Here is a 72,089-nt window from a genome sequence, read left to right on the forward strand (position 1 = left end):
AAAATGACCTGCATCCCTCGGGTCAGCAATTAGGTGACCCACACCCACTGCAGGTGGGTTGGCCCGGTTGGGACAACCCGCGGGTAACCCACAATTTTTTGCCAAAGAGTATTTGTATTTTTGGCTGAATAAGGAAATTATAGCAACACAAATAGAAGAAGAGACTTAGAAAAAATGCCCGAAGTACCCATTGCAAACGAACCCTTGTCCCTTTTATACTAGGTTGCATTTCCTTTTAATCTAGACCGTCCATTTCTCTTTTTCTTTGATCTCTTGGTTTGTAAGGATTGCTTCTCAGTGAAGTAGCACAAAATGCCTGGAGTACCCTCCAAAAGAGGGAAATCCCCTCTTTTATCTGAAAGCTGCCTGCGAGTTAAGAAATGCGGCCGGTATAACCAAAAAGAAAAAAAAAAGAACAAACAAAATGCAGGTATCCGTACCTGACCGAACCCATGTTTTGGCGGGTTGGGTGACCCACGGGTAAATTTTGATGGGTCACTCAATTGCCAACCCATACCCGCAAATTTTCGGGTGGGTTAGGTCGACCCGCATGCACGGGTCGATTTTGCCCGGTCTAGTGAGGGAGCTGGTGACAGATTTAGTAGATACAATATTTATTTGAAAATATAACCCTTAAACAAGTGCAGATATGATAATTATTTGAAATTTAACCCTTAAATAAGGGCATTTTGGTCATTTAAGCCATCATAGTTTTTATTTCACTAAAACGAAACATTTTAGAAAATTCTTATTACCCTTTTATCAAAGGAAGATTATAAATTCGCACCCACTGTAGGATGATTCGCACCCTTGTAACGTGAATTGTGGCGGACTTGCTTCGTAGCTTTTTTACACGTATACGGGGGTGGGAATTTATCATCGTCCTTATCAAATCAATTTAGTATTCCAAGGTGAAGTTCCGGCTCTCCATTATTTTATGTTGTTTCCAATACCCATAAAACAACTTTGGGGAATATCCATGATAAAGACTGCTTATCGTTTGCTTCGCTTGTGACCTTGCTTTCATTCCAAACAAACCCCCCAAAACCCACAATAACAAAACAAGGTTTTCTCTGTTAGATGGGATCTACAAAACCTCGCCTTCTCTCTTCAATCTCTCAAAGATCCTCAGGTAATTAATCTCTTTCCCTTTATTTCCTTTTATTTTAATGGCCAAAAGATTTGCTGCGAAATCATTCTTTTTCTCAACGTAAATTTCGCCCTTCTTTCCTCATTTTATTTCCGTTTTCTCCCCACGTTCTTTCCTTTTCTGGTCAAATCTTTCTCTTGAAATCTCCTCTTCGATTACACTCTCTGTAACCAGTCTTTTTCTCTATTCTCCCAATCTCTCCTCATTTATTGAGTCTTTTTGTCATATAAATGAGGAAACATCACAGTTACGTTGAAATCAGATCAACATAGAGAGATTTTTTGATTTTTTCCACCTCACCCATGGCTACGACTAATTATGATTATTCTAGTCTTCCTCCTCTTGCTCAATCTAGATCTCTAAAACAAGGTTTTCAGCCAAATTCAGAGCATAATACCAAAGTTTTCAGCCATCAAATGGAAAATCTAATCCTTCATAAGAAGCATTATTCCCAGAATCCCTCTCATTCGTCGTCCATTGTTGATTCTTCTCCGACTCCACCGCAAAACCCACAAACCCTAGATCTGACTCCCTTGAAGAAACCTTCAAAATCAAGCAAGGTACAAAGTATTCAAAATAAAATGGGGGATGCATTTGATCAGATCCTTACTTTAAAGGAAGTTGATCCAGTTTCTAATGGTATTGGATCCGAAAAATGTATCGAACAACCTAATGTTGTTTCCGAAAGTTGTAATTTGAACCAATCGCGGAAACTCACAGATTTTGTTTTGGAGGATTTAGCCAGTTCTAGTAATGGCAAAAAGGGATTTGGGCTAGGACACGAGCGAGTGACTTCTCAGTCATCGGTCATCCATTACCAAACAGTTGGTAATAGTAATAGTTTCTATACTGGAAACCAAAATTATGAAGCTAAGGAGAGCTTTGTAACTGCGAAAGTTAGTGATGGAACCAGTAGTGTTGGCATTTCTAGTGGAAGCATCAAAGGTAGTGATCTTAATGTAGATTCTGTTGAGAGCACGAAAAGTAGTATATGCAGAGGGAGTACTGGCAGTGATGTGAGCGATGAGAGTAGTTCGAGCGGATTTAGCAGCAGTGTAGGGAAACCCCACAAGGGAAATGATCCCAGATGGGAAGCCATTCAAGCGATCCGATTGCAAGATGGGGTTCTAGGGTTGGGCCATTTTAGGCTTGTGAATAAGTTGGGATGTGGGGATATTGGTAGTGTTTATCTATCAGAATTGGGCGGAACTAGGAGCTATTTTGCTATGAAGATTATGGACAAGGTGGCTCTGGAGAGTCGGAAGAAGCTGCTGAGAGCTCAGACTGAAAGAGAGATACTTCAATCTCTTGATCATCCTTTTCTGCCCACTTTGTATACCCACTTTGAGACCGAAAAATTTTCTTGCTTGGTAATGGAATTCTGTCCCGGAGGAGACCTGCATGCGCTTCGGCAAAGGCAGCCGGGAAAGCATTTTCCTGAACAAGCAGCAAGGTATAATTCTTGAAACTGTTGTCATTTGAATGTGTCTGTCAGTATTTTTTCATTAAGTGATCTGTTTGGACAATGCTTTTGTTGAATGTTCTTAAGTTGACTGTGATTTCACTATTTTGAATAAGTTGCAAGTTGCAACCCTACAAACTAGATGAAACAAAGATAAAATGTAAGGTAAGCTGAGAGGAAATGAAATTGGGATCCATAAAAGGAATCTCTCTTGTGTTTTGAGTCACAGATGCTATCTGATTCTTAAGATATTATAACTTTGAAATGCTGCAGTGCAGCTAATTTCAGAAGGATCACAATGAAAGCATGCTGACCAGTTTATTTTGTGTGACCCTTCATCCCCACAATGCTTGCTTCCTCATTTAATGTTAGAGATGCCATTATTTTTCATTAAGCTATGATTTATACGACATTCTGAATTTATTGCTGCTTGTCGTTTCCATACGCGTCGACACTCCTTTTGACATTTTTAAATGTATTGCTAGAAGTGTTAGACTTAATGTGTGTATGTCGACACATTTTTGTACCGTGTCAAGTGTGACATTCTGGTTTATTATTGAATATTGTGTTTACCTCTTATATTATTAACTCTTCTTTTATAATAAACTCTTCTTTTAGCTCTTCTTTATCTAATATTTGCTGTTATATCCCCTCCCCTAAACCTAAAACCCTAAACAAACTCTCATTCTAATATTATATTCATTGTATCCCATTGTTTTCCTCGTTGCATATTGGAGAATGAAGAGAACTAGATTACATTGATGAATGTGTCGTTACTTGATTATCTCATGTTTGTTTTAAATTATAGTTGATTAATCTTAAGATTTATTATTTGTTAAATGAATACCGCATTTTTATTGTTGCAAATTATGATAATAATCAGATAAGAATCAGTAATTTTATATGTATGTATGAGTATGGACGTGTCACAATTTTTAGATTTTTAGGGATTGCTGTGTCAGACACATCACATTCATGTCGAAACTTGAAACATGAATCCGTGTCCACAAATTATTTATACCTTTTGTTTTAGCAGTGCCCCATTTCTAAATTTTGAGGGTTTGCCATGTCCGACACTTTGTGTCCCTTTCGACATGCAGCACTCGTATCCGTGTCCACAAATTATTGTCATTAAGTGCATATTCTTTAAAAAAAAAATCTCATTCGGACCCATAAAAGAATTTCTCATATGTTATGAGCCACAGATACTCTCTGATTTTTAAGATGTTACATCTTTGAAATGCTGCTGTGTGCAGCTAATTTTAGAAGGATCACTATGAATACAAGCTGACCAGGTGCATTCTGCATCACCCTTCAGTAACACAATTCTTGCTTTCTCATTTAATGTTTGGGATTCTATTATTTATCTTTGTGGACATATATTAAATTTTATGTCATTGTATGTATATATGTAGGGGTGTAAACGAGCCGAGCCGAGCCGAGCTTGGCCAGGCTCGGCTCGGCTCGGCTCGTTAAGCTCAAAGGCTCGGCTCGGGCTCGAACCGGGCTCGGCTCGGCTTGGCTCGGTCAGGCTCGCGAGCCGCTCGCGAGCTTTATCGAGCTTGGGTTATAAAGTTTCGCACAGGCAAAGGTCCCTATCAAAAGCAAATAAGAAAAAAAAGTAATCATTACAGATAAAAAGTAAAACGGATGAATTTATAAAGTTTAAAATGAAAAATTACCAAGAAAATGTAGTAAGTTATGACAATTAAGAAAAAAATACCAAAAAGTTTAAAAGTTATGACATTTACGGGAAAAAAATTAATTTCCACCGTTGATAAGCACCTGCAGTTGATGTTGACATGACATACGCACTTTTTTGCAGTTGATGTTGACATATGACGAGCCTTAACGAGCCGAGCCGAGCCTGGCCTGACTCGGGCTCGGCTCGGCTCGTTAAGCTTAACGAGCCGGCTCGGCTCGGCTCGTTAAGGATTCGAGCCAAGCTTTTTTCGAGCCGAGCTCGAGCGAGCTTCCGAGCCCGAGCCAAAATTGACACCCTTATATATATGTTGTGTGTGTTCTTCTAGACGTATCATGTTGTGTTTCTATCCCATCTCTCTTATTGGCTCTAATTATTCCATCACCAACTTCGAAACTTAGACATGGTATCCAAGAATGGTTCACCTCTATATGATCTTATTTTTCTTTGCTAAAGATAATCATCATTATCTTCAAGTTTTCCCTTTTGAAAATCCTATTTCTGTCCTCTTTCCCTCCTTTTGAAAACCTTTACTTCTCCAATCTTCCTTTTTCCGAAAGCACATTTCCTCCTTTTCTTCCTTTCAAAAACCCTAACACCATCTCTTCGGAGCCCTAAACCTATCTTTCTTCCCCCTCATAGATCCAAAACCCAACCTTTACCCTTCAAAAACCTTGAATCCACATTCGTTCATCACAAAAATTCAAAAACCCTATTCCTTTCTCTTCATGAAGCTCCAAACCAAATCTTCCTTATTCACGATGTCTGAAAACTCCCAAAGAAACCGTCGTGGATCTTTATCCATCCATTCTCTTCTTTGGATTTTCCTATCCCAAAAGATTCCCTTGTGGATTTCCAAATCCACTTTCTTTCCTTCATATTTTTCAAACCTTAAAACCATCTCCTTTCCTTTGTGGCTTTGAACACCCACCTCCATCTTTTTGTCATCATAAAAAACCCAAATACCTAGATCTGATTCTTACATCTTATTTTCTCTCTTGACTTTTGTCATCTAATTTTCTGTTAATCTTATTCTTATATCATGTCAACCTTTCCCAACCCTTCACCGTTGTCCTTCTTATTCTCTCTCAATTAGTCAACAATAATTTTCCTAGTTCAAAATAAAAATAAAAATAGACAACAATAATCTTACCAGGGACAACCAAGGTTTAAAATTTCGGTTTCGGTACCGGTTTCGGACCAAGGAATCGACCGAAATTTCGGTCAAAATCTGGTACATAACCAGAAATGATTATTTTATTTAATATTAAATATCGGCCGAAATTACCGAAATTTCGGTAAAATATTAAATTAATATTAAAAAACAGTTTTTTTTGGTCAAATTTCAGAAAAACCAAAATTTCGATCGAAATTCCGAAATTTCGGCCGAAATAAATGACCGTTTTGGTTTTGGTCAATTTCGGTGTTGGTTTCCACTGAAATCCGAAATTTCGGTCAAAATTTAAAACCATGGTGACAACTACCTCCGGAAGGTCAGATTCTACCCATTGCTTATGCACATGGTATGCTTCCAAATCTTGAGGGACAATAATACCTATTGATATCTATGTGAAGAAAGATAAATCTGATAACAAGAATCCCTAGGAAGTGCTACCATTCAAAAAAGAATCCCTAGGAAGTAAAGTGGGAAATGAATCAAGAGTAGAATACATGGCATGAAAAAGGATCGATTAATCATTCCTTGGATCAACTTCACACTTGTTCGCACTGGTTTTTGATGTCACCACTGCACGATAACTCTGGAAGACTTGCAAACACTGATTCTCAACATTTTGAAGCTCAAATTCCACAACTTTTGATTGAGATTAAGAATTGCAAGAAAGGCGATCTTTCTATTCATGAGTTTCTATTTAGGATGAAAAACATATTTAGGTACTTTGCGGCGATAGGACAACCATTCAATGAACATGATGAAGTCCGCTTTTCTCTAACTAGATTGGGGGGTGAATATAAGTTTTTTTCTACTACAGCTCTCCTTACCCGCAAATAGTTTTCTACATTGACTGAGTTGATGATCCTACTTCTTGAATGTGAAGGACTTAGGGCATCCTCCTTTACCCCCACCAAGTTTCTAACACTACCATCCTCTTCGCAAGACAACTTTGAGGTTCTTTATTTGGCCAACTTGTAAATTTTTTGTTGATTTACATGAGGTCGAGTCTGTGGTCTTGGTCAAGGTCGAGATCCTATAGGATTCACCTACAATCAACAGGGGTTTCAGATTTCTCAACCTAGGACACCACTGACTCATCTATTTTTCTGGATTTATTTTTTATGGCAATTCTTTTGGATGCACACAAGGTCGTGTTCGTGGTCTTTGTCAAGGTTGAGGTCCTGAAGGATTCACTTACTATCAACAAGTTTTTCAGATTCCTCAACCTAGGACACCTTACCTACCACCTACTCATGAATCACCTCAATGTTTTTTGCTACTTACACCACCATCCATTGTCTATCCTTTGCAGATCCTTAGTATTCGCGTGCTCTGGGATCTGCTTCCTTTCGTTTTGGCACACATGCTGCCATGGGCCATAAAATATGGAGTCGGAATAATCCTAGTGCACCCACATGATATTATCACTATGATTTAGAGTATCATTGGTTCCTATCAACAACTCTCGCACATCAAATGATAGATCTTCCACATTCGTATCTGTCTAAAGCTTCTTGGGTTGTTGACTCGTGTGCTACACATCACTTCAATGACTAAGGTAACATATCTTCCCTAGTTCCTTCGGCTCATCTCGCATAGTGCTTGGAGATGGCTTGTTTGTACCATCACTCATGTTGTTTTTTCTTCGATTTTTCTCCATTTGACTCATTTTTGGTTCTTCATGTGGTTGTTGCCCCTAGTCTTCAATGGAATTTTTTTTAAAAAAAAAAATTCACATCTTAGTTTCTTGCTAATTTATCTTAACATCGTACTCGGTTCTTGTGAAGGATATGTGCTGAAGGAAGCTCTTCGCTAGAGGAGTTGTTGGTCATATTTACCTTTACGGTGAATGGTGGTCATATTTTTTGGCTAGTCCTAGTGTCAGATCTTCACATTAGTACTGCCAAGTTATTGTGCTTTCCGATTTGAAATTGTGCATTTTGATGCTTGGGGTCTTGCTCCTATCTCTTCATTGTTTGGCTCTCGTTTCTATGTTTTCTTGTGGATGATTTCATAAAAACAAATCAAATTCTTATTCCTTCTCTTCTTCTGTTGTACGCTTGTTACCGAATATCACGCTACCCATATGAAACACATTTGGATTGATGGTGGAGGAAAATGCACCTCCCAAGCCTTGGGGGAGCTGTGTGTCACTCTTGTTTCATTGTACATCAATTCTCTTGTCCACATATGTTGGTTCAAAATGAGGTGACTGAATGAAAGCATCACCATATTACTAAGGCATGAATCTGCATGATGTTCCATTCTGGTGCTCCAGAACACTTATGGACTGAGGCCTTTTATACAACTTCTGATATCATCAACACACACCCGTCTTCCCCTGCAGGCAAGTAGACACCATTTCATGCACTTACGCGTAGTCAACCTGATTACACATTTATTTGCTTGTGGGCAAGGTTTTAAGTTTCGGTTTCGGTTTCGGCCAGCAAGGAAACGTAATCATTTCAGTTTCGGTGGAAATTTCGGTAGAAATCTTGTAAAATCATGGAAACATATGCAAATGATGAAATTTTAAGATGAAATTTTAGGAAATGCTAGAATAAGCACAAATACATACTAAGAAACCATCACATAAGCAAGAAAGCCATCCATAATGGCTTAATCACATCGAACACCTAGTGACATGAGTTGTTGTCATAAATTCAATAAAGAAGTACAATGTAATGAAGTATAAGAAAACACAATGACCAATCCACCCTCCAGCGACCCCAACTCCATATCAGTACCACATAGAGTTGCGAGGTATTATTGGTCCCATTCCGATCTGACATCCCATGCATAAGATACGATTACTTTGCTATGCATTTCAATGTTGTTGCCTACCAAATATAATTCTCTCAATTAATGAGATGAGATGAAATGCAAATCATAACATCTTTCCAATTTTTGTCGTTATGACCATTTCGGTTGAATTTCATAATTTTCGGCCAGAAATAATGACGTGGAAGGAATTCATTGCGATTTCGTTTTGGTGGAGATGGAAACGGAAACATTTTGGTCATTCCGGGGAAATTTAAAACCATGCTCGTGGGAATGTATTTGCATTGTTTACATTCCATTAACACCAAGAAACAAGATCTTACCAAAGGGTTACATGTATTTTTGTTGGCTATAGTGACAAACATCTCGGTTACATGTGTTATTCTCTTTCATCTAGGAGGACATTTATCTCACATTACATCTCATGTTATGAGAGTCGTTTCTATGACCCTCGAACTGTAGGGTATGGGATTATGGGAAGACAATCAACAATGGACTTCAACACTACATGTAAACATGCAATCTCCTTAGAATATAAATCTTCTATGAAGGTGGTGTCATCAATCCTCGAACATGGAATAACATGGGCGACTAAAATAGTATCATGCTTATGAGTATGAGGCAACCCCTACACAAAGTCCGTGTTGACATGATCCCAAGGAGCAGATGAAACATGAAGCAGAATGTAAAGACCAGTATATTTGTGACTGACCTTTGGATAGCTGGCAAACTCGTTGGTGCAGTGTTCTAAAAAGCGCTGGGCGGAGCTGGGCGGCTGACTGACCTCCCAGTGCCGCCTAGGCGTTTTTAGGCGTTTTTCATTTTTTTTAGATATTAATATATTTTCATAATATCTTGCATTTTTTAATATAAAATATAAATACTTGAATGCATAACAATCCAAACCATTTTATGCATAAGCACTAAACATTAAATAATAAAAAAAAGTCAAAAACATAATAAGAAATTAAGCATAAAGTACTTAATAATTTAAGTATTTAACAATACAACACAAATCCATGATAAAAAAAAGATTAACACTTCTTCACTCTTCACCAATCATTGTCCTCTCCCTCCTAGACCAAGACTCTATCTTTATCTGAGTCTTCAAACCCGCCCAGGCCCACGCTCAGCGCCTAGGCGCCGCCTCATCGCCTGGGCGGCCGCCGAATAATGCCTAGGCGGTGAGATCGCTTTTTTAAACGCCCAGGGCCTGGGCGGGGCGTTTTTTCTACGCCCAGCGCCTAGGCGGCCGCCTTTTAGAACAGACTATGCATTCCACATCATCATGTAATCGAGGGCAATAAGTACTTCTCTTCAACAAGTGTAGCAATCTTATCTGTTCCACATTTCGCAATAAGGCCACCACCATGCCGGTCTCTTATAATCAGCTCTCTTGAAGAGCAATCTGGTATACACAATTGAACATTACAAAGTAGATAACAATCTTTGACAATGTAATAGGCTATCGCCTTGATTTGCCAATCATTGCATGTACACCTCCCCAAAGCTGGAATTACCTGTATACAGCTCCTTAAGAAAGTTAAAAGCATAGTACCCGGAAACCCCTTGGGCAGGTGGGAAAGTCATTTCCCCTAAAACGTGTTTCGGGAAGGTGGTAAACTCATTTCTGAAATGTATGAGAAACATAGATGTATGAGAAACATAGAAGAAACTTATATGAAACATGTGAGAAAGGTATGTGAAACGTGTGGGAAATATGTGTGAAACTTCCGGAAATTATTTAAAAAAAAACACACAAAAAAATTATGGAATAGATAATTAAAAAGGAAAACAACAGCGTATACCGTAACAAAAACTAAAAGTAAGAAATATCCAAATAGAAATTTGAATTTAACAAAATTTAAATATGCAAAACCATATATTTCATGTTTTCCTTGTGTTTCACATGTGTTTTTATTAATGTTTCTCTATCGTTTCTGAAACGTTTGTAATGTGTTTCCTAAGACGTTTCTCGTACGATTTTTATTGTTTTCCCGTTTCTCATTTCCCCTCTATTTTTTCTTGCATTTCCCGTTTCCGTTTCCTGTTTCGCTTCTCGAATCCGTTTCCCACCCTGGCAAGTATGCGTCAAAGTACACAATCTATACTGAAAGAGTACTCAAAAGAAGTGCTCTCCGGCGGGCATTTGCCACACAGTTTTGACTTCTGGCCTTGTGCTTAAGCACAAGCATGGACTACTACAAAAGAGAACTCCACTTTGCATGCCGACGGTTGAATTTCTTGAGATTGTAGTTGTCGCAATGCTTCATGTTCTGAATACATGATATACACTTTATGGGCCAGATATGGAAGCCAGCACCTCATTGCCTGCTCTTGAGATTATAGTTGTCGCAATGCTTCATGTTCTGAATACATGATATACTCTTTATGGGCCAGATATGGAAGCCAGCACCTCATTGCCTGCACCACTGCATAGTAGTCAGTATCGTATGTAGTGTACATCTGACGGACCGAGTTGAGCTTCTAGCTAAAGAAACCTATAGGACAATCCCTCTAGGCTGAGAACAATGCCTGTACTATCCCCCTTGGATGACAACAACTCCTATACCAATATGAGAAGCATCACACATTGAAATCTGGGAGTGCAAGAATAGGTACTTCAGTCATGAACTGAAAATTCTTCTTGGCTGCTATGGCCCAATTGAAACTTGAAAGTACCCCACTTCAAACACTTTGTAATTGGCACCATAATAGTCTTGAAGCTGCCAATGAAGCGTCAATAAAAAGTGGTCAGGCCATGAAAACTGCAAACATCATCAATGATACAGGAATCAACCAATCAACAATGGCTTTCATGGTCTCGATGTCTGCTTTCAGATCTTCAGATGAGACAACTAAACCCAAAAAACAACATTTGGTCTCGTAATAAGTGCTTTTCAGATTAATGTAGAGATTTTCTTGTCGTGAAACTCTCATCAACTGATGAAGATGATCTAAATGCTCTGCTGGACTGTCACTATAAACCAATCTATGTGAATGGTTGGTGATGAAGACCTTCTTCCACTCGTCTTCAGGCCTCATACAAATATAATGATACCTCATACAAATATAATGATACCTGCTATGAAGGTTGACTTTAGAAAAGACTGAACAACCAACCAAAGTGCCCAACAAATCATCAAGCATCGGAACGGGTACCAGTACTTGATGGTAATTTTATTAATCTCCCTGCTATCCATATACATGCACCAAGAGTAATATTTTTTTTTCCGGTGTTTGAAGTGCTTGTGAAACACATGGACTAATGCTCTTTCAATCAACCTCTTGGTTAATAATCTTTCAATCTGTCTTCTTATCTCTTCATGTTCCGCTCTACTCATACAATCATGCGCCAAGTTGGGTAATGTTGCACCAGCACAAAATCGATGCTATTTTGAACAGTCCCTCATACGCACCAAACCGCATGGAAGATCTTCTGGAACAAATTCTTCATACTTTTGCAACAATTCTTGAATTTTTGGTTGCTGATTTTCTAGGAAAACAACCTGCACATGTGCCACTTGAGCCTCATTAACATAGACCCTGTTGGTCTCTTGACTCTCTTCAACAAACTTCCGTGTGATCAAAATATTTGTTGGTTTTTCTCCCCCTTTGGGTTATGTACATTCTTATCTCTAAAGGGATATTTGGATTTAGGGAAAAAATTATGGAAGTCTTTATTCCTGGAAAATAATATTCCTTGGAAAAAAGTTCTAGGGTCTAGTAGGTTTGCAATTTTCCTTGAAAATAATTTATTTAATTTTTTTTTCCATGCATCAAAACAGCTTCTAAGAGGATTTAAAGTGATCTTCAACCCCGTCTTTCTTAAACATATAGGTATTGACACGGTATGGTGTATGCTGCCCTCCCACAACCACAACCTCCCCAACAACACATCGCACACATCCATAGGGGTGATGCCACACCACACTCAACTCAACTAAGCCTTTGTCCCAAACTAGTTGGGTTCGGCTAATGAATCCTTTAGAAAATTTTCATGAAGAAGGTGAAAGGATCTACCCGGCTCAAATTGACTAAGTCTAATCCTGACACTAGTTGGGTTCATCTACATGGATCCTTTTCTTTCAGTCTCTCCTATCCAAGGTCATGTTCTCTGTTATGTTCCTAGCCCTCAAGTCTTTCCTCACTGTTTCTACCCAAGTTGTTTTCTGTCTGCCTCTACCTCTTTTTACTCCATCAACTTGGCACGAGTCACTTCTTCTCACTGGAGCATCCAAAGGCCTACGTTGGATATGCCCAAACCATCTTAAGCGGTGCTCTCTCAGCTTCTCCTCAATTGGTGCCACCCCCACCTTTTGACGGATGTCTTCATTTCTAACTCGATCTAACCTTATGTGGCCGCACATCCATCTAAGCATTCACATCTCCGCTACACTCATCTTATGCACACGCTGCTTCTTGATGGCCGATGGCCCAACATTCTGAGCCGTACAGCCTGGCTGGCCTCGCAGCTGTCTTATAAAACTTTCCCTTCAACTTGGTGGGTATATAGAAAAGTGGCAAAGTTTACGGCGGCTGCCAACCTGACGCCAACCCTCCTCCTTTATCCTGGCTTGGGAGAGGCTGTGCAAAACACAAGCGGAGTTATGCCACACAACAGTGAATCAAATTATTGATCTCCTGTAGAGAAATTAACCAAATACCTATGTGATAGGAGTTTCAATCTCCTTTTGGAATCATGCCTTTAGAAGTAAATGTTTTTTCTGTAGGAAGCTCTGATTGAAAAACTAACCAAATACCTGTGTAATGGGAGTTTCAATCTCCTTTCGGATTCATGCCACTTTATAAGTAGATGTTTTTCTGTAGGAAGCTCCCATAGAGAAATTAACCAAATACCTGTGTGATAGGAGTTTCAATCTCCTTTCGGATTCTTGCCACTTTATAAGTAGATATTTTTCTTTAGGAAACTCCCGTAGAGAAATTAACCAAATACCTCTGTGTGATAGGATTATCAATCTCCTTTCGGGATCATGCCACTTTATAAGTTGATGTATTTCTGCAGTAAGCTTTAGCTTCTGAACCATCTCTGGCAAGACTATATTTTCTCTATTTCCTCTATCGAAAACAACATTACATACCTTCTCATTGCAAATAAATTGCATGTGGAAGATGCTCTTGCGCTGCCAATCGTCACCCAAGTCATGTGACATCATTATTCGCCCCACCATAAGATTTATCTCTACAATGTCTTCATCTTCACTACAGGACTTTAGGATTCTTCCTTTTCACCGTCATTGCTGCCCTCTCCTTCTATCTCGTTTAGATTGGTTCGATGCCCCAAGCATTCAAACAAAATGTGACAAGCTGCACTACATGAGTAGAAACATTGTCCAAACCCTCCAGATCTTTCCCCAAATGAAGATTCAACCTTCTCTCTTTAGAGTCTATCTGATAGGCTTCCAACTACACAATCACTTGATTGGCCTTGATTAGGAGACGTTCTAGCGCCTAAACGCCTACCACCAGTTGCCACTACGTTTTTGCACGGACTTCTTCTAGAGATGCTCTTCTACCCTCAAAGCCAATACACAAACACGGCTTGTTGAACGCATCTGTATATTCTTCCATCATTTGCTTCTATCGATGGTTTTGGTACCTCTCAAACAAAACGTTTCTGCGCGTACTTCTTCTAGAGATGCTCTTCTACCCTCAAAGCCGATACAAAAACACGGGTTGTTGAATGCATCTGTATATTCCTCCATCATCATTTGCTTCTATCAAAGGTTTTGGTACCTGTCAAACAAATTTTGCCTATGGTCGACGGGTAGGAAATTTTCTTTCAAGTTCATGTTCATATGCCCCCAAGTTCAGATCCTTGGCTTCCATACCAGAGCTCAGGACTCCACCAAATGACGCCACCATATATCCGTAGCCCCTTAGAGTTCGCCTTAGCAAATCCACCTTTTGAACAGCTAGCAGCTAGCATGTATTTCCACTCAAAGAAATTATCAACGCTCATGACCAAATAGTGGAAAGTCTCTGAATGCATTCTATCATCAAACTCCTTCAGATCAAGCTTCACCCCTTTCTCATAATCAATTGTACAGCCTCCAGTCTGACTAGGGGTGCAACTCGGGCGGGCTCAACCCAAACCCTACGGGTTCAACCCGAAAAAGTCGGGTTGGGTAGAGTTCAGGTCGGGTTCGGGTTCGGGTTGAGTTTTCTCAACCCGGGTGGAGTTCGGGTTGAGGGCTTGGGCAACCTGACCCGAGTGAACCCGACATTTTTAATAATTTTTTTATTTTTTAAGCTTAAAATCTCGGGTCAGGTCGGGTCCGAGTTGGCAAAAAGGGTTCCTCGGGTCGGGTCAGGTTGAACCTTGTCGGGTTGAACTCGGGTTGGTTCGGGTTCGGGTTGAGTAAATGGTTGCTCGGGTCAGGTTTGGGTTGGCCTCAACCCGACCCAACCCGCCCCAAGTTGAACCCCTAAGTCCGACCACCTTTCTTTTCAATTTTGAGGTGCTTTTGCTTGTCATGTTCTTCACCCAAGTCGCCTTCCGATCAATTCTCGGGGGTTGCAAAGCTGTTAATCACCAGGTTGCTCCCTACCAGGTTACTCCCTTGCGATAGGGCAGACACTTTCTGGCCAAGTTATAAAAATAGTTCATTCCTTTGGTGCTGGGTTAATCTTCCTTGATTTTCCATGGCCAATGCAAGACAGATATGAAACATTGCTGTAATGCTAAAATTTATTGTAGCCAAGGAGCAAGAGAAATACGCAATATTCAACAAGAAAATGTAGCTATTTTATAAGTTTAAATCAGCCATGAAAAGTAGCAAGTAATTAGGCAAATCCTAGCTTTTTTGTCCTCAAAATTTCAACCTACTGGATTTCATAAGAGCTGAATTGAGCCCTTATTCGATCCCTCATTTCCCCTCATTACAATAAATAGTGAATTCCTAAAACACCCCTGCTACTGAATAAAATACCAACATAACTAAGGGTAAAGAAAAGACAATCATGAAGAAAACCCGCTAATAATTAACCTTCAATACTAAGCTATTCCCCACTGTCAAATGGCCTCAAATTCCTTAATTGGTACTCCTTGAAGTCTGCTGGTAACTGCGTCACTTTCCTATTGTTTTTTTTTTCTCTTTTTTTTGAGTGGTTTTTGTTTTTTCTTAGTTATACATGATTAGTGTTTGCTTATGGAAGCCACCAATGGATGATCTTGTTGTGGATCGCTTATCGTCTAAGAATCTCGTAGGTTGGAGCATTGTGTATCCCCAATCAATGACATACAAATACACTGTTGAAATCTCTAAGCAACAGTCACTTCAAAGAATTTGATTGGGGACTAAGTATGTCTTTGTCATGATTCTGACAATGAGGCACCCATAGCATGCCCATTCGTTGGCGATTCCTGGTTGAGAAAACAGGGTCCATTTGTCTAGCTATGACCTGCACAATAGCTAGATTACCTATTGGTAACTAACATGTATCTCTTTCCTATATGTATTATCCACACAATACACACACACACACATACACACACACACACACACACACACACACACTAGTATGCTGGACCCATGCTATGCATGGGTGTAAAATAGGAGACCCCACCCTATAAAACGGAGGTGTCAAATGGTGGGTTCCACCCCTGTGCATAGGTTTGGGTGGGTACAGATGGTTGGCTCACCTATTCATAACATTAGAGGTAAAATTGTGGGCCCCTCCTGTGCTAGGGATGGTTATAAAATTAATGTGGTGAGACCCCACCGATCAAAAATGATGTGCAAAAGGTGGGCCCCGGGCTGACCTATTCATAACATTAGAGGTAAAATTGTGGGCCCCTCCCGTGCTAGGAATGGAGATACAATTCAAGTGGTGAGACCCAAACTATAAAAAATGATGTGCAAAAGGTTGGCTCTATCCAATCAAAGAAGCCCATGGCAAATGGTAGGCCCATGCTATGAATTACGGACAAACGGCTACAAAGTAGACAAACTACCAAGAAAAGTACGAAGAAAAGGTACCTTTCTATGACAACTATGGAAACAACTACAAAAAAAATGCATCAACATATGACAATTATGGGAATTCTTGGATTGCTTTTTCCCCAAAACAAACAAAGGCATAAATGCTAAAAGATAGAGCCATCATGAGTGGTGGCGGAATAACTTTTCCAAAATTGCTTTCCTGGAAAGAGCGAATGACATTTTGGAAAGTTAGCAGCATAGTATATATATAGTATTTAGAAGTGTTCAAGGCTTGCACTTCGAGGAACAGCTCAAGGCGAGGCATGACAACAGATCATTGAGACACAAGTTTTAAAGCGCTACCTCTGTTAGATGTACACCTCAAGTCCAAAGGTGTGCTAAGGTGCATTGGGGCTACCACAATACGTCTCAAGTTGACAAACTAAGCCCCACTTGCAGTGTGGAATGAATTTTATAATTGAGTTTTTTCCTTTTTAGCTTATACCTATTCTAAACTTGAAGTTGGGAGAGGGCATATAACCCATTTCATGAATCAAAATCTTCATGTACGTGATTTATATGAAATTTAAATGGTTTTAGGAGAGATAACATTTTCTCAAGTACTCACCAGCCCTTCAGTAGAACCGAACTCTGTCAAGCTTTTAGTGGTAGTGATAGGAACCAAAAGGCGCTAAAAATTATCAGAGGAGGTCCCAAGATGGCAGAAAATCGATTCCTAAGAATGTCGTATTCGTTGGGCATGAAGATGAAGGTGGACTGTAATTTCGAAATATGCTTGAGGTGAGTGCCCCTACCAAATTATAAGAGTTAAAATAAATCTTGGGGTGCTTTATCATTAAGAAGCCCTATTAATTTTGGTCGCAAGACAGATCTAGGCCAATGGGTTCCACCTTGCAACAAGAAGAATACTCCTAATTTTTGTGGGACTTGAAGTGTGTTTCCAAGTTGAAATGGGATGCAAGTTAGATTCGAAATCCTACTCTTAGTTTGATTTGAGAAGTCCTAGTTGTAGGAGCAGGTGTATAGGTGTTATGATATTATTTAGTCTTTTGTCATGTGACATGTTCCTATTGGAACTTCTTTTTCTTATTCTAATAGGATTAGGATTTAGGAGTCTATATTCAAGTAGGACTAGAGTCCAAATCATACTCACCTTGCATTTTCGGCAAAGAAACATGCCAATGAACTGGATAAAGATGGGGTGGAAAAGAAGGGGGTGGAGATCATTAGCTCAATTTAAGAGGAATAAAGAGGAGAGGGTTGATTAAGCTGGTGAATGGTATCATAGTCTGCTTCCCAACATCTGCAGGATATGCATGGGCTTGCAGATCTCTGTCTGCAGCTCTGGGTTACAGAGTGAAGCAGAGTGATAATGCCACAGTTTGGTGCGGGTGCGACATTTTGCAGATTGCAGTAGCTGGTTCAGTACTTGTAAGTGAGAATGGTTGGAGCCCTGCTGATAGGATTTTCTTACACCTACCCTGTGAGTATGTAGCGTTGAGAAAACCACATGGGACTTGTGGTGTTGTCTGATCCATGGCTAACTGGTTCGGTGTAGTGGAGACGGAATCTTCTCTTGTAAAAGGTTGAGCGTAGAGATTGCTGTAGTGGGGCTAGTATGCTAGCGACTGTAGTAGTGGTGGAAGGATGTTACTTCTGTTTGCATTAGCGGGACACCTTGTCCACAGTGATGTAATCCTTGTTGCAAACCAATTAAATATAATTGCTTGCAGATCTTGTGCATATGATTCGGCAGGTGAGCACATTCCCACCATTTCTTTCTTTTATTTTTCGATATTTTAAACTAAATTTAATATTGGGGTTTGCGTCCGGGTAATGGAAAATTGGGCCTCGTTTTATGGTTGGTTGCTGTCTTTTGCCGGCAGATTGAAAGAGATACGCCGTCAAGGGTCGGCCGTTAACCCAGAGGGAGGAGTGACAATCATTTGTTTAATCTTCACTATTAACAAGTCACCGAGATTCAGATTCTGTAACCATAGTTGTTAAATGATTATGAGTCATACGAGTTAACTCTCAAGTCGAATCGAGTCGAGTCGCTGGGCTTTCGAGTCGTGTCGTATGGATGACTCACCTCTGTTGAAGACTCTAACGAGTTGCTACGAGTCGAGTAAAAAAACTAAGACTCTTAAGAGTCAAGTCGAGTCACTGGGCTTGGGCTTTCTTGTTTTGATTGTTGAAAACTTGGAAGTTGGAACTTAGAACTTAATCGTTATTATTTTTAAATGCTAGGCAGTTGCATTAAATGCTGAAAAAAATGATTGAGGAGGTATATACAAATAAAGAGAGAGAGAAAAAGAAAGAGGGAAACAAACCCCACTGCAAGGGTCAAGGAGGAACGGAGTCAAATAGCTCAACTCTCTCCCTAGAAACACCATCTCTAGCTAAACTGTCCGACGCACCATTAGCTGACCGCCTATCATGATGGAAAGAAATCGATGCATTCCCCCACCCTGTCTTGGATCTCATCGAAGAAAGAGGCAAATCTCCAAGGAATGAGAGCTACTAAGTCACCTATCACATTGAGCGAGTCTCCTTCTACCACTACCTTATTCAAATCTTCATTCTATAGAAACCTTATTCCTTAGTAGATAGCACACACTTCAGATTCATTAGTGTCTGCGACTCCAATGGGACCCGCCAAAGCCCATTTCATAGCGCCAAATTTATCTCTCAAGACTCCCGCAATTCCGGTAGAACTAGGGTTCCCCATGCTAGATCTGTCAAAGTTTAGCTTCAAAAAACCAAGTGCGGGAGGTTCCCAGTCTTGGACAATCTTGGCCTGAACCAAATCTCCTTCCAACCATAACATAAATCATGCGTGGATACAAATCTAAAGCAAGAAAGAGTTTTCACCCATGATTAAGTTCCAACCAGAACTTATTTATTTCTGTGCATGCAAGTTACAAGCATATAGTTATTTATTTTTTGGCTTAGTGCTTTATCTGTGATATTGGATTATATTTTTTACATGCTTCATTTGTTGATATGTAGTTATATTATTAAATTTTTGTTCTTGTCAAAAACTCTTACGAGTCATGAGTTGTGTCACGAGTCATAAAATTAAGAAATCGAGTCACGGGTTGACAACTATGTCTGTAACGGGATATGGAAAAGAACGGAGAATGGGTTTCGAAGTTCGATCTTATTGTTTCGTGGGCTTTGACTGCTATAGAGCAATATCTCGTTTCGTTAAATGACAATTGAATTCCGATTCTCGGAGCGTGAGATTATCTCGAAATATCGGTTCCCAAAACATTTACATAGCTCTGTTTGGATACAGGTAGTTACCTTGTAGATGGGTGGTATAAGTAGTCAATAGGGAGGAGACAAACATTTGATTTACCTAGGATTTACCTTGTAGAATAGTGAGAAGTAGTGTTTGGTTGCCAACCTCGTAGAGCAGTGGGAGAGGGTGTCCTTACCAATATAGAAAGAAAAGAGAGAAGGAAGAGAGAGAAAGGTAGAAAGAGAAAAAGCAAAATTTTCCATGCCAAATTCATCCTTTTCTGAGAAATTTGGCTTGGAAAGTAGGACGGGACATTGATGTCCCGTCACCAGACATGCCAATTATTACCTCTGAAACTTGTCTGGTACTCTGTAGGGATTTCGATGCTAATTGGCAACCTAACACCCTAAAGTTACCATAAAGTTACCAAAAAGTGCATTTTTTGCTAAGGAAAACCCTTTATGTCTGAGTGCTCTCATCAAATCAACTCAACTCAACTCAACTAAGCCTTTGTCCCAAACTAGTTGGGGTCGGCTAATGAATCCTTTAGAAAATTTTCATGAAGAAGGAGAAAGAATCTACCCGGCCCAAATTGACTAAGTCTAATCCTGACACTAGTTGGGTTTGTCTACATGGATCATTTTCTTCCATTTTCTCCTATCCAAGGTCATGTTCTCTGTTATATTCCTAGCCATCAAGTCTTTCTTCACTATTTCTACCCAAGTTTTTTTCGGTCTGCCCCTTCCTCTTCTTACTCTATCAACTTGGCACGAGTCACTTCTTCGCAGTAGAGCATCCAAAGGCCTACGTTGGATATGCCCAAACCATCTTAAGCGGTGCTCTCTCATCCTCTCCTCAATTGGTGCCACCCCCACCTTTTTACTGATGTCTTCATTTTTAATTCTATCTATCCTTGTGTGGCCGCACATCCATCTAAGCATTCGCATCTCCGCTACACTCATCTTATGCACATCTGCTTCTTGGTGGCCCAACATTCTGAGCCGTACAACATGGCTGGCCTCACAGCTGTCTTATAAAGCTTTCCCTTCGACTTGTCAGGTAGTTTACTTTTCTTTATTTTTATTTTATTTGCTGAAACTGCAAATCTGCAAAGACTGCAACAACTGCAACTTTCAGTCCTGCAAACCCTGCTACACTCACACCTTTTCCCTTCTTTACCTCACATTTATCCATTCACATCTACCCAAAACTACACTCGTATACCTCCCAACCTGGACCGGCTCCCTTCACGTGTCTCTTTATCCCTGCTGCACCCTTTTCCCTAAACAACCAATTATAGATCTGTCCTGCAGATCCAAGCTATAGCTGTCTAGAAATTCCTGCCTATCATTATATCTTCCCACAAAAACTTCGGGTGGGAATAAAGTTTCTCTTTGGACTCCGGATTCGTTTGATACCATCCAACAGACAAGTAGCAACTAGGTTACTCCTAGGTACTCTATCTCTTTATGCTCGACTAATTCGATAGTCTTTTTGTTCAATTTCTATCACTTATCCCATCATTCGTCCCAGCTCTTGAGCCTCAACCCCCTAAGACTATGGGTGTGATCCAATCTCAAGCTGTGACCCACCTATCTATCCATCGAATGACTACCCCTACCATTATTATCTGATGCAACAGATAAATAAATCCGGATAATAGAGTTACAATACTACTTGCTAAGCCGGAGGCACTGCTGCCGTTGCTACATTCATTAATCCTTAGCTTCGTTCCTCGATATAGAAGTCTCTAATATTATTACTTAAGGCCCCAAATTGGGGGAGATAAGAATGGATAGGAATAACTTATCGATGAAGGAACATGAAACCATTCCATTTCAATAGAGTTACTGGAAACGGTTGGGGGCAATGAAGTAGGTGAAGTGGTTGAATTTTGCGAGCTGCTCCAACCACCGCTCCACTCCTGCTGGATGTGATTCCAAGAGTCGAACGAGAATGAATACCACAATGAAGAGTCAAGATTTGCGAGCTGCTCCAACCACCGCTCCACTCCTCCCTAATGGAATGTTTTAGCGATCCATTCCGGATCGATCGAATTGGTATGGAAGTTGTAACATGGGAAAACTATGGAAAACCCTTTAACTTATGGCCCTCTACTTCCCAACCCTTAATATCATTAGAAAACCTTCCCCCCTTTATTTCCTAAACCTTGCAGTCTTTTACCATTGACCGTAATTAATTACCCAACCTAGCCTCTTCACCAAGAATCCTACACAACCTTCACTACAGCCTGGCACCATGTGTAACCCATCACAGTCCTAAATACTTAACTGCAGAAAATTTTCAGAGCTGTTCTAGCCAAGTATAACCTATACCAGTCCCTTCCCTAACCCATACCAGTCCATACACATTGTTGCAGACTATCTCTATCCTGTTTCCTGCTCTTTGCCGTGTAAAACCAGCCCAAATCCCTCTAAAAACATTTATCAGACTACATCAGGTGGATTTTGTGCTAAATGAGCATCTATTGAAAATTTGAGTAAAAATCCTTACGTTTTTACTTGTGTAGAAATCCTTACTTTTTACCCTTCATCCTTCAATTTTGTTTTCCTTTGATTTTTGTTGTTTATGTGTTTTGGAGTTTTGTACTTGGGATGTGGCAGAAATGAGCACTTTTAAATGGAGATATGCACATGATGAAATTGTGGATCGACCTAGAGGATATATATATATATATATATTTTTTGGTAGAATTGGTGGTCAAATAAGCGCAAGAGGTATGCTTTATGCACCCTTTCATTTGTGTTTTTTTCTCTGTTACGTGGAATTGTGGGCTTGTTAAGCTGTATTTTGTCTGTTATTGGTGAACTCATGGCCACTAAGCCATTAAGATTGTTGTATTATGTTTTAGATGAAGTTCATACTTTACACTTAGTTGAATGTTTGTTATGCTTCCTGAAAATATATTGTTACACATCTGGCAACATTCCTCATTGATTTGGAGATTTGATTTCCTTCCTTATGCATATTTTGTGTTTTGAATTTGTTTCCTTTATGTTTTAGCCTAAGTTGCCTAGTTAATTTACTTTCTTATTTAGTTGGTAGTAATTATGGGAAACTTGCCATCTTTCTCAAGATGGAGGGAGGAAAGTAAATTTGTATTTATTCTCATAATTGATTGAATAAAGACATCTCTGCAATTTTCTGAAAATCTGGTTACCAAGAGAACACCCTTTCCCTCTCTCTCTGTGGGTAATTGCCATCTGATAGGTCAGGTGCCTATCATTTAGTATCAGAGCAGTCGATTCTTGGGCATGCCTAAGAAGAGACAAGGTGCCGCTGATCTAGAAAAGATGGAGGCTCGTGTCGATCGTATTGAAGCACAAGTGACTGAGGTGAAGGAGCAACTTGATGACAAGTTCAATATCCTTCTACAGGCAATGGAACGATTGTCATCACGTATGCCAACTGCTGTCGGTGATGGCGAGTTGAATGCTCCGAGTGAAGGAGGATCAATGGTTGGTGGTCATGTTCAAAATGTGCAAGGAGATGGGCGGATCCAAACGCGCTTCGCACGGATCGATTTTCCTAGATTTGATGGACGCGATCCCCTTGAATTTATATACAAGGCCGAGCAATTCTTTAATTATCATAAGACATCGGATCATGAAAGCAGTGTTTAAAAACTCCTTGACTCGACAAGGAACTCCCCCGAGTCGACTCCTTTTTGCTTTGGCCGCGTTCCACATTGCACCACATCCGCATTCCGCGTTTTGCCCTACATAGTCATTAAACTCCTTTGACTCTCCCAAGTTATGACCGCGTCAACCGCGTTGTTGGCAGCGCCGAGTCGACAAGGATTTTTCCTGGCCGCGTTCCGCGTCAAATCCGCGTTTTTAAACACTGCATGAAAGGGTTCTATTGGCATCATTTCACATGGACGAAGTGGCCTCCACATGGTTTCAATGGATGCATAAAACCACAGCCATTCGTTCGTGGAAAGAACTTACAGAAGCACTATTATTATGGTTTGGTCCAACTGCCCATGAGAACTTAGATGGGTTGCTGTCCAAATTAACCCAAGGTTTGAGCACTGTCCAAGGTTATCAAGAGGAATTTGAACGAATTGCGAATCGGGTTGAGGGTTGGACAGACAAGGCGCTAATGGGAACATTCATACAAGGCTTGAGGGATGAGATTGGACAAGAGGTATTAATGTTCCAACCTTTTTCCTTAAAGCATGCGATGAGTCTAGCTCGGCGTCAAGAGGAGAAGTTAGCGCGTTTGCGGAAGCCGACGCGTCCTGGCCTTGGTCGTGTAACATTCCCAACGAGTTCTACGACAGGTCATGCCGGTTCGGGAGGATCAGGAGATATTGGGTCGAGTGTTACACCCACCCAACCCAACCCAAAGAGTTGGCCCGGAACGATTACTGCCCCAGTTACGAAGATCTCATCAGAGGAGATGCGTAGTAGGCGTGCACAAGGTCTTTGTTACTATTGTGATGAGCGATTCATGGCAGGTCATCGATGTAAGAGCATGAAATTTTTTATGATTGAAGACTCGAAGGAATATGATCTGCCAACGGATGAAATTGAAAGTGCTGCAGTGGTAGAGGTTTCATCGTATACTTTGTCGGGGGCCACACGTGCACAAACTATGCGTTTGTGGGGACGCATCAAGCAAGCAAGAGTAAGCATCCTTATTGATTCGGGTGGCACGCATAATTTCTTAGCGGAATCCACTGCGTGCCAATTGGGCTATCATATTCAGCAACATGCATCATTTGATGTACTTGTGGCCAACGGTCATAAATTATGTTGCTCGGGACTTTGTCATCAAGTTTCCCTTCAACTTGGCCCACTGCAAGTTGTGACTGATCTTTATGTGTTACCTCTCCATGGATCTGATGTGATTTTGGGTACTCAATGGTTGTGTACCTTGGGTCGTATTGTATGGAACTTCAATGATTTAACCATGGCTTTCGAGTATTACGGTGCGCCGTATGTTCTTCATGGGACTCGGAACTCATCAGTACAGGCAGTTGATCGTCAAGCCATGAGTCGCATTCTCAAGCACACCCCGTGGGCCCTTCTTTCGCATCTCAACGCAATGCCCCAAACTGACACTGAGGTGCCACTGTCGAAGGATCTGGACGCATTATTACATGACTTTCAGCTTTCAGCAGGTGTTTGCACATCCCACAACTCTTCCCCCGCGCCTCTCTCACGATCACCATATAATCTTGAAGCCAGGAGCACAACCTACCAATGTAAGGCCTTATCGTTATCCTCATATGCAAAAAAATGAAATCGAGCGCCTTGTTAAAGAAATGCTCGAAGCAGGTATCATACGAACAAGCACCAACCCATACTCTTCGCCCGTCTTACTTGTGCGAAAGAAAGATGGGTCATGGTGCATGTGCGTAGATTACCGGGCCTTGAACCAATCCACGGTTAAGGATAAGTTCCCCATACCTGTTATTGATGAGCTGCTTGATGAATTGCATGGTGCTATGTTTTTCTCTAAATTGGATTTGCGGTCCGGGTATCATCAAATTCGTGTTTGTGCGGAGGATATACATAAAACCGCTTTTCGAACCCACGAAGGCCACTACGAGTTTTTGGTGATGCCATTTGGGTTAACAAATGCACCTTCAACTTTTCAAAGCTTAATGAACGACGTTTTCAGGCCATTCCTTCGCAAATTTGTTTTGGTGTTCTTTGATGACATCTTAATCTATAGTCCGTGTTGGGAGGATCACCTGAAGCATCTTGAAGTTGTTTTCCAAGAATTATGCCGCCATCAACTTTCTGTTAACCGTTCCAAGTGTTCCTTTGGACGTTCACAAGTTGAATACTTGGGCCACATTATTTCTCACACGGGTGTAGCTGCAGATCCGGAGAAAATTAAAGCTATGGTGGAATGGCTGCGTCCTAAATCTCTAAAAGCATTACATGGGTTTCTTGGCCTTACGGGTTACTATCGTAAGTTTGTGAAGGGCTATGGTCAGTTATGTGCACCACTCACATAGCTTTTAAAGATGGATGGGTTTACTTGGACCACACAAGCGGAGGCCACATTTTTGGCCTTAAAGCATGCTATGTCGACCACCCCCGTACTACGGTTACCTGATTTTACTAAATTATTTATCATTGAATGTGATGCTTCTGGCACAGGTATTGGTGGTGTTCTTTTGCAAGAGGGTGGTCCCATTGCTTTTTGTAGCAAAGCCCTTTCCATCTGTCATCTCCGTCTCTCCGCATATGAGCGTGAAATGTTAGCCGTCGTGTACCTGGTGCACAAATGGCGTCATTATCTTTTGGGGCGTCATTTCAAAATCAAGACCGACCATCAAAGCCTTAAATACATCTTAGATCAGCGCATTGGCACAACAATGCAGCAGAAATGGATTGCGAAACTCATGGGATTTGATTACGAGATAATCTATAAACGGGGCAAAGATAGTGTGGTTGCTGATGGGCTTTCACGACAGTTTGAATTGGAGCAAACGAAGGCCCAGTTAGCCTCATTTTCCATCCCCATTTCATCTCTGCTTGATGAAAGTCGTCAAGACTTGGGCCGTCATGACGATACTAAGGATCTCATTGCTCGCTTAGGTGCTAACTCTTCTAGTATGGGTCATTATCATTTGGAAGATGCATTCTACGTTTCAAAAACCGCATTGTTCTTTCTCGCCAGTCACCATTGATTGCCAGACTTCTTCATGAATTCCATGCTCTACTGCAGAGGCAGGGCATTCTGGCACTGAACGCACCTACAAGCGCTTAGCTCGCGCTTTCTATTGGGAGGGAATGAAAATGGCTGTTCGTGAATTTGTTCGATCTTGTGATACATGCCAACAAAACAAAGCAGAAACACTGTCACCACCAGGTCTACTACAGCCATTGCCCATTCCAGATCAGGTATGGTCTGATATATCCATGGACTTTGTGGATGGCTTACCCACATCTCAAGGAAAAACAACTATACTTGTTGTGGTTGATCGCCTTTCTAAGTATGCTCATTTCACTGCCATCCATTGCCCATGTCTTTCTCGAAGAGGTGGTTCGTTTGCATGGTATTCCTAATTCAATTGTTAGTGATCGTGACAAAGTTTTTCTTAGTATCTTTTGGCAGGAGCTCTTTTGTCTCCATGGGACTCAGCTTTGTATGAGCAGTGCTTATCATCCTCAATCAGATGGCCAGTCCGAAGTTGTGAATCGTTGCCTTGAGCAATATTTGCGTTGCTTTGTGAGTACTCAACCCAAACAGTGGGTACATTGGCTTCCATGGACTGAGTGGTGGAACAACACCACCTTTCATGCATCCATCGGTATGACGCCTTTCCAAGCTGTATATGGCTGCCCACCTCCTATTCTTGCTCGCTATCCCGAACGTGGCACGATGGTGGGACATTTGGACAGTGAGTTGCGTGACCGTGATAAGCTCCTGCATTATCTAAAGGAACACCTCGCGAATGCTCTCAATCGAATGAAAATGCAAGCTGACAAAAATCGCATTGAACGTGAATTTGCAGTTGGAGATTGGGTCTTCCTTCGGTTACAACCATATCGCCAAACTTCAGTTGAAGTTCGTACGAATATGAAACTTGCACCCAGGTTTTATGGGCCGTACGAAGTTTTGAAGCGCATTGGACCAGTCGCATCCAAGCTGGCTCTTCCTCCTACCTCTCGTATCCACCCAGTCTTTCATGTCTCTTGTTTGAAGAAGCAATTGGGTCCTTCGGTTCCCCTGCACTCCGCGTTGCCACCGCTCACTGACGATGGTTACTTACATCCAGAACCGGAAGAGGTCTTGGACCGCCGAATGATCAAGCGCAAAAATCAGGCAGTCACAGAGTTATTGATCAAATGGCGTGGCTTGCCACACGAGGATGCTACATGGGAATTATGGCATACTCTTCGTCAGCGTTTTCCTTCCTTCACGCCATGAGGACATGGCTGGGCTTAGGGGGCGGCAATGTTACACATCTGGCAACATTCCTCATTGATTTGGAGATTTGATTTCCTTATGCATATTTTGTGTTTTGAATTTGTTTCCTTTATGTTTTAGCCTAAGTTGCCTAGTTAATTTACTTTCTTATTTAGTTGGTAGTAATTATGGGAAACTTGCCATCTTTCTCAAGATGGAGGGAGGAAAGTAAATTTGCATTTATTCTCATAATTGATTGAATAAAGACATCTCTGCAATTTTCTGAAAATCTGGTTACCAAGAGGACACCCTTGCCCTCTCTCTCTCTGTGTGTAATTGCCATCTGATAGGTCAAGTGCCTATCATATATTAGTAACTGATCAAAAATATTTAGTGAAGAGAGGGCTAAGGAGTGTTATCAATAAGGGAGTACAGATATGCATGGAAGCACACAAATTCATCGTCATGCAATGGTTGATCTGGAACTTGCAGTTATCTCCGATATCAGTAGGAAAATTTGATAAATCAAGTGAAATGAACATTATTGGCTTTGTTGATTCAGTGCTTTAACCTCTAGTCTTGTTTTGTTGCAGGTTCTATGTGGCAGAGGTTCTCCTTGCTTTGGAATACCTACACATGCTTGGGATCATCTATCGAGACCTTAAACCGGAGAACGTCTTAGTAAGAGACGATGGCCATATAATGCTCTCAGATTTCGACCTCTCTCTAAGGTGTGCTGTCTCCCCAACACTAGTAAAGTCCTCAAATCCAAATTTGGCTTCGACAAAGAACTCAGCATACTGTGTTCAGCCCTCTTGTATTGAACCCACTTGCATGCAGCCTTCATGCATACAGCCCACATGCTTTTCGCCACGATTTTTTTCAAGCAGGTCCAAGAAGGAAAGGAAACTGAAACCTAAAAATGAAGTTTCTTATCAAGTGAAGCCTCTTCCTGAACTCATTGCAGAGCCTACAAGTGCCCGATCGATGTCCTTTGTTGGTACCCATGAATACTTAGCTCCTGAGATTGTCAAAGGCGAAGGACATGGGAGTGCTGTTGATTGGTGGACTTTTGGTATATTTCTTTATGAGCTTTTGTTTGGGAAGACTCCTTTCAAGGGGTCGGGAAATCGTGCTACCCTGTTCAATGTGGTGGGACAACCCTTAAGGTTCCCTGAGTCACCTACTGTGAGCTTTGCGGCCAGGGACTTGATTAGAGGTTTGCTTGTGAAAGAGCCCCAGCATCGCCTTGCATATAGACGTGGTGCAACTGAAGTGAAGCAGCATGCATTTTTTCAGAGCGTGAACTGGGCACTTATCCGATGTACCAGTCCACCGGAGGTGCCAAAACCATTTGAGATAGATTTCCAGCCAAGAAGGGTTCAAAAAGTGCCGACGAATGAGGAAGGAGCAGGGGTTGGTATGGAGCCCTCAGATAATTATTTGGAGATTGATTTGTTCTGATTCTATAATTTTGTGCTGGAAGTCCCTTTTTTTTGGCCTCTGTATTGTGCTTGAACCTTTCATTTCCTCCTTAAGGGCCCGTTTGCTAGGTCTGGCAAAAAGTGCAAGGAATGCACCAAAATCAGGAATGCAGCATTGGTCTTTGTTATCTATCTTCACTTGTTTGCTAGGCATGCTTTTCTTTGTGCATAATACTACTACTAAATTTTATTATTATCAATGAAATACGTGTATCCTTGGCCCAATCTGTATGGTAGGGGTGCAATGGAGATGAATGGCCGAGCATGTTAAGGGATGCCCAGGTGTGGATGGAAAGAGATATTCGGATGAAGCTTTTCTCAAATCTTCCACAATCTAAAAATTCCTTGAGCATAGTGAGAAAACTACAATTTCGTCATTTTAGTAGTTTTATCATTTGTCATTTTATTAGTTTATCATTTTTACAAGTTCTTCGAGAACTAGATTTCTAGTCTTTCTTGAATAGCCTCAATGTTTTCTCGGGGCCTTCTGAAGTTGCAGGGATGAACGCATGTTTTTCCTTGCAGGCAAAAGTTTGTTGGCTCTGATATTTCTCGTGGATCTTAGAATCAATGAGATAGAAGACACTTGAAAAATGTTGTTTTATACTTTTATGCATTATGCATACAATAGATGAAGTGGGAAAAGATCAGGAATTAATTCCGTGGAAGAAATAAAAGAGAGGATTTGAAGATCTCATATGGGTGATGAACCTTGTCATATATAATAATTCATGCCAACCTGTAGCAAGTTCTTGTTTGGGATCTGTAAATCCACAAATCCTTGCCTGAAATTCCTCCTCAAGAAGTCATAAACATAATTCACCACTATTCTCTTCAACAGATAAGAATCCTTACTAGCCCTCACCTCACTGTGACCCAACATGTACACCACCCCAGACCTCCTAGAGCTGTCCAAAAACCTAATCTCTTCATCCTCTTCTTTGCCTTCACTACCCAACTCACTGCCTTCGATGCTTGGCTCAACCGTTTCATCATCTTGTCGGCTTTCCCAATTTTCTATCCTAATAAAAGACTTGAGATTCTCCATTAACAAGTTCTCAAATTCCTCGTGTCCAATCCTCCTGTCACGGTAACCATACCTCGCTATGCACCTATACATCTTATACTCTTTAGGCCCAACTCGTCGGAGCAAGAACCGTTCGTCGAGCGGGACCTTGTTCACCGGCAAGTACTTTACGGAGACGAAGACCAAAACTGAGTGAATGGCCGGAAGGTTTGTGAGAAAATGGGAGAATATGGCAGGAACTCCATGGGTGAGTTCAGTGTAGAGGAGTCCAACACCAGGGACTCTCGAAATCCCAAGGTCAGAGCCGAGGCGCGTAAGGTAGTGGGTTGAAACCTTTTGTTCGACTTCATAGGCGTAGCGTTTGGTCTGTACATAGTGCCACACATACATTACAAAGAAGAGTGCCGCGGCGAAGGAGAGGGGGAGATAACCACCTTTGGTGAACTTGTAGAGTACTGAAGAGAAGTAAAACAGTTCGAATGAGACGAACACCAACGCGAAGAGAGCGATGAGGAGAAGATTGGTCTGCCATATCATTAGCATTATGAGAATGAGCAGAGAGGACGTAACGAGCATCACTGCAACCACGGCAATCCCTACATTGTTCAAAAAAATTATTTGATTTGAGTTGTGTAGAAAAGAATCTTGAGCCCTAATTAGGTCTCCCCGCAATACATTAGTTTCTCCATTATAATTGTAGGGGGGTATAGTAATATATATGAGATAGTAATGGAGACATAAACATAACATAATCAAATCAAAGAGTTGTAAGACATCTTACCATATGCATTCCCGATCTTGGTGGTTTCTTTGAAAGAGGCTGTGACCATGACACAAGCAACCATGAGCAGGAAATTGATCTCAGGAATGTAAACTTGGCCTTCGTGTTTGTGTGAAGTGTGGATGATTCGGACTCGAGGGAAACAACCCAATGCCATCGACTGCTTCACGATAGCAAATGTCGCAGAGATCATGGCCTGACTCGCGATCACCGATGCCAACACGGCAATCACAAACATTGGCCAATACACAGATTCTGTTGCACATTTTATTTGCTTAGATTCCATACTGACGAAAATTTATAAGTCAAAATTGTTTCATTGATGGTATTGACTGAAAATAGAAGCAGCCTAACCAGGAGTGGATTTGTAGAAAGCATCAGAGACGTGATCTGGGAACTTGGAAAGATAAGCAGCTTGTCCAATATAAGCACAGAGGAGGCATGGATATACTAAGCCAGAAAATGCAATCTAGATAGAGAAAAAAATGGAGTTAGTCAACTTTTGAGCATGCTATGTTCTTGTTTTTAATTTGAATTAAATTGGGTAGTATTGATTTAGTCATATTAAACCTGAATTGATCTAACAGAGAAGTGACCTAGATCCGCAAACATGGCCTCCGTTCCTGTTTCAATAATTACAAAAAATCATCAATCAGCATGGAAAGCAAAACCCAACAACTCCTTGATATTAAACCACATGTGAGGGGGAGTATTGAAGTATAAAAGATTAAATAACACCAACTCTAACAGCTTAAGCTTTTGGTGTTATTGGTTGTTTCACAAATTGTGAGTCTAAAACTGATAATTGGACTGAAATTTACGTTTCATTTCGAGTCTATTCATCAGTTTTGGACTCACAGTCGGTTCTCAAATCAAAACAAACAAGACTTAAATGTGTTCATATGTACCTGTCATGCAGAGAACTACTCCTCCAAGAGAGACCCATGCCTCCTTTGGACTCTCATTGAAATATCGGAATATGTAGACAGGGTTGAAAGCCTTAATCACAGTGGAATCATGGCGGGTGAAGTTATACATGCCCACGACCCCAATGAACATGTACCAGATTAGGACAGCAGGAGCGAATGTGTAACCAACTTTGTCGGTTCCAAATCGTTGGATTGAAAATAGAACAACAAGAATGGCTACAGAGATCATCACTATCACATCTGAAAGACAGAAAAAAGAGATTAACATATATAAGCTTATTATTGCTTGAAAAACTTCGTGGAAAAGAAGATTACTAAGATGTGAATAAACACCTTCTCTTTACCTTTATTGAGGCTTGTATCTATTTTCTTCACCCCTTCTATTGCTGATAGAACTGCATCAATATTATTCACAAAGTTGAAGTTAGAAAATTAATATAGAAGCTACATAAATCATTATTTCCGTAAATTCTCGCTAATTAAACACACCATAGCCTAGCTTCAGATTGGAAGCATCAAACAAAGCCAAATTTCCTAAAAATTCAACAATCAATCTAAATTTCTCATAATTTTAACAATCCTACAATTAGGCTTAGTTTTTCTAGTGACCAGCTCCTGTGGCACATAGCTCTGGTAATAGTGACCGTCAATCTTGTACAAGATTGTCCTTTTATGACTTAGAATGATTCCAGCCCTTCGATTGAAAGGTGTTTCCTCAATTTCTCAACAAAAAAAAAAAAAAAAACTGTTGAAAATTCAAGTTCTTGACCAAGGCAATGATGGATCATGAACCTGCATGCCATGTGTAAAGTTTATTTGGCAGGTTGAATTTTTATCCTAGTCGTGCGAATGGGGTCAGCATTAGGAGTGTTTACGTATCTCAGAAAGGAGGAGTTCATGTCCATGGAAAGTCGAACTTTACATTGAGAAAGTAAAGGAGGTGAAAAACGTGGACAGAAAAAGCCAAAGCCTAGTACATTAGATATTTGCTTCTTTGCCACTTTAACTCACATGAAACACTACGGAGACTTGGTTGCTTTGGAAAAAAATAAAAAATCTAACTTCAGAATCTTATCGGTGCAATTATTTAGGCACATGTTTGAAAAGGAAAGAAACTTGGCTCAGGTCGGGGTCTGAGGAAAGTTCCTCAGACCCCTTGCTAATAGACTTTCCTCAGACCCCTTGCTAATAGTCTAATAGCAAGGGGTGTGGAAATATCAATTACTTCTGAAAATAAAAAGTAAGCATGGAATTGATATTTCTACACCCCCACACTCTTTGCTATTATAGGGGTCCGAGGAAAGTTCCTCAAACCCCGACCCTAGCTAAGTTTTGTTCAAGACCAATATGTTGGCCACATCGGACCACAGCCTGTTCCTACACAGTCTAATACTGGGACGATATTTTTAAAAATTTTTCTATTCTGTAAATACAGAAAATAACACGGATATAAATAAATATCAGCCAATACACGAGTGGGAGATGAGAAATACTTGTAAAAAAATATCGTCCCAGTATTAGACTGTGATGGCCTATTGGGCATCTATTTAAAAACCCAAAAAATTAAGTTTAAATTTTAGAAAACAGCAAAAAAGCTATATAATTTAGACGTACTTTAAAAAAATGTAATAAATGAGAAAAATATAAAATAATCGTAAAAAATGTGTGGTGGCCCACCACAAGGTGTGTGGTATGCAAATAAATAAAAGTAAAATACATGATACTAAGCTTTGAGAAAATAAGGAAAGCAGAAACGAATGAGTAAAATATAAAATTTTATAATAATTACATGAAAGGTCCCACACATACTTTTGGAAAATTGTAAACGTACTACTTGTAAAAGTTATAACCTGAGCCCACTCTTAGTGTGACAGAACCACTGATTGAAATAAATAATGGCGTGCCAGCCCATTGCAGGGAACATTCATAGAATGAAATATATATGGTGACATGAAAGTGTGTAAGCAGGGCTACTTCTGAGCCCACATGTGAGTACAAGCGGAGCTTACCTGTGGACCCTCAATAAAATAAAAGCCGGTTCAACTTATGGGGCCGCATGAAAACACAACTAAGACGCACTTGTAAAGGGTTCATGAACTACTTCGTGACGAGACTATAGTTGAAGCATAGTTATGAGCACCATTGATTATTTACTGTAGAGGCTACATAAAAGTACAAGTCGGTCCTAATGCACGTCCATATGTATATACACATTTTATATAGCTCAAATATATCGGCTGATTTATCATATCAATACCAAACTAACAAGGATATATCTACTGGCGTATTTTTTGACAACTTTATTGTTATAACTGATATGAGAAGGGGGATAAAAAATGACGTGGATGCCATGGTCCACCGTTGTGGTTGTGTTTTTCCATGGGTGCCCTTTAACACTTAAGAAGGGAACGTGTTCTTTATTTGTCGTGTAATGGGGCACCCTCTTGGCTGTTTTTTTGTGGTAAGTTACGATTGTTGGGAAATGGGGTGCCCCAAGTGAAGACTCACTTTTCTTTGTACTTGTAGTCTTCCCTTGGTTTTACCTTTATGTTAAATGCGGTTATAATTAAATGAATAAGAAAAATCTGCTTGAAAGCGAGCCTCTGTGGCTGTTCTATCATGCAAAAGTTAGCTGCAAAACAGCTTCCTGTGAAATTGCCTAGCAAATCCCTAATCCAATCCCTATTTTTGTACAATTAAAAAAGCGTCGAGTAAAGTTAAGAATTAATGCTTATTATCAAAACAAAGGAGTGCATATATCATTTTCCATCTGATCGGCTGTTAAAGGCAGTTGTGATTTCCAAGATGCTATCTAACAACCAATCGAAATCGTGATTAATAAAATTTGGAGTGTCGTTACCAAAACAAGAATGATACCTTGAAAAAGCTACTCATATTGGCGCCATATTGGGGCCACCATGCTTTCACAATGAGACGAACTCATTTTGTCTTATATGTTTTAATCAGCTGCCAGAGGTCTTTATGAGAATAGTAGCAGCCTTTGACCGCTGGTTAAAGAGTGGTTTCTGCGCAATTTTACACAGAGGTATTCTGCGGTCCCTCTCTTTGAAGTAAAAAATATCAACTCATAGCTAAATTTGTCTTATTGATTTAAGACATGAGTATATAATTTTGCCATTAACAAAATATAGTGGGGTAAAATTGGAAAGTTGGTAAAAAAAGTGTTTAAAATGTTTAAAACCTATTTTAAATGTGTTTAAAACGTTGGCAAAAAATAACCGGGTTTTATTGGTTGTAAAAGTTTAAAACGTCAGACCAATCAGACCAAAAACGTTTTTTTTTTTCCCAAAAAAAAAATGCCCTTTAAAACTGAGTTTTGCTATTGGCACTTCTTTTTCAGAAGGAACGGTTGCAAAATTGCTTTTGCGGAATTGGAGTGCCATTGAAGTAGATTTTTTGACCGACAAACCGTTTGAAACGTCAATAAAAAATCCACTTTCCACATTATTTCCCAGTAAAATAAGCCGGGAAGAAATGATATTTCCACACCCTTTCCCACTTTTTCCACTCTCTTTAGTTTGTCTTTTGTTGAATGTAATTCCATTTCCACCCCTTCGTTTTAGTGCTCCTAAAAATAATTTCATTTTTAGGAAAAGACAACCAAGGTAGAAATGCTGACTAAAGGACTCGAAATATCGTATGTTGTATGTATCTTTCAAAAAAGAAAAGAAGAAAAAATAATAAAAAAATAACTTTTAAAGTTGGGCAAGAAAGAAGACCTGAAATGCAAGGAGTCAAGATACCATCTCCTATCACCATGCAAGTTCCAAGAAGGGCTACAAAGAGAAGAGATGTCTTAGCCCATGAGCTTCTCTCCATGGCTTCTTTTATCATATGAGCCCTCTTCAAATGCTTGTCAGGGATCTTCAATTTATAAGCAGAAAGATCCATCTCATCCGCCGTTTGTCGATTTGGAATTGCACTCACTTTGGAATGTCTACAAATCAATGAGTACATGGCAAAAGTCCCACCTGAAAATAACCAAGCTTAGAAAAATTTGAACTGAATAGTGTAGAGATATAATAGTACGTGAATTGAAAAATAGACTTACCATCTCCATTATCATTAGCCCAAAGAACGATGAAAACGTATTTGATGAGAGGGAAGAGTGTAAGAGAGTAAATGATGAGAGAAAGGGCTCCTATTATGTCATCAGGAGTTGGTTGTCTGTCTGAGAAAGTGCTCGCAAATACGTATAATGGAGAAGTACCAATGTCTCCATATACTACCCCGATGCTTTGGAAAGCCAATTGCATTACAGTAGCTAGAGATGCAGCCTGGATTCCCACCAAAATATTCAAACAAACAAAAAACATCTCTTAGTTTAGGACATGAAGAAAAATGTAGGGAATGTTTGGCAACAATGAAAATTTATTTCATGAAATATTTGTGGGCGCAATTGTGACAGAGGAGCTGAGAAGGAGAAACGGGTAGATATTTGAGAGGCCTACAGGGAGAGCATGAGAAATCCCCCAAAAAACAGTTGAAAAAAATACGGTCAAATTGGGTTTTTTCTTTCCAATTGCTTTTCATACTCCCCTCAAACCCACCCTCTCAAGTTTCTTCCTCACAGCCCATGTCTCACGACTGGCCCCACAAATATTCCATGGAACATTTTTTCACATTGAGCAAACATGGCATTAAAACCCAGAGAAAATGAACTAAAAACACCCAAAATCGCAAATAGCCCTGGGAGGAGAACAAAAGGAACACAAAAGAAAGTGAAACAGCTATATCCTATATGGTTAAATAAAGAAAACTGAAGCTAAACAGAGAAGGTAAAAGTCTCTTTATTACAACCTATAACACACACTCAGAGAGGAAAAAGAAGTAAAAATCCATTTCTCAAGAAAATAGAATCAAATACAATGAACCCAACTACTGAATTCAAAGAATTCATCCAAAGACCAAAACCCATCTCATAAACTGGAGGAACCCATCACAAAACCGCGCAATAGAATGGGAATTAAAAGGCTTTTTTTTTCCTTTACCTTGGTGGCTGAGGCCATTCCTGAGACCTTGCTGGCCTCTTTTTCAAGCGAATCAAGCCTGTTGAAATGCTGTCGTTTAGTTTCCGTTCCATGTTTCTCTTCCTCTTCTGTGAAGTTTTTCTCAGTCTCTACCATTTCTACATTCACAATCGTATGCCCTGCTCCTTCCATGGCTCCAACGAGAAGTGTGGTGCGACTTGTGCACAAAAGAGTCGAGCCCTTTTATAAGCACTCCAAAGCCATCACACTACTGGGTTCGTGGTGGGTCACCTCGCTTTGTTGAGACAACTCAGTCACGTGCATGAAATACGTTCGTAATCTCTTGCTAGTTGTAGCAAACGCGGCTTCCTTTCAATGCCAACGTGGCGGCATAGAAATTCACTTAGCTGGCTCAGTTTCCACGTGACATCTTACGATTGGTCCATTTAGGTGGGTTAGGTTGGGAAATTATTTACCGACATTTTTTTTGGGAAAGGCGGTGGAAAGAGACTCACGCCCTTCCCGTCCACCTTGGAGGCTCGATATCAGCCATTTGAATTTGGAAGATACGACAAAATGGGGTATTTCCTTACAATTGTTAGGTAAGTTACAAAAAGGCTTACTGATCATTCAAGCACCCTATTAGGAAAATACTGTCTTGGAAAAATTCCCCCCCCAAAAAAAAAGAGGCATGGATAAGTGCATCTGGTTTTTAGGTTAGGTGTTGATGGGATATAAGAAAAGCCCCAATCGCCACATGACATGTGGCACCGTGGTAAACTCATAAAGCCCTCATTCCCTAAAGGGTATCACAGTCATTGCACCATCCCAAAGAGGGAATCATGTATCCCCCTCACCCAACCCCGGGCCTACACCTGTCCAAGGGCAAGGAAACATAGGCAAGACTTGATCCACTAGCAGGTTGACACCTGTCCTCAAGGGTAAAAGGGTAAACTAACACCCAAAGCCCTCACTATAAATGGCCCTCATAAAGACAAGGTAAGGGACTCGAATCCCAAGAAATCACTGTTCATTGCTTTGATAGTTCAGTTGCACCCGTCACTAACTTGATTGTTGAAGTGCCCGTCCGGAGCAACGACTCCGGGTTGGCCTTCTGACCTCGTGTTTCACTGTACAGATCATTGCCCCTCAACCAGTTCAGTAATCAAGATTCGCCAAGTCAGCTCTTACGTCAAATGTGGTCATGGTGAAGAAAGCCAACGGAAAATGAAGAATTTGCATATATTTTACCGATCTGAACAAAGCCTGTCCCAAGGACAGCTATCTGCTGCCCAAGATCGACCAACTGATAGATGCCACCGCGGGGCACGGGCTCCTAAGTTTTATGGACGCATTTTTTGGAGACAACCAGATTCGCATGTACGAAGCAGATATCCCCAAGACTTCGTTTGTAACCGACCATGGGATATACTGCTACCGTGTAATGCCTTTCGGCCTAAAGAATGCCGGAGCAACATATCAGACACTGGTGAACAAGATTTTCAGAGAACAAACTGGGCGCAACATGGAGGTGTATGTAGACGATATGCTAGTAAAGAGCAAGGAATCTTCCAGTCACATACCCGATTTGGAAGAAACATTTCAAGTCTTGAGGAAACAAAACATGAAGCTCAATCCTTCTAAATGCACTTTTAGCGTAGCCCGGGAAAATTTCTTAGATTCATGGTAAGCCAGAGAGAAATAGAGGCGAATCCGGAGAAGATTCAGGCAGTGGTAGATCTAAACCCGCCAACTACCATAAGGGAAATTCAAAAACTTACCGGGATGGTAGCCGCGCTGGGATGCTTCATCTCTAAATCGGCGGAAAGGTGCCTACCATTCTTCAACGCGATCAAGGGAATTAAGACGGCCCCTTGGACTTCGGAATGTCAAGGGCATTTGAGGAACTGAAGTTGTACCTAGCCACACCACCCTAATCAGGAAACCAGAACCTGGGGAAGAGCTGATGTTGTACCTATCGGTGAGTCTGGTACCGTTGGCAACCGTGCTAATCAGAGAAGACCAGAACCAGCAAAAGCCGATCTACTACGTCAGCCAAGTTTTGCATGAAGCTAAGACCAGATATAAAAAAGCAGAGAAGTTGGCTTACGCTCTGATAATAGCTGCCAGAAAGCTCAGACCATATTTCCAAGCACACACCATCAGAGTTATGACTGACCAACCACTAAGGCAGACTCTCCATCGCCTAGACACCTCGGGACGACTAGTAAGGTGGGCGGTAGAACTCAATGAATTCGATATCCGGTATCTGCCCCGACCAGCGATAAAGGCCCAAGTCTTGGCCGATTTTATTGTTGAATGCTCTGTGCCGGCTGAAGTCGAAAGGAATCAACCTCCGGGTGGAGAAGTCGATGAAACACGGGGGGGGGGGGGGGGGGGGCAAAGCGATGCGATCATCGATCAACCCCTGGGCAAAGAAGCTGATACGCTCGAGGGGCAGAACCTCGAAAGAACTATACTGTCCTCAGATGCTAACGGCACTCCCCAGCCTAGAAAGACCAATGGGACTGGAAGAGCTGGGGAAAAAGACGGACCGGAGGAAGAGCCGCTCTGGGAATTACATGTGGATGGATCCTCGAACTACCTGGGATGTGGAGCAGGACTAGTCCTCACAGGACCTGAGAACTTCGTCTTGGACTACACCATAAGATTTGGGTTTCAGGTGTCAAATAATGAGGCGGAGTATGAGGCACTCCTGGCCGGAATGATGTCGGCAATCCAAACCCGGGCCCGAAGATTGAAAGTGTATAGCGACTCCCAATTGGTCGTTAACCAGAAACAGGGGACATACGAGGCGTGCGACGACCGCATGCTCAAATACTTGGCGCAAGTTCACCAGCTCGCCGACAAGTTTACAAGCTTTGAGATAATGCGTGTCGCGAGAACGGAGAATGAAAAAGCAGACATACTCTCCAAACTTGCGGCCTCCGGGTATACAGCTTTGGGAAATATATATATGGAATTCCTGAAAAAATCCAGCATGGGAAGCGAAGTTGTCGAGATTATGCAAGTGGATCATGAACCGTGCTGGATGGACGGCATCATCAATTACCTGCGCGGTGGAATACTCCCCGAAGAGAAAAAGAAAGCACGTCAAGTGGTTCAGAGATCGGCCAGATTTTCACTCGACGGGGAAAATCTCTACAAAAGATAGTATACCCTCCCGTACCTAAAATGTCTCCGACCTGGTGATGTTGGCTACACGCTTCAGGAGACGCATGAGGGGATCTGCGGAGAGCATCTAGGAGGCAAAGTGCTGGCCATCAAGGTATTGCTTAGGGGCCTATATTGGTCGACCCTGAGGCACGATGCGCTGAATCTAGTAAAGAAATGCGAGAGGTGTCAGAAGTTCTCGTCTGTCAGTCACCAACCTGCCGTTCCAATGGCCCCCATAATCAACCCCTTTCCATTTGTTGTATGGGGAATGGATATCTTAGGGCCCTTCCCACGAGCTCCAGGAGGGCGAGAATTTGTGGTAGTCACAATAGACTACTTCACGAAGTGGGTGGAAGCAGAACCCCTTGCCAAAATCACCGAATAGAATATCCAGGCATTTTTCTAGAAATCCGTGGTTTGCCGATTTGGAATCCCCCAAGTTCTCATAACGGACAACGGCAAGCAGTTCGACAACAAAAATTTCAAAAAATTCTATACAGACCTCAAGATTGAGCAGCGGTTCACCTCCGTCGCCCACCCTCAGACCAATGGGCAGACTGAAGTCACGAATAGAATCCTCCTTTAAGGCATCAAGAAAAGGTTAGATTAAAAAGCAGGATGTTGGGCCGACAAGTTGTACCACGTCTTATGGGCATACCACACTACTCCGCGTGCCGCCACGGGAGAATCCCCTTTCAACCTAACTTTTAGAACCGAAGCCATAATCCCGATCGACATTGGCGTTCCCTCACCGCGTGTGACCTGCTTCAATGAACAATTGAACGCAGGTGGGCTCCATGCCAATTTGGACCTACTCGAAGAAGTCCGCAAAGAGTCCCAGATCCGATCCCCGGCGTACAAACAGAGGGTGTCTCGCTATCACGACACCAAAATCCACCCCAGAGGAAGAAGAAAAAATACAGATGTAATCGCACTAAGATTTGTGCAATTAATGAAAAATATCACGGCATTTTGCAAATCTGCTCACCTCGCATTAATATCACTTCGACCATTTCCACGAAGACCGGAAATACATCTCTGGTCAGGATAAGTTGAAGCATAAAACCAACAAAACATTCGATGAAGGCCCAAGTCATTCAGCTCGGGCTAACTTGGTTCACTTCGACCATGTCCACGAAGACCAGAAATACATTTCTGGTCGGGATTAGTCAAAGTGGAAAACCAATGAAACTTTTAATAGAAAGCCCAAGAAACATATCTCTAATCGGAAGAGATATGATTTGAAATGCCCTAATCTTTTCTCTAAGGACTTATATCACCCAAGCCGTTCTTATTAAACTTAACGATGTACTTCAAATGGATCGACATGCGTCCCGAATTAAAGCAAGTAGATTGAATGTAAACATGCATAGACGAACTCAAGCACTTGCAAAAATCCACAAAATATATTCCTTTCAAAAAGCCCTATGGGCGTTGTACATCTTGACCCAGGGCCAACCCAAAAAGATGCTGAAATAAAAGGAGAGGTACATAACAAGACAAAGAGAGATAGAATTCACTGAGCGGCATCAACAGTCTCCGGATCCGCGGTTAGATCAGACTGAGTTGGAGCCGGGAGTTCAACTTCGGGGGCAGCAAGGGCGGGGGATTGACCCTGACCAGTCTCCTGGTCATCTTCGTCGGGCATGGAAAGGAGCACGTCCTCAAGGTCCAAGTAAGAAAACTTCGCCTTGACAAGGGATTTGCACTCGTCAAAACCATTCCTGAACGACTCAGCAGCTAGTTCAACCATCTCGTCCTCTTCGGCCTTCACTGCTTTGGCCAGATTAGATTGGTACTTCACTTGCTGTTTCTGCAAAACTGACGGCCTTTCTCGTCAGCTCCTTCTGCTCATTAAGTTCCCCTGTCAAACGCTCTACGGTAGCCCTCGCCTCCGCAACAGCCGTCTCTAAGCCGGCCTTGTCTTTCTCCAACTTATCGACCTTCTCTTCAGACGAAGTCAGTGTCTTGGAAAAGTAGGCACACTTAGCCGTCATATCAGTCTCGTAGCATCCGAGATAAAAACCATATGAACTAACGTAAGGTTCCAAGTCATGACCCAAGACTGATGAATAAGCCAAACACGTCAAGAAGAAGTACCTGGTAAAGACCACCAAAACCACCTGTCTCGACCGTCTCTTGGTTCTCATGAAGAATCCGAAGCCAGTCCTTGTGTAAACGGCTCTTCGAGATGACCTTGCGAGCAACCCAGGCATCGTCTAAACCGCAGTCGTCTTTTTTCACTCCCCACTTCGGGCGAAAGGAAGTATCCGCCCCTATCCGACCAGTAGGTGCCGCCTCTAAGCCAAGGATGCCCGCGTCATCATCTCCAGAGCAGGTGATTTGACCAGCCGAAGACCCCTCAGCCACCTTTACGGCTTTGGAAGCTTTACCACCCTTGTCACCAAGGACGGCTTTCTCTTTATGCTGAACGGTAGGAGCAACTAGTTCAGACGATTTTCTCTTTTGGCCCCCGCCCTTACCAAAGACGGACTGACGTACCTTTTCACGGGCTGATTGCTTCTGCATCTCTGCACAAAAAAAAGGGGAAAAGGAGGCACAAGTAACTGAGAACGGCGTAAAAAAAAGAAGAAGAAGCGGGGCGCAAACTAACTGAGAACGGCCTAGGACACCTACGTGTTCGGGTAGCAGCACTAATCCCGATCTCAACCAAAACCTCCTCTCTGGAGAATTTCGAACAATGGATAAGACCGTTCTCACGGATCTCATCGCGGATCATTGCTAAAGTTACCTCATCCTCATCATCTAAAGCCGGTTTACGACTCATGGCCTTCGTGTTTACGAAAGACCAATTTGTCGAGATCGGCCATCCTTCCTCCCAGCTGGCATAAAAGAACCTGCTCTTCCAAGTATGAATGGAGGTAGGAATACCGGTAATCATCCTCATCTCAGCTCGTTGGCTAATATAAATCCAACCTCCCGATCAGTGGCTTTTTAGTTGGGCGCACCTTCTGAAGAGGGGCACAGACAAGCTCCGTTGAAGACGGAACCGCACAGGGTAAACAAAGCCGGTTATAGTCCTCCACGAGTTCGGCGCCAATTGAGCTGGGGCCAGACCATAGAATCTCAGCACGGCAGCTACGAAGGAAATAATTGGTAGCCTAAAACTAGCCTTCATCGCCTCCTCGTATATACACATATCGACGCTATCATTACACGCCCTATCCCCCTCTATTTCCACTCTCAAAGTAAATCGGTCAGGAATACAGTATCGATCTCGAAACTCACTAAGTCGAGAAGCATCAAGGGTGTTTTCCACCAGAGAGGCGGTGGTACCCTCTCTAATACCGCCCTCCATCCTCGCCGAAGCCAATAAGTTGACTACCCTACTCCCAACAAGGGAGACCGATGCTTTCCTATCAAGGTTACCTTCCTCATCATCCTCTTCGGCTCCATTACTATCGAGGGATGGGGAGTCCGGATTCTCGACACGAACATGACTCAGATTCAGGTCCACGATGACCTCGTCCGAACCTATATCTACCTCCTCGTCGTCACCCAGATCATCTGGTCGGCCAGCCATGGCCTGTTGTCCCCTTAAACTTGAGGCCGATTTGTTCTCTCCGACGAACCTGAACTGGTACCGCTTGAGGAGGAAGACCCTCCTGAAGACGAACCTGAGCTAGACCCTGAACCGGACTCCGAACTAGAACTACCGCTACACATATGCGGCCAAAGAAAAATAGAGAACGAACTAGAAAATTACCTATGGGTAATCTGACCCCGACCTCAAGCAAACCGCACCGAATTGATCGAAGAGAACAAACCGCACTAGCAGAGGAAAGGGGAAAATAAAAGTTACGGATGGTAAAAATGAGACCTCGCAGGCCCTCTTATATGCGAACCTGTCAGAAAGGCCAGCTGTGTCCGCCACTCATTGAGCGCCACGCGTCATGGTATTTAATGCAGACTCGAAAAACGAAGAGACAAATGCCAGAAGGAAAGTAAAAATACCAAGAAGGAAAGTCAGGAAAGGGAACGAGTAAAAACCTACTCACGAAAAACTATTAACTGTGGGAGAACGTACAAAAATCCAGATCGTCTGGAACCGTGGTGGATATAACGCAATCCACTAAACGACAAGAATCCAGATCGTCTGGAGCCGTGGTGGATATAACACAATCCACTAGACGACAAAAATCCAGATCGTCTGGAGCCGTGGTGGATATAACGCAATCCACTAGACGACAAAAATCCAGATCGCCTGGAGCCGTGGTGGATATCACGCAATCCACTAGACGACAAAAATCTAGATCGTCTGAAGCCGTGGTGGATATTAAGCAATCCACTAGACGACAAAAATTCAGATCGTCTGGAGCCGTGGTGGATATCACGCAATCCACTAGACAACAAAAATCCAGATCGTCTGGAACCGTGGTGGATATAACACAATCCACTAGACGACAAAAATCCAGATCGTCTGGAGCCGTGGTGGATATAATGCAATCCACTATACGACAAGAATCCAGATCGTCTGGAGCCGTGGTGGATATAACGTAATCCACTAGACGACAAAAATGCAGATCGTCTGGAGCCGTGGTGGATATAACGCAATCCACTAAACGACAAAAATTCAGATTGTCTGGAGCCGTGGTGGATATAATGCAATCCACTAAACGACAAAAATCCAGATCTTCTGGAGCCATGGTGGATAGAACAAAATCCACTAACCACTAAGCGACAAAATTCCAGATCGTCTGGAGTTGTGGTGGATATAACACAATCCACTAAACGACAAGAATCCAGATCATTTGGAGCCGTGGTGGATATAACACAATCTACTAAACGACAAAAGCCCAGATCGTTTGGAGCCGTGGTGGATATAACACAATCCACTAAGCGACAAAAATCCAGATCGTCTGGAGCCGTGGTGGATATAACACAATCCACTAAACGACAAAAGCCTAGATCGTCTTAAGCCATGGTGGATATAACACAATCCACTAAACGACAAAAGCCCAGATCGTCTTAAGCCGTGGTGGATATAATGCAATCCACTAAACGACAAAAGCCCAGATCGTCTATGCCCAATCTAAATGCAAGAAGCAAGGATATCCAGTTCGTCTTGAGTTGGTTTGAATAAATGCAACCAACCTAAAAGTTGAATACGAAAGTCAACTTTCCAGATCGTCTTCAGTTGATCTGAGCGTTAAAGACAAAAACTATTTCCAGTTCATCTAGAGCCGATCTGGATAATTTCAGCCAATTTGAGCATTAAAAACAGGAACCATTTCCAGTTCGTCTGGAGCCGATCTGGATAACTTCAGCCGAAGTGGGCATGGAGGGCTGAAACCACTTCCAGTCCGTCTGGAGCCGATCTGGACAACTTTAACCAACCTAAGCGTTGGAGACAGAAGCTAGCTTACCCAGTTCGTCTGGAGCCGATCTGGAGAATCTCACCTCGTCGAAAATCAGCCAGGATGGAAAAGTCGAAGGTCTGGCCATCAGTACCCGATAAAACTTCCCCAAGTCACTACAATGACTTGAAGAACTGGGGGGCAAATGATGGGATATAAGAAAAAGCCCCAATCGCCACATGACACGTGGCACCATGATAAACCTATAAAGCCGTCATTCCCTAAAGGGTATCACAGCCATTGCACCATCCCAAAGAGGGAATCATGTATCCCTCTCACCCAACCCTGGGCCTACACCTGTCCAAGGGCAAGGAAACATGGGCAAGACTTGATCCACTAGCAGGTTGACACCTGTCCTCAAGGGTAAAAGGGTAAACTAACACCCAAAGCCATCACTATAAATAGCCCTCATAAAAACAAGGTAAGGGACTCGAATCCCAAGAAATCACTGTTCATTGCTTTGATAGTTCAGTTGCACCTGTCACTGACTTGATTGTCGAAGTGCCCGTCCGGAGCAACGACTCCGGGTTGGCCTTCTGACCTCGTGTTTCATTGTGTAGGTCATTGCCCCTCAACCAGTCCAGCAATCAGGATTTACCAAGTCAGCTCTTATGTCACTGCCATATCTGTCACCAATTTTAGGCACAACAGGTATGAATGTAATTTTCAACATTTTTGTTTTGGGAGATGATATATTAGCACCCCTGGAGGATGATTCGCACCCATGTACCCTGAGTTGACGTCAAAAAACGTAAAAAAAGAAGGGTATGGGGCTGACTTTAATGCTGTTTGACTTCATTTGACGTTATAGGGTGCTAATCATCTTCCACTGTCAAAGCTAACCCTTTGGATATAAAAAGCTAACCGTACAGCTGGTAAATGTGAAAGATGGACTCTACAATTGTTCGGTAAGTGACAAAAAGGCTCATTAATAATTAAAGCACCCCCTATTTCGAAAAACATGGTCATGGAAAGACTCCAAAACGCAAATACTTATTTTGCTAAATAGCAAAACAAAAAACATAGAAGCATGGCTAAGTGCATCTCGTTTTTAGGTTAGGTGTGAATGCAATTTTCAATGTTATGTGTTTTATTATTCATTAGGTTTGTATCTCTCATGACATTTACAAACATTATACGAGATTGATTGAAGTATTGGGGAATTTTGCATTCAATTCGGATAAAAATGGGTTAAATTTGGACAATTTGTATTTATTTAAAAAAGAAAGAAAATTTAGAACTAATTAAAATTTTAATAAATATAAAGACTGGGGACAAAAAATTATGATTTTTTCTAGAACTTTTCCAATTATTTGAAGGATTTTGTAACAATTTAATTGGCAAAAAGGTTTGCTAACAAAGACCAACAAAGTAAGGCGAGTCGAGGAGACTGCACTTAGACACCTTTGGATGTTAAGGAGGCCCAGTTATACTCACTTGTGTATCGGCATTTCTTTTTTTAAATAATGGCAGTCGTCTTCATTTTCCACTTTAGCAGGTAGTGGTTACTTGTTATTTCAATCCGTATCAACAACCAATTAAAAAAACAAGTGGGCGATTAGCTAGGGACTATCGCATAAATTAAAGGCATTTCGTGGCTGGCTATTGCATGAGATAACATTCACACGGTCTCACTTATTCGCATAAGTAGTTGCAGACCCATGCGATGCACGGGCGACACAAAAACGTAGGCATGTAGCAAATTGATATACCATTTGATATAAATGAGATTAGTTACTTGGAATCTTAATACAAAAGATAAAGCAAGCAACACTTTATAATCGAGCGCCAATAAAAGACAGCAAAATAACCTTTCCTTCAAAAGGGCATGATGCAGGGTTGGTTGTATTACTATGGGCAAGCCACCAGGATTAATTCCTGAAGAAATGAAGCACTTTCCCTAACCCAGGAGATCGGCATGATGATCCCAGTTGAAATAGTTGCTGGAGTCTAATTCAGGAGGAAGTATGAAAGAGGCCTTGAGAAAATAAGCAAAAAGAAATTGAGATGTACATTTAATTTACCTGAAACTCAAAGGAGTGGAAGAGTAGATTTTCTTGCCAAGAAGCTAATGACTCAGAATACTATATATGCACAATTTTTAGTCCAAAATCATGATCTAACCATGGAAAGAGCATAAGAAGCAATAATATTGACCCAAAAAAACTACCATTCACCTGAATGACTATAGAAGGTTAAAATGCATGAGGGAGAGATTTAAAATGAAGTATTTCTTTTGTTTCTTTAGTGGCATAAGTTCAATACTCTGTGATGTGCATTTTTTTTCCTGAAGCAATGGTCCTTGTCCGAGGCTCATCGAGAAACTCTTTCCATTTCCTTAATAGTGTGTATGTCAACCTATGAGAAACCTATGAGAAATCATTGATGGTAAGGCATGTCATAAAAAAAATGAACCTTGTTTGCATCTTAAAGAAGTGGAGTAACCTACCCTCTTCCTTTCTATTTTGTTGAAAGAAAAGAGATGTGTATCTGAATGCAAGAGATATGTAACTGCAAAATGCAATATTAGCAGTTATACACAAGGGAAAGCATAGAAACCTGCTCAATGGCAATAAAACTCAACCACTTGGGAAATATGTAAAAGAGGTTTAGCATGAGACGAAGTTGCAATAGAAAAATTGAGATACCCTATTTCAACAAAATCTTGAAAGTGAATTCACATATTGGACCATATTTTCTGTGATGCCAACCTCACCTTATCAAAACAATAGCATTTAATAAGTTTTGCTTCATTTTGCAGGATAATAGCCCACTTTGATTCAACATTCAGTCACAAACCATATCCTAAGAGAAGCATAGAGCAATTTTTTCCCACAGAAAAGATAATACACATCTTTAGATTTTGCATAAATTGCATTCAAGACAAATCCATAGCAATAAAAACCACATTTCTAAAAGGATTGCTACATACCTAATTCTCTCGTCCGCACTAAAACCATAAAATTACATATTTCCAATTATCACATGCTGCTAAATTCACTTCTCAAATTATACCGCAGGTATCAGTACTTTATGGCCACTCACACCCATCAAGCTGTAGCAAGAGAGAACTAATTCTAAAAAAGATAACAAAAGAAAACAAAACCTAAAAAATAAATGAAACTCATCAATCTCAATAGAGATTTTTTCAAAGACGACAAAAGTTGCACATGCATAATCACCAAAATCAAAGCTGGTTGCTTTTGTTGCTCCAATAGAAAATAGATATTCATATTGAAAGTTAACACTGTAGCATAGACACTTACTAGCAATGAGGCATTTATAGTCATTTACATGAAAGGAGGAAAAAAGACAAAAAAAACCCCCCAAGGAGGGTTATATTCAGAACCATACAAAAGGAAAACCATGCTTATGTGAAACACTTGAAACCTTTTCATTGACAATATCCCTTCATAGAACAGAAAGAAGGGGATTGAATGCAATCTTCAAGCTACATTTGAAGTTTTTCCCTCCAAAAGGCGTTATTTATTAGGATTGGGCACTATCGAATTATTTATAGTCATTCAAATGACACTTGTCAAAAGCATTACAGATCACAACAAAAGGAACCGAACAATCCTAATGATATGATGATGCTGGCACAATGACACGCTACCAACAATGAGGCATTTATAATTGTTTTCATAAAGGAAGAAAAAGGAGACAAAAACAATATTCAGAATCAAACAATATGGAAACATGTATGTAGAGTGTAGACTAAGAGCTGCAATTTAAATTTACATCTGTATGGACAGTCATGCGAACAGTGAATTCCATTTTCCAGACTAAAGATGGAAAATAAAATGAAAAAGAAAAGAAAAGAAAAGGCAAAGGAAGTACTAAAAACTAAAACCCAGGTATGGGAACTCGAAAACTGCATAAAATCAACAAGCCAATTCACAAAATATCATCCGCTTAAGTCCAATGAGTTCATTACAATCCTAGCTCTACAATTAAAGAGACAAATAGACTTATCAACAGTGGATATTTCATCGAACAGTTGGTGATCGAGGCCTGTAAAGACCAGTATCCGCTTTTAAAGTTGGGTGTTAGGAGCTAGAACACCTCTCTATTCTTCTCTTATTATGTAAAACAACCAAAATAATAACAAAAAGAGATAAATGATGAAAATATAGAAAACATTACAAAAGACAAAGAGAGGAGATACACTGAATTTGGTGTAAACTCTTTCAACCATCAATCCACCATGTTCCTTTTTATCTGTATTGATTCGATCTCTAACACACAGTATAGGTACTAAGATCTCTGCGCTGCCAATTTCATCGAAAACAACCCAAATAACCCTACAAACAACGAAGCAAATCAAAAAAAAATTATAACTGTGAAAAATCAGTCAGTAAACGGATGATCCATCTTTATGATAAAACCCAAATATGATAAGGCTAATCAAACCTGCTTTCATCCTCTCGATTGGCTTAAAGCAAAGTGGTTATATTTATTGTTGATTTTCGCGGCAGTGACTGGCCCAATGGAAGAGGAGAATGGCGGGTGTAGATGTGGCAATATTAAAGGAGGAGGAATGGAAAGGGTACTATGTATTTGGGGTAATTTTGTTTTGTGCTGATTTTAAGGCATTTAATTCTAAGATTAAAATCTTGAGACGTCTTTTGGAATACTCGGTTAATCATTTTGAATTATTTTAGGGAGATTTAAAATCGGCAATTGATGATTTTAAGGGATTTAGGGGTGTTTAAGAAGGTTATAAATCCGTAATAAATTGTGGGGTGGAAGAGGAAACATTTTGAATTGTTTTAGGGAGATGAAAAATTGGTAATAAATAATAAATCATTGAATAGCTTTCTAATAATAAATAGGGATACAGAAGGATACATTAGATTATTAGATTATTAAAATAGGATGAAGAGGGGCTGACACGTGGCACCACCACGGCTTAGAGGATTCCGCTTTACTTATATATATAGGATTTGTCTCATTCATTTAATATATAGGAGACTGCTGTCTCTCATGCAACAACCAGCCGTAAAATGCCTTTTTGTAAGAGTCCCTTGCAAATCCCAAAAAAGTATTTAATAAAGTGAAGAGTATTATTAAATACTGTTTTTTTTATGACAGATGGTATCACCACCCCAATTTTTCGGGCGGGAGTATTCCCTGCGGATGCGCTCATTCACCCGTAAACCATGCGCATCAGGTAAGCCCGTGGGGATTTGAACTCATGTCAATGGGGACCCATTGAAGGAAGGATATCCCCTTCCAGCAAGATCGATATTCGCAGCGGAACAAAAATCGTATAGAACTTAATTTTTTTTTTCGATCTTATAATTGCCCAAGATCCTAGAGTCTAGATTAGTTAATTATGTTAATCAAACATAAAAAACACCTATTTGAAGAATAAATCAATGGACCACGTTGCTTGATCGACTCCTCGAACGATTGCGATCGTTCTGAACGCCGTGAACCCCGCAGTTGAACCGATGGATTCTTTTTCTTTGCTCGGACTATTGTGGATGTGAATAACTCTTATTCACCTCTTTAAAGTCTGATCTAATCAGTACCTTTGTTATAGAGAATAGAGAAATTGATTGGAAGCCTTCTCTTTGAAACTATTTCAATTGGAAGAGATAGAGAGAGATATGGAAGCTGATTTTCCATTGGGGAAGCAAGGGAGGAAGAATTTTGAACTATTCATTCTTCAAAAAATTTGTTCAGCCCTTCTCCTTTATAGAAAGTAGAGTTTTGGTTTGATAAATCCTTGTTTCTCTCTCCCAATTCTAATCCAATTGAGAAACCAACTTGAATTGAGACTCTTCGAGCCATTGGGACTCTCCCAAACATCCAAGGTTGTGTGGGGACACCCTAGATACATGGGAGAACATGTATGAAGTCTCTCTCCAGCTCTCATTGCCTTATCTCATAAGAATTGGTGTTGAAACAAATTGCTTGCTTTGTAGATTCAATAATTTAGCAATTCTTATCCAATAAGGAGTTTGAGTACAACTCAAAGTCCTTGAACAATTAAGACTCTTTTTCCCAGCTCTCCAACTGATTGGAGAGTGTGGTGGGTCCCACAAACCTTATCCAAATGTGTAGTCCTATCCCAATTCCAAATTCTATTCCAATTCCACAATTTTTGCCAAATCGGTTTGTGAATAACTATCATCATTTGGATTACACATTATTATGCTTATTATTATTCAAATAATAATTAAATATTTAATAAATAAATAAATAAATAAATTAATAACTTACATCTAATGGGAGTTATTTCGGCTCTAATTTGTCTTCGAAAAATTCTCTTACTATCTCTTATTACTTACTTAACAAAGACATGTATATATATATATATATATATATATATATATATATATATATAGGAAAATGATTGTAAGCTTGAAGCTCATATAGCTTATATGAGCTTGAGGGCCCAAACACATAGGTCCCACATTTTTTGTGGTGATCCAAACCATTCATTTGCAAGGCCCCATCATAGATAGGGTGTGTACCAAAAATCAGCTCCATTGGATCATCCTAACCCCTCCAAAAGCGGAGGCAAAAAATGGGCAGATTTGTGGCAAACGGTGTCTGTCCATTTTGCTCTCCACTTTATGGGTTAGGATGATCCTATGGAGCTGATTTTTTGTACACACCCTATCTATGTAAGGGCCTTTCAAATGAATGCTTTGGATCATCCTAACAATGTGGGCCCACATGTGTTTGGGCCCTCAAGCTCATATAAGCTATATGAGCTTCAAGCTCACAATCATTTTCCTCATATATATATATATATATAATTAATTAATATCCACATTAATCTAACGGATCATATCCGTCCGTACAATTACATAAAATGCGAAACCCTGTTCCGTTGGATGTTATCGGGTCATTCGAGTTATGAGTGGGATCATCGTAAGGATCCGACGGTCGATCTTGCAGAACCCTATGGTGGGCCCCACTACTATCTCGCTCTGTAGTTAAACTACACTCGTATTAGGTTAGTGGCCTCGATCGAGATGTAACCCTGAAGGTGATCGTCAGATCATCTTACCCTTAATCACATCATGTATGTGCAAGTGCTTTCGTCGTAACTACATTTACTGAGTTGAGTCATACGGGAGATAGACACCATTTACCCCCTTGGCTCACTCTTGGTATACTATTTTGGTCAAGCAGTGTTCAGCCTTCAAATGCATTTATAAGATCCTTTGAAAATAATTTAATGTTTCATAAAACTTTCCGATAAATATTTTATCAAATCCACCTAGCCAGGCTATTTAATAGGCCTACCTCTTTGACAAAATAGTAGATTTCAATCCCTAAATTTTAGGGGGAAGAATCCCTTGTTGAGTATCACTATTGGTCTAGAGGGTTTGCTCTAGGATATAGCTCTATCCGAATGTGACTCTAAAATAGAATCAATATAAGATAGACTACGACCCTAGAACAGGCCGACAGACCAATAAGATCCCTCAGGTCACAAGTTGTTCTTTGTTTGATCTGGTTCGGTTATGTGATCCAATCGTCGCACCCACTCTTCTTGCTTAGGGTCCACTACCCAGTTGACCGAGATAAGTCACCTCACGACACGTGCATGTAAGCAAGACTGGTGCTAGTTTTATACAAAAAGAGATGTCCAGTCTCCTTTTCAACTAGGAACTATTATGGCTTGCATAGAATCGAGATGCCATATCTCCTTACTCCCTTGGATCTGTGAATCCTTTGAGCATGGCATTTCTAATATGCTACCTAAGGACGAACATGTGTCAATAAACAAGCACATCACATACATTCATTATTTTATTACCCATTCATATCATGAAATAAATCCTTATTGATTAGAAAATGTCATTCTACTGGCTTTTCAGGGCATATACTCTAACAATCTCCCACTTGCCCTCAAAGCCAGTCATGTATGTATCGTAGACCCATTCTCTCCAGATGTTCGTCAAAAACTTTTTAACTAAGGGACTTGGTCAAAATATCTTCCACGTTGTCCACTGAAGCTACTTTAGCTATGGCCACATCCCTTCTATAGATAATTTCTCTTATCACATGATATTTGTGAAGGACGTGCTTGGACTTTTGATGAGACCTTGGTTCTTTGGCTTGAATGATCGCTTCGCTGTTATCACAATATAGCATAATAGGTCTCTCAACAGAGGATATGACTCCAAGTTCGTCTATGAACTTTTGCAGCCATACCACCTCCATCGACGCATCACTTGCAACAACGTATTCCGCCTCAGTCGTGGAGTCCGCCGTGATGTCTTGATTGCAACTTCTCCATGAAACTGCTCCATTAGCTAAGGGGAAGACAAAACTTGATGAGAATTTCATGTCGTCGACATCTGACTTAAAATCTGCATCGGGATTTCCAGATATGACTAATTCGTCTCCTCTATATACTAAACAGTAATATTTAGTTCTTCTAAGGTACTTAAAGATATGCTTAACTGCCGCCCAATGCTCTGGACCTGGGTTTGATTGATATCTACTAACCACACTTACAGAGAAACAAATATATGGCCTTGTACACCATATGGCATACATAAAGCTTCCCACTGCCGAAGCGTGGGAATCCTGTTCATTTCTTCCTTCTCTTCAAATGTCTTAGGAGACATCTTCTTAGAGTGCTTGATTCCATGCGTAAAAGGTATTAACCCTTTCTTAGAATCTTTCATATGATACTTGGCCAATATCTTATCTATGTAAGCTTCTTGTGATAGTCCAAGTGTCCATTCCTACGGTCTCTAGACAATTTAAGGCCAAGGATATAAGACTCTTCACCCAAATCATTCATAGCAAAGGTACTAGATATCCATACTTTTGTATTAGACAACATTCCGCATCATTCCCAATGAGTAGAATGTCATCTACATACAAAACAAGAAATGTCACAGCACTTCTACTGACTTTTTTGTAAACAAAAGCCTCATCTACGTTTTGACTATAGCCAAACTCTTTGACTGCTTGATCAAAATGAAGATTTCAACTGCGGGATGCTTGCTTTAATCCATAAATGGATCTTTGCAACTTGCACACTTTCTGACTTCCTTCTCTGGCAACTTCAAAATCTTCTGGCTGGATCATATAGATATCCTCTTGAATGTTTCCATTCAAGAAAGCAGTTTTGACATCCATCTGCCATATCTCATAGTCATAGTATGCTGAGATAGCTAATTTCTTCCTACAAGACTTTAGCATGGCTACCGGTGAGAAGGTTTTCTTATAGTTAATTCCAGCCTTTCGACTAGATCCCTTTGCTACTAACCGTGCTTTGTAGGTTTCTACCTTACCGTGATGGCCTTTCTTCCTCTTGAAGATCCATTTGCATCCAATGGGTTTAATGCCCTTTCGTGGATCAACTAAAGTCCAGACCCCGTTAGTGTACGTAGAGTCCATTTTGGATTTCATAGCTTTCATCCATTTTTCAGCATCGATGTCTGACATCGCTTCTTTATAGTTGAGGGGATCATTATCATTTTTATCTAAGATCATATCATATGTCTTACCCAAGTAGACAAGTCTATCGGGTTGTTTGATCACCATACTACTACGACAGAGTGTTTGTATAGGTATAGTGGGTTCTTGCTCAGTGCCTTCTTCTTTCTCCATTGGAATCTCGGGTTGTTCTTCCAAAGCAATCATATCTCCTTTGACAGTATTTTGGGTGAACTCTTCTTCCAAAAATACCGCATTCTTTTATACAAAATAGTTTTGCTCGCTTGGGTTATAGAATATATAACCCTTTGTTTTCTTAGGATATCCAATGAAAATACTCCTTTCGGTTCTTGTCTCTTGCTTATCAGCACTTATCTTTTTAACATGTGCGGAACATCCCCATATTCTCATATGATTCAATGAGGGTTATGCATGTCCATATCTCATATAGAGTAGATGGTACTGACTTAGTTGGGACACGATTTAAGACTTGGAGAGCCGTTTCTAGGGCATATCTCCATAGAAACAGAGGTGCTTCTGCGAAACTCATCACAGACCGGACCATGTCAAACAAAGTTCTATTTCTACATTCTGAAACACCATTCAATTCTGGTGTTGCAGGTGGGGTCCATTAAGAGATAATTCCATTTTCCTTTAAGTAATCCCTAAACTCATCCGGGAGAAACTCTCCATCTCTATCAGAACGAAGAGTCTTTATTCTATTGTTTAACTGATTCTCTACCTCATTCTTGAACTCTTTGAACTTTTCAAAAGTCTCAGACTTACGTCGCATAAGTTACAAATATCCGTACCTTCAATGGTCACTCGTAAAAGTCATGAAGTATATCAACCCTCCTCTTGCCGGATGAGAAATGGGTCCCCATACATCGCTATGTATAATCTCTAACAAATCTTGGGATCTTTCACTCTTGCCCTTAAAGGGAATCTTGGTCATTTTACCTCGAAGCCATGGTTCACAACTTGGAAAAAGTTCCACTTGGATAGAATCCGATGGACCGTCTTTTACCAATCTTGTAATCCTATCTAGATTAATATAGCCTAATCAAAGATGCCATAGATGTGTGGGATTAGTCGTATTTCTTGTCCTTTTGAGGTTTGGAATATTCTGAATAGGAATATCCTCAATGTTACTTGCATTTTCTAAAGCATTTATTATAAATAATCCGTCACCTAATGTACCTTCTGTGATAAAGGAATTTTGTGTTTGATAAAAATACTACTTTTATTAAAACTTGTTGAGTAACCATCAATCAATAGTTTAGATACTGAAATCAAATTCATTCTAATGAAAGGTACATAAAGAAAATTATTTAAACGTAAATATCCTCCTGAAAAATGCTAGTAGTAGATCACCCACAGCTTGGACTACAACTGTTGCATCCGTTCCAACCTGTAGGTAGAGTTTCCCCTCAGTCAACCTTCTGCCTTCCCTGAACTCCTGGAGAGCTCTTGGTTGACTTCTTCTTGAAAGTTTTCTTGTTCTTGACTTTGGAAATATTTTTCTTAGAACCCTGGCCTTTACTCTTTCTTTTTTCCTTGGGAGTTGAGACTACATTAGCTTCAACTAAGAAAGAGGATTTCTTATTCTTTTTCTGAAGGTCCTTAGTTGATTGAAGATGATTCAACAGGTCCTTAGTTGATTGAAGATGATTCAACAACTTTGTCAACATCATTGACAATATGTTCATGCGATAATTCATGATGAAGTCATTGGATGTGGTGGTAGGGATGCTAACACCATGTCGACTAGAGACTCTCAATCTAATATGGATCCTAAAACTTCGAGCTCATTTAGATAGTCCATCATCTTCAACATGTGATCACTAACTGGGGTTCCTTCCACCATTTTAGTGGAAATCAGGCACTTAATCGCTATTTGTCTGGCACTGCGATTTTATTCTCCAAACATCTCCCTACGATTGTACATAATATCCATGGCTGAAGCCATTCCGAAATGTTGCTGTTGCAACACGTTCGACATCTACCCAAGGATATAGCACTTAGCCATTTCATTATCTTCATGCCATTTTGTCGTTCTATCCCTGACATCTTTGGGAGCATCAGGACCAGGCAACTTAGATGCCTCAGTAGTCAAGACCCAATAAACTTTTGCTGCTGTGAGCACTAGGGTTAAGTTCCTCTTCCAGTCCATATAGTTTGGACCAGTAAGTTTGTTGTCTTCAAGGATCCCAGCTAATGGATTGAAGGATGTCATATCTAATACAAACTAAATGAGGCATAAAATATAACCATTAGACTAACCATTTTAGAATTTATCATGACATATAACCATTAGATCTGGGTTTTTGAACTGTAATGGTACTGCCCATTGTTTTTTCTCATTTATGTGCCCCTCAAACACATAAACCAAGAGAAATAACATGATTTCTCCAATGGGCATCGGATGGTCATCAACAACAACTTTGTTGAATATGAGTGGATTCATCTAATACATCATATTATAATTATGATATTCGATTTGATTTTAGCCTCCAAGCATCGCAATGTATCTATCCTTTGGGCATCAACACTCTTTGCTTGGTTAAGCTAACACCCACTGCCTCAGAATTATTTTACAAAAAATACTAGCTTCTGCTTCGGCATATGACTAATGTATTTTGCAAATATCCCTTATCCTTATAGGAATCTATTAGTTACTCTAAATAGAAAATCAAGATCGGCTTCTGCTTTGGCATATGACCGTTTGGTTCTCTAAATTAGCCAACCAATAGATGGCTATGGAAAGCCATGGAGATTAATCATTTCGATTTAAATCCCCATTTACAACTTAATATTTGATAAAGAGGGTTTCTTTTAAGTGGAAAAATTTGATTCCTATGCATGCATCTAAAATAAACCATCTAATGGCAATACGTACATAAGGAAGGGAAAATGCAATCATCCATCACACATCCAAACCACGAAAAGTAAAACACCCATATCCGTAAGCTTAATTTTGGCATCTTGGATTTATAGGGATTCTCCCACTAACTATTTTAGAGTTAGTTAATCCCCATAATTCCATATTACCAAAATTAAGGGTGAAATTTGGGCAACTTTTTGCTATTTGTAATAGGAAAAATCCGCCAACCTCAAGGCAATTTTTCAAAGGTATTGGTACTGATATACTTCATCATATGAAGTACTTAAGATCAGTAAAACTCATGAAGAATGTGTTCACCCTCCATTGAATCGATCGAATCGAGGTTTGCCATCATCTATAGCCATCTTGAAGCATCGTCATGTCCAAGTTCTCTTTGATTCTTTGATTGACCTCCTCAAGAGCGATTTTCTTCCTTAATTACTTCTGAAGTAATAAGAAAATAAACTACCATAGTATCCTACACTAGCCTAAATAATATGTACATCAAAAGAAATTCTCCATGGGAAACCAGTTGTTCACACAATTGCCCAAAGAGAGTACATAAACCAATAAAATCATTAATTATTACATTGCGGACTTTTAATTGCTACATTCTAGCAATATCAAACCATAAAAATAAATAGAAAATATCCACAAATATTATCCATATGCATCTCATGCATGGATAGAGGTCGAATAATCCTTTTTGCCTAATCTTCACAAATAGAGATCAAAACATGCTGAAATTAAATTAAATAGCTTTTCATTCAGCCATAAAAAACTACTGACATCTAAATAAACGTAATATAATCAATCCTTATGATGTCAGAACTCACCACAAATTTTTTGCATAAAAACGAAATCGTTTGAGCGAGAAAAGCTCAAAATAGTGGTTTTCGGGAACCCTTTCAGAATAGCATAATTTCTGAATATTTTAAGTAGGAGAAAAATTATTCGGACTACCATATTAGTTACTGATTATGCTTAGAATATATCCAAATAAGGTTTGAAAAAATTAATCTTTGGCTATAAATTTTTCTCACAACTTTGGGGCCATTCTGAAATAAAACATTTAATTTCTGAAATAAAAATTAGCAAAAGACTACACTTTTTGCCTAACTTGTAAAAATCATATCTCCCAATCTGTTTATCGGATTTGATGTTTCTTAATGCGTTAGACTCGTATTCGAGTCTACTTTTTAACCATCAATGTTGATCAGATAAAAAATCCCATTGATTTGATCGAAAGTATTGATCTTTACACAGTAGTCCATATGTTGATTAATTAACACTACGGACTAACAACCTCGGATAGCCGGGATAGAACGTCTAGACTAACAGCGGATCTACCGCATGATCTATCTTTGGTTAATTTAATCCCCTAATCTGAGCCTTAGTTGCTCTGATACCACTTGAAGGAAGGTTATCCCCTTCCTGCAAGATCGCTATGCACAACAGAACAAAAATCGGATAGAACTTTAAATTTTTCTTTTCAATCTTGCAATTACCCAAGATCCTAGATTCTAGATTAGTGAGTTAATTATGTTAATGAAACATAAAGAAATACCTCTTTGAAGAATAAATCAATGGACAACGCTGCTTGATCTACTCCTCGAACGGTTGCGATCGTTCTGAACGCCGCGAACCCGTCAAGTTGAACCAATGGATTCTTTTTCTTTGCTCGGACTATTGTGGATGTGAATAACTCTTATTCACTTCTTTAAGGTCTGATCTACTCAGTACCTTTATTGTAGAGAATAGAAAAATTGATTGTAAGCCTTTCTCTTTGAAAGTAATTCAATTAGAAGAGAGATAGATAGAGAGAAAGATATGGAAAATGATTTTCCAAGGGGGAGGCAAGGGAGGAAGAATTTTTGAGTATTCCTTCTTCAAAAATTCGTTCAGCCCTCTCTCCTTTATAGAAAGTAGAGTTTTGGTTTGATAAATCCTTGTTTCTCTCTCCCAATTCCAATCCAATTGAGAAACCAACTTGAATTGAGACTCCTCGACCCATTGGGACTCTTCAAACGTACAAGGCTGTGTGGGGACACCCTAGATACATGGGATAATGTGTATGAAGTCTCACTCCCGCCCTCGTTGTCTTGTCTCATAAGAATTGGTGTTGGAAACAAATTGATTTATTTGTAGATCCTACAATTTAGCAATTCTTATCCAACAAGAAGTTTGAGTGCAACTCAAAGTCCTTGAGCAATTGGGACTCTTTTCCCCAGCTCTCTAACTGATTTGGGAGTGTGGTGGGCCCCACAAACCTTATCTGCAACTTTTGCAAAACCGGTTTGGGAATATCTATCCTCATTTGGATTACAGATTATTATGCTTATTATTATTCAAATTAATAATACATAATAGTGTATAATAATTAAAAAATTAATTACAAATTAATTAATTAATAACTCACATCCAATGGGAGTTGTTTCGGCTCCAATTTGTCTTTGAAAAATTCTCTTACTGTCTCTTGTTACTTACTTAACGAAGACATGTATATATACATATATCAACATATATATATATATATATATATATATATATATATATATGGGACCCGATCCCACGAGAGGGGCCTGGGGCGTGAGCCGCACGCTATCCTCTCTTGGTCTCTTGTACCCACGCGGTTGGCGTGTGCCGTTTATTATTATTGATTTAATTCATCTTTTTCGTGAACTTGGGATCACTAAGGCAATCCGAATTCCACGCAAAAGAGAATGATAGAGTCGCCACCTAGATGAGAGATCTAGGACCCATAATTGACTAGAAATCTAGACTCGTTACCTGGTTACGAGAATGGAAGGTATGGGGAGTTACCATCACATGCACCATTCCTGCCCGATAATCGGTCTTCAATTCCAAAAGTTAACTCTTTTGAATTTCTTTTAAATGGCTCATTTAACTCCATATTAATGTGCGAACTACATGCCATGCATCCTAAAATCTAATTTCAATGTAATTCCTAAATGTGCATCTTGATTTTCTTAATTTGTTTGAATTCAATCTAAGTGAATGTTCTCCTAAAATTTAGTTTCATGGAAAATCCTAGGTATTTTAATTAATTTAGTTAAGAATTCATAAAAAACTAATATACAAAATCCCACCATTTATGGTGGGGCCGACTCGTGATTTGTATGTCATCAAACATCCAAGCTGCCTACGTACTCAAGCCTCACTGGGATCAGAGTCGACGTAGTTCGGTGCACTTAAACTAAGCTACTTATGCCTAACTCATCTATAACACCGATCTAGACTGGATTGACTGTTTCAACAGTTTAAGAGAGATTATTTAGTTCAAGTTGAAGATTTTATTATCGTAGGACATCATCTAAGATGCTATATGGTCTTATCTAAGTGCAAGACATCCCTTAGACTAATGCAGGTGAACCTACATCCTAGGTAACTAGGCCTGTCTTATGGAAAAATTTGGTTACTAGTGTAACTAGATCTATGGCACGGTTGCTATCCATAGCAAACGGCCGTGATGAGGCTGGACTCCTAACTCTAGAACTCTTTAAAACCTAGGACACGACGTGACATAAGTGTTCCTAAGGGGCACCAAAGGTTCTTACAAGGGGAAACCGTAATCCAACGGTTCCAAGGACAAGGATTAAATCAATTCAGTTTGCCGAAGTTAATGATTTTCAATTCTTTAAAAGTTTTCGATTCCTAAGATCTACGGAATACCAAAGGCTATAGGGCTTCAGTAGTTTCAGCCTTGGATTGCATCCATGGAAGGGAATAGTGCTCTCAACCCTCATATAATTTAACACATAAGTTATAGTATATTATTGCCTAGCATGTTTCTCAGGATTTTCATGGACAGTGGACCTCGGAACCAACAACATACTATGATTTACATGTTCAAATTATGTAGGATTGATCACAACTAGTATACGATTATGGATGTGATCTCGGCAGTTGAATTATCGCGATATAGCGAATTTACATGGATGATCTATGAACCGTAAGGTTTTTGTTTCAAATAATTTAGAGATTGAATTCATGATGAAAATTTAAAATTTTTTAGAGATTTTTACTGACTTTTGTGTTGATTTGCTATTAAGTTGTGATTTATTAATATTAAGACCAGATTGATAGGATTACACAGAAACCCTAAGTAATCGAATTCCAAATCAGTTGAAACTTTTCCAGTAACAAGATATGGATGATTCTAATTTACTGAAAGGGTTTCATGAATTTTAATTAAGTTTTACTATCAATTTCTGAATTTTCAAAATTCAAGTCAGATTATAGATTAACAAAGCAACTTATAGCATATGGCTTTCCAATTAGTTTAAACTTTTATAGTATAAATTTGATCATTTTATTAGCCTACTGTAAAAATTTCAAAGATTTTTATAACAATTTGATTCCAATTAAAATCCACACACAAATCGGATGAAATCAAAGAATTATTTAAAAGGCAAACCTAATGGAATCTTAAAATAAAAAACAAATTTCAGTAGATATATAATAGATTATAAAATTTTCTATCAAAATTTTAAAACCTAAAAATTAAAACTCTATAAAATCGATTTGTAAATAGAAAAAGTGAATTTGTTTCCTAGAAATTGAAACCCGTTTATTAAAATAAATTACAAAATCAGATTAAAAATTTGCAAAACCAATTGAATTTTTTTTTTTAACATTCCAGTAATCTAAGTTACTGGTTTGTAAAGAAAAAATTAGAAAATTCACTAATTTAATACGAAAAGGAATTACGGCACGTAAAACGGAGAACTGATTAGAGAACAGTATAGAAAACATCTTTTTCAAAATTATTTTCCACGAAAAATTCACTTAATATTTAAACTTTAATTTTGGAAAGTTTCATCAATTTTCAAAACCTTTTGGTATTTGTTAAAAATAGACCGAATTTAAAGTAATTTAAATTAGGATTAAAAAACTCAAAACAATTTGAAAATTTTAGGGAGAACTGGAAATCCAAAAATCGGTTTGAAAACAAATTCTCTTGAAATTTGGGCTTGATTTGACCGGTTTTCTATTTTATTCTTCATGAAATAATCCTACATCATAATGCCCTTTTTAAAGTAAGAGAGAGAGAGAGAGAGAGAGAGAGAGAGAGAGAGAGAGAGAGAGAGAGAGAGAGAGAGAGAGAGTTAGCACCATGGACTAATCCAAACCATCCATTTCAATGGCCACAATATAAATCAATTGTAGTCCTCCATAGGGTAATCTAAACCGTCCAATTTAATGCCACAATGCTGGACGTTTCTTTCTTCTTTCAACATTTTTTTTTCAATTTTCGTCCATCCCCCATCAAAACAGGCAATTTCCTACAAAGTAGCAAAGATTACTAATAAAAAAGAGAGAAAGCCATTGAATTAGGGAAGGGATTGAGCGGCTTAAAAGTAGGAAAGGAGAGAGAGCTATTTCGGTGGATGAGGGGGAGAGAAAATAGGAAAGAAAGAAAAATCGTTGGGGAATGGGAGAGAGAGAGAGTGATGTTTGGGAATTCCTCTTTTTTCTCTTGTACTTGCCTTGTGAAACAACCAAGTTATCCCCACCTTTTGAATGAATTGCAACAATGTTGTGAAACGACCAAGTTATCCCCACCTTATGAATGAATTGCAACAATGCCACATATATTCACAAATGGCTAATCTACTCCTCCATGCATTGAACAAATATATTCACCTCCCTTTGTATTATTTCCGAGGAATGATCCGAGCCTTCCATTTGACGGTCCATCATGTAAATTAATTGCACCTCTAAACCATTCTAATGAGATGATTCGAACCGTTGAATTAATGGGGCTGATGTTAATTTTCGACTTTACCAATGGTTGCACCCCTTTAATTATTTTTGTAGGCAGATCTTAACCATTCGATCAATGGGCAACAATGTAAAATTATTTGCACCTCGCAATCCACTACCATAAGATGATCTAAACTGCACATTTAGTGGGCCCTGGGATAAATTGTTTGCATACCTCGAATTATTTTCCAAAGCTATTCTGAGCCAACCAATTGGTGAGCTATAAAATGATCTGAACTCTTCAAATGATGGGCCACAATGGTGGTAATCCCATAGTTGTTTTCACACTTGATTTTTTCTTTGGAATTTCATCTCTTTAGCTTCATTTTCCTTGAAAATCCAGAAATAACCATGAAACACAAAAAACAAAGATAATACCTTAGTAGTACCGCTCTAAATATAAAATATGCATATTTTTCTTACCTACAATTCACACATAAATGTGCTCATCAGATTCCTCCATACTTAAACTTTGCTTGTCCTCGAGCAAACACAAAGAAAAATAATTAAAAAACAAAAACTAAACAAGAATAACGTAACTCACTTTCGTAGGAATCACGATTGCACTTATAACACGTGCGACAAGCCTTTAAACCCCTAGGTTATCCTAGTGGACGAGTTGTGTCTCGTGAGTGTTTGCAGTAAATATACGCACAAAATTCTAAAACTTAAACTTTCACTGCAAATCCTTAATATAGAATAAAGCCAAATATAACACTTTCTCTTGCTTTAATATTTTACTCAAGATAGAAACTTCTAAAATATCCACATACTTGATCTTTAACTCCCATTCCAAGTTGTGAAATTCGACATATATCTTAATTAAGGAATCCTCCTTTATATTTTCACACTTTGTCCCCATATATAAGATTCTAATGTCATCTATGTTACAAAAGAATTTGAATAAGAAATTTGATAAAAATAATTGAACAATTATATGGTGTAGACACCCCATTTTGACCGTGCCCTAAGACACCCCATTTTGACCGTGCCCTAAACCCTCCAAATTTGTGCAAAACCCCATCAAATTAATGAATTAGGGTCCCAAACTTCACCCTAGGCTAGGTTAGGGTCCCAGTTAGGTCCCTGCAAAATTTCGTCCAAATCCGAGTGCGTTTGCCTAGCAAACAAGCCGAGAGAGGATCGTAGTATAAACCAGAAAGGGGGGTGAGTTTATCCTGAGAGGGGGGCGAATTTATCCTGGAAAGAACATCCATGGCCGAATAAAATAGAAGTTGCGGGCGCGCCTCATCAAATTTCAGCCCGCCTTATCAAATGGGGTGCCAATATCAATTCTCAAAAATTGTTATAAATACCGAATAAAAGCTTATTTTTAAAAAAAAGGAAAAAAGAAAAAAGGAGTGGGTTTCTTTGCAATTTTAGAGAGAGAGACAGAGAAAACTTGAGAGAGATTTTCAAAACCCTAAATTTGTTCTTTTCTTCGTCTCCGATCTAAAGTTCTCAACTCCGGCAAACCTCCGGCCGGTCTCAGATTATTAATTTCTTCTCTTAAAACCTTAATCTTGAACTTGATTTCCTTGAAAATCTTAGATTTAAAGCTTGAAACTCTGGATTTTTTGTTTATCTTCTTCTTTTCTTGTAAATTGTAGACCTAAATTCTAGATCCTCAATCCAAAACCTCAGATCATATATAATAATCTCATATTCGAAGTTTTTTGTCCTTCAAACCCTAACTCATTTTCTCAAACCTTATTCTCTGGTGAGCTTCTCTTCTCCGATCATACTCTGGCGGAGCTTTGAACCTCAGATCTAAGGAGATTGCAATATATGTCTAAGATCTGATCTAGAACCTTGTATCTGTGAAGATCTCTTATTCCATTGGCCCGGATAATCTCTACTTAGGCTTCAATATCAGGTACGTTGCTATAATTTCCTTTTGATTTACTATTCTGATGCTTGATTGTTCATTTAGTTGCTGATTGTTATCTTGTTTCTTCTGATTTACTTTAGTTTTCTTGATCGTTTGCTTGAGCTATGTTATTTCGAAGGAATTTGATATTTTGATATCGTGATCTATACATGATTTGCTGTTGAGTAAAATTTCGATTAATTCAAACAGGAATTTAATTCAGAAAGAAGTTTCAATGAGGTTTTTTTGTAATTGCATGAAAATAGAGTTATCGTTTTGCCTTGATTGAGTTGATCAAGTATCCATTGAGTTTTTAATAGCTTTAGGAAGCCATTTTTGGTAAGAGAGACATGCTGAGTACGTAAAAATTTTGAAAAAATGTAGTGGCTGTGTATTGGTAGACATGCTACCAAATTTTTAATAAAAGAATAAGTTGAATTTTTTATTATTTCCCTAGTAGATATATGATGATTTTCAACATTGAAGGACACTCATTCATTTGAAATAATTATTCATCGATTATCTCAAAGAATTTTTTTGAATGATGTCAGTTCATTTATATATGATTGTTATAATAACTTAATTAGATTTTTATTGATTTTAAATGATGAGGAGTTATTGCACCTGTAATAATATGGTTGTGGTAATGTCATTTCCATGGGATATAAGCAGAGAGGCTGACGTTTGTATTATAAGCTAATAGTTTTATGCATATGTAATCAGTTCAGAGGGCCATTTAAGATTTATGTTAATGGCAGACCTTTGTTTTAGAGGTCAAAATGATCATGTATTTGTCTTGTCTTTTTCTTTTAGTAAGTTGATGCTTGAAATTTTGTAGAGTAGTTAGAGAAGAATATTCTCTGATAAAAATGGTATTGTAATGTGCTTAAAAAATTCGAATGGTTGTTAATTTCTCCTTATTCTTTTGTTACCAATAACTTTGTTTTAGAACTGTTTTGGGGATGTAAGTGAGGTAATTTAAGCATACATAAAGTAATATTATGATATTGTCATGGGAGATGGCTACTTTAACAGGGCAATGTTTATCCTTCTTATGACAATAGAGTTTTTTTTTTCTTTTTCTTTTTACAGGCTCAATTTGTCAGGTATTTTTAAGGCAATTGGAATTTCTTGCAAAACATGGGGTTTGGAATTTTCTTATGATACATGTATATACCATAGCTTTAGCAAAGTAGTTGATGTGTTCTCTCTTTGGTCCATTTAATATTGCAAAATTCGAATTGATATATCGAATCTCTTTGGATTCTTATCTATATGTGTACAGAAAGTGAACAGGATTACCCAATTTACTCATGTTTGAAATCGTATATATGTCCTCTAATCCTAATAATTTTGTTCAATCTCAATGTAGATTCTTAATTCATCACTTTATTCTTACACTTTTAGATCATGGCCTTGCTTCGAGGAACTGTATTATCCAAGTCCGTTTCATTTTAAAACTAAGATTATTTTTATTATTATATATTTTATGATCAGAACTTTTAATACTAAATATATTCATTTGAATGACATCCACATGTGATTTAAATTTCTTTGGGACCATGTCATATATTTTAAGGTCATTGTATCTCATTTATTTTAGATTTTTTTTGGTTTACATGAATGATCGTACTAAGTTTGGAGTCCATATATTTTCTACTTCTAACAGAACCTTTTTCTCTTAACATTTTGGTTCAATATAAATGGACACTACCATGTTCAAAAATTTGTCATGATTTAGATTGCCTTGTAAGTAAAAGTGGCATTAGCCCAATCATGTGTCATCATCATATAATCAGTGTTATGTATTCTTAATTTTTTTTTAGAACCTCATGTAGGCTGTAATAGCTGGTCTTTGTGCTCCTATTGCTGAACATGTACATGATGGATCCCCTATGTTCTGTTGAATCTTTTATTGCTGTGATTTAATAATTGATTAAAGGAATCGAGAATTGTTGTCTGAATTCTTTTCTTTTGGATTTTGTCTTTCATTTTGTATAGGTTGTAATGCATGGGTTTTAAATTAGTCCTAAAAAATGTCATCAGTAGTTAAGGTCACACATGAGTCGCTGCTGATTGTATTAGTTTGATTTGTTGTTTTGTTCAAAACTTCCTATTTATGCTAGAGTGTGACTTTATCGAAGTCTTGTAAATTTCATAAACAATATTGTTGGTTTTCTTTAGAGTATAATAGGTATGAGTCATTGGATTTCATGATTTTTCTTTGGATTCATTTCATTGTATAGTATATATCAGGTAATTTGGTTATTTCCTTAAAAATGATGTCAATACGGTTTAGTTAGTAAAAGGATAAAATGTGAATGCTTTGATTCTTTTAGAAATACATTGAGGGGTTCAGGTGGTGGATTTTGTTGTGACTGGTAAAAAAAAAATTGAATAAATTTCTTTGAAGTACACCGAACTAAAGATTTTATCTATTGCCCACAACATTTGATCATTTTGTGAATAAGAGACAGTAGGGGCATTTGTCAAAAATTAAACAAGATTATGATGATGCCATCATTTGAATAACTAATATTCGCACTATCACTTTTGACATAAGCACAGTTATTACTTTCGTCTGTAACTTTCTTGTTATTGAGAATTATCTCATTTTGTTGGTTGAAGAACAATAGTATTTGGTCTCAAATTTGGCACCATTTTTATAGATAGTTAGAATAATGAGAGGTCTACTCTTGCTTTGGGATGTCAGTCTTATTTAGTCTTGCCTGAAAGAGCTTGGAATCTGTAAAAAAAAATGGTGATATTAGGTTTGGTAATATTGCTTTTGATTAACATTTATACATTTGGTTTTAGTAAAATTGCAAAGTATATATGTTTCTAATTGCCAATAGTACTGTTATGCTTTAGCAATTACAATAATGGGTAAGGAATTTATGTCTAAGCCGTAGGACCTTATAGGTTCTTCATGTATGTTACATTATTATGACCATTTATTTTTAATTATATAGAGGATATTTTAAAAATGAGAATAATGCATTGTAATTCAAATAAATGTACTTGTCAGTCCCCTTTTTTTTTTGGAATGTTCATGATTTATATGATTCTTACAATTAATGCAGCCTTCGCTTGTTTTGGACAGTATACTAAAAGTTGAATAATTGATTTCATGTTTTGATTCTAGCATTCCTCTTTCATTCTTTCCTTTGGAAGACTTCACTAATTCTTAGATATGTAACCTTGTGCATTAGAAGCTCAAGCCCATCCTTAGGGGACTTGCTCAGTCTAAGTAACACTCCCCTCTTTTGTTTAAAAGACTTGCCTAGTCTTTTAGATGTACATTCCTTAGACATTAGCTCCCTTTAATTCAAGGGCAGTGAAAGAACCATCTAAAACCTCCTTAGGGAGACAACCTGTTTCTTAGCAGAGAGTCATACCCTTTCAGGAGACAAACTATGTCTCGTGTAGAAATGTCGCACACTTTGGAGATGTGTTTTGTCTCATTGGTAAGTTTGCCCATTAGGAGATGACTCGAGTCTCACAAGTAGTTCTACCGACCAACTCAGTCTATTAGTTGCCTCTCCTTCTATCATTGCAAGGGCAATGATAGGGATACTTGGAGCCCACCTCGGTGTTTAGGAGACTTGCCCAGTCTCACTAGCACCCTTCTTTATCTCTTCTTCTTTTAGGAGACTAACCTAGTCTCATTGGCACTCCCCTCTTAGGGTTATGCACTAGGAGTTAGTCCTTTTGTATATGAGTCAGTCTTTAGCTAGAGAGTCCGTCCTTAGTTAGGGAGTCATTCTTTAGCATAGGAGTCAGTTCTTCAGTCTTTCTTTCAGAAGTCAGTCCTATCATCATAGGGGATAGGATTCTGTCCATCCTCTCATCAAGTCATGTGTTTTTTATTCACTCTTGCAAGGCATAGGATGCTGTCCAACCCTTGCAGAGATGTGATTCCATCCAATCCTCCCCGCAAAGCATAGGATGCTGTCCAACCTTTGCGGGATATCAGGAGTCTGTCATCTCCTTATGATGATATGATTCTGTCCTCTTGTGTCAAAAACAATAAAAACATATCAAAAATATCTGAGAAACCAAAAATCTCAAAATCATGAGTCAATAAGAGTGTAGTTAGGAGAGTTTGTTTTCGAACTACGTTGGCTTGATCCCTTTCCACGGGGTACGTAGTGCAGCTTGGGATTCATATCCCAAGTCCATCCAAACCTTTCAAAATAAGCATTTCAAAACCTCCAAAAATACAAAAATTCTTCAAAACCTTTTCAAAAAGATCTTCCCCTAGAGTTAGGAGTTTGTGCTAGATATTTGGGGTGTTTTAGAGTTAGGAGGCTGTCCTGTTTGTGTTGATATGGTGTGTCTTGTCGTGTGAGTGTCCCTAGAGTTAGGAGGCCTCGAGTCCTGGTCGGTTAGACATTTAGTCGAACCGATGGCTAGACTAGGAAGCATATAGTCAGCCCATGGTTTTCATTAGGATGCACAGCCTAGCTACACATAGGATGTAGGGCTCACCTGCATTAGCTTAAGGCTAATCAACTTGCATTAGTTAGGGCATATAGAGAGTCCTAAAAATTACAATTCACATGAACTTAAGCAATCGTACAAAAAGCTTTAAAAAATCAGTCGAGTCTAGTGGATCGAGTCTAGGATAGCGGTTCTAGATGGTTAGGCATCGTAGTTTAGAATAGGTCATCGAACTACGTTGATTTTGATTCTTCCCGAGGCCGGGATACGTAGAGCAGCCAGGGTGGATGGCCATTCTGGTCCGAGTCAAGTATTGCAGTAGAGTTTTAGGATTCGTCTTGTCGAGTCGTGTATAGAGTTGAATTGTGTTGTGTGTTTTGTTGTGTTTTCTTACTTTCATGTATAGATCCTATACTTTTAGCTGTAGCATGCATGCGCTTGCACACCAGAACTTAGACACCAATTAGGTATGACATTCATAACCTAGTTATTCTTAGGTGACACTTATTTCACTTCTTTTATGTATGCTTATTATTCATCTCCGAGACATGCATGATTAGGTAGACGTCTTTTTGGAGATATGTATTCCCATTTCACATGACTTTCGCCCAAAACTCTTCAAAATCAGTAAGTAAATGGCATAAGAGACCAGGTGTTTGTACTTGGGCGGATGAGGTGCTCTTCGGACCTTCCAAATTCGTAACCAGGCACGAACCTTATTTTATATCTCTGGTTATCCATTGCAACAGAGCATAGTATGGGATTCAAGGCCCATTTCCTTGGATGGCGACTCTTCTTTTGTTTAAGGTACGTCTCAAATCCGGGCTGGTCCCCGAATCGAGAGGCATCTCACCTTTCATCGCTACTCATGCTGTGAGAGGCACTTCTTTCAAGAGTTCCTTGGTAGAGCTCTCCATTCACGTGGATGATTTCTGAGAGACACTCTCGTGGGGGCTCGTCCCCCGCCTCTCTCGGATCGGGGTCCACATATGGTTACATCTTTCTTTCCACTTTTTCATTATTTTCTAAGAATTGAACTCAAGTATTCCTCTATTGCCGTTGGCGTAAACGACATGCAGGGCTTGCGCCAGACACCCAAGTAACTAAGCAGTGCTGGAATTATTTTTGCAATTTTGCATGTATCTTTTAAGAAATTGATGCAATATGAGTTTGTAGACACCCTCATTTTGCTACGCTTTAAAAAATAAAAGGTTTTGAAATAGAAAAGAGGGGGGGGGGTGAATTGATTTTAACACTAAATTAGCCCATTTGAAAATTAATTATGAACCCTAATTTGAATTTTCTTCTCTAGATTAAATTTTTGGTCAGTTCAAATGAGAATAGAAACAAATGGAATTCCAAACCAAGAACAATAATGAAAGTGCTAGGAAAGGAAAGAACACACCGATATATAGTGGTTCGGGCAAAGCCCTACTCCACTCTTCTTAAGATCGTCCTTAAGGTTTTCCACTATGCGAGACCTCCACGATGCCCGGCTCCGAGGCGGTTACACTTCCAAGGGATATTAAATAAGGATGCCCTTACACCTTTACAACGACTCTCCTTCTTCGCCGAGTTCTAAGCGATTGCTCTCTAGGGAATTAAGATAGGATGCCCTTACACCTTTACAAGAAATGGAAGTTGAATAGCTTAGCTTCTTCTTGAAAGCTTGATGCTCTTTGAAGTCCCTTGATTGCTCTTCAATGATGGTTGCAAGTGAAAGCTCTAAACCCAAACTTAATAGATTTGCAAGTGCAAAGCAAGTTTGGAAAAATCAAAATCTTAAGCTTGAAAGGGTTGCAAGTTTGCTTGAATGCTTAAGGAAGTTTTTCAAATGTTCAAGAGAGAGGAAATAATCCTCTAGATGTTGTATAAATAGTCTCTCCTCAAAATATGACCGTTTGGGGATGGGATTAACAAAAACCACAAATTAATTCAAATCCCAACGGCTATATTTTGGTCTGTTGCGAGGTTCTCGGAGCTCCGAGAAATTCTCGGAGTTCCAAGAAATATTCTCGGAGTTCCGAGAGAACGGCCAGAAGAAGAAAATATTCTACTGGACCATTTCTCGGAGTTCCGAGAAGCCTAAAAATCAGCATATTTTGAGATTTTATTGCTTGTTTGATTTTTGACTTTTGGAACTCAACTCCTATGATAATTTTGGAATGTTTATGAGGGTCCCAACATGTTGGTCCACCACATAACCATTCACTAAACCTCTAAAGTTCTTTAAGTGTTTTTGAAAACTATTTTTAAAACACTTTGCCTTGACTTGAAAATCTAAAGAGAAGGGATGTACAATTACCTATGCAACCTTCAATTTCTCTTTAGTCTTGGTCTTCAATTGATCTTCCATTTTGTGTATGCTTGCTTGAGAGATGATGTGAGCTTCACTTAGCTCATTTGACTCTTGTTGGGTACATCTTCAAGCATGACCATGTAGTGTGTTGGTTTCATCAATGATCAATCCTATCTTAAACACAACACTTCAGAGCAAATTGATTAGTATTCAATAACACAATCAATTATGTTTAGAATC

The 72,089-nt window shown here is 39.5% G+C and overlaps 3 protein-coding genes across 3 annotated transcripts; 2 read left to right on the plus strand and 1 right to left on the minus strand.

Moving 5' to 3' along the window:
- The first annotated feature begins 897 nt into the window (after positions 1–897).
- LOC143860520 (serine/threonine-protein kinase D6PK-like) lies at positions 898–29,088 on the plus strand. The gene is made up of 2 exons (XM_077371199.1): positions 898–2,603; positions 27,973–29,088. The coding sequence occupies exons 1-2, from the start codon at positions 1,453–1,455 to the stop codon at positions 28,841–28,843; spliced, it is 2,022 nt and encodes a 673-aa protein (XP_077227314.1). The 5' UTR covers positions 898–1,452; the 3' UTR covers positions 28,844–29,088.
- A 361-nt stretch (positions 29,089–29,449) lies between these two features.
- Positions 29,450–36,815, minus strand: LOC143860519 (potassium transporter 5-like). The gene is made up of 9 exons (XM_077371198.1): positions 36,613–36,815; positions 35,673–35,898; positions 35,341–35,592; positions 31,945–31,995; positions 31,580–31,840; positions 31,242–31,294; positions 31,026–31,140; positions 30,672–30,926; positions 29,450–30,486 (listed from the first exon to the last, which is right to left on the minus strand). Exons 1-9 carry the CDS (start codon positions 36,781–36,783, stop codon positions 29,579–29,581), a joined length of 2,292 nt encoding a protein of 763 aa, XP_077227313.1. The 5' UTR covers positions 36,784–36,815; the 3' UTR covers positions 29,450–29,578.
- A 1,121-nt stretch (positions 36,816–37,936) lies between these two features.
- LOC143861450 (uncharacterized) lies at positions 37,937–39,766 on the plus strand. Its single transcript, XM_077372380.1, has 2 exons — positions 37,937–38,277; positions 38,533–39,766. The coding sequence occupies exons 1-2, from the start codon at positions 37,937–37,939 to the stop codon at positions 39,764–39,766; spliced, it is 1,575 nt and encodes a 524-aa protein (XP_077228495.1).
- Positions 39,767–72,089: the final 32,323 nt, after the last annotated feature.

This window comes from Tasmannia lanceolata, unplaced genomic scaffold, assembly GCF_043159265.1.
Source record: "Tasmannia lanceolata isolate RefF3 unplaced genomic scaffold, GAP_Taslan_0.1 ptg000037l, whole genome shotgun sequence".
Classification (NCBI taxonomy): Eukaryota; Viridiplantae; Streptophyta; class Magnoliopsida; order Canellales; family Winteraceae; genus Tasmannia; species Tasmannia lanceolata.

Bases quoted from the DNA above. Each gene is read 5' to 3' on its own strand.
- LOC143860519 (XM_077371198.1), bottom strand. From the start codon at position 36,783: ATGGAAGGAGCAGGGCATACGATTGTGAATGTAGAAATGGTAGAGACT. The intron at 31,996-35,340 runs GTCTTCTTTCTT...ATATTGATGCAG, and splicing joins CTTGACTCCTTGCATTTCAG to TTCTATCAGCAATAGAAGGG. The intron at 30,927-31,025 runs GTTAGGCTGCTT...AATGTGCAACAG, and splicing joins TTTCTACAAATCCACTCCTG to AATCTGTGTATTGGCCAATG.
- LOC143860520 (XM_077371199.1), top strand. From the start codon at position 1,453: ATGGCTACGACTAATTATGATTATTCTAGTCTTCCTCCTCTTGCTCAA. The intron at 2,604-27,972 runs GTATAATTCTTG...GTTTTGTTGCAG, and splicing joins TTTCCTGAACAAGCAGCAAG to GTTCTATGTGGCAGAGGTTC.
- LOC143861450 (XM_077372380.1), top strand. From the start codon at position 37,937: ATGGACGCATTTTTTGGAGACAACCAGATTCGCATGTACGAAGCAGAT. The intron at 38,278-38,532 runs GTAAGCCAGAGA...CACCCTAATCAG, and splicing joins GAAAATTTCTTAGATTCATG to GAAACCAGAACCTGGGGAAG.